At 32.0% G+C, this 72,089-nt stretch overlaps 1 protein-coding gene and 5 long non-coding RNA genes across 7 annotated transcripts in view; 1 reads left to right on the forward strand and 5 right to left on the reverse strand.

Annotated features, from left to right (window-relative positions):
• Positions 1-4,484: 4,484 nt before the first annotated feature.
• Positions 4,485-8,379, reverse strand: LOC143056081 (uncharacterized). The gene is made up of 4 exons (XR_012972238.1): positions 8,247-8,379; positions 7,490-7,538; positions 6,167-6,264; positions 4,485-4,819 (listed from the first exon to the last, which is right to left on the reverse strand). It is a non-coding gene; the product is annotated as an uncharacterized LOC143056081 (long non-coding RNA).
• An 89-nt stretch (positions 8,380-8,468) lies between these two features.
• Positions 8,469-11,481, reverse strand: LOC143055878 (uncharacterized). The gene is made up of 3 exons (XR_012972157.1): positions 11,359-11,481; positions 10,781-10,894; positions 8,469-9,202 (listed from the first exon to the last, which is right to left on the reverse strand). It is a non-coding gene; the product is annotated as an uncharacterized LOC143055878 (long non-coding RNA).
• A 532-nt stretch (positions 11,482-12,013) lies between these two features.
• Positions 12,014-15,803, reverse strand: LOC143057036 (uncharacterized). Its single transcript, XR_012972608.1, has 4 exons — positions 15,709-15,803; positions 15,402-15,481; positions 13,125-13,223; positions 12,014-12,139 (listed from the first exon to the last, which is right to left on the reverse strand). It is a non-coding gene; the product is annotated as an uncharacterized LOC143057036 (long non-coding RNA).
• Positions 15,804-17,349: 1,546 nt separating this feature from the next.
• LOC143057079 (uncharacterized) lies at positions 17,350-29,069 on the reverse strand. Its single transcript, XM_076230311.1, has 11 exons — positions 28,975-29,069; positions 28,507-28,605; positions 27,923-28,045; positions 27,183-27,296; positions 26,363-26,488; positions 24,364-24,498; positions 23,686-23,731; positions 22,360-22,406; positions 20,099-20,132; positions 19,473-19,570; positions 17,350-18,812 (listed from the first exon to the last, which is right to left on the reverse strand). The coding sequence occupies exons 2-11, from the start codon at positions 28,601-28,603 to the stop codon at positions 18,733-18,735; spliced, it is 900 nt and encodes a 299-aa protein (XP_076086426.1). The 5' UTR covers positions 28,604-28,605; positions 28,975-29,069; the 3' UTR covers positions 17,350-18,732.
• Positions 29,070-29,447: 378 nt separating this feature from the next.
• On the reverse strand, positions 29,448-34,132 carry LOC143057315 (uncharacterized). 2 transcript variants are annotated; one of them, XR_012972703.1, is made up of 5 exons: positions 34,027-34,132; positions 32,967-33,077; positions 31,950-32,029; positions 29,910-30,008; positions 29,448-29,540 (listed from the first exon to the last, which is right to left on the reverse strand). It is a non-coding gene; the product is annotated as an uncharacterized LOC143057315 (long non-coding RNA). The 2 variants fall into 2 exon arrangements; XR_012972702.1 differs by lacking the exons at positions 29,448-29,540; positions 29,910-30,008 and adding exons at positions 30,378-30,476; positions 30,954-31,052.
• A 33,451-nt stretch (positions 34,133-67,583) lies between these two features.
• Positions 67,584-72,089, forward strand: part of LOC143056984 (uncharacterized) — an 11,249-nt gene continuing 6,743 nt past the window's right edge. Inside the window, exon 1 of the long non-coding RNA XR_012972588.1 lies at positions 67,584-67,739. This is a non-coding gene — a long non-coding RNA (uncharacterized LOC143056984). The remainder of the gene's footprint in view (positions 67,740-72,089) is intronic.

The following is a 72,089-nucleotide window of genomic DNA, read 5'->3' on the forward strand; positions in this document are numbered from 1 at the left end:
TACAACTCTATATCCAAGTCACAATGAATAAAAAGTTTTTAAAAAAGCTCATTTCAAAATGGAAGCGATGAACAGATAAAAAGAATTTACAAACACCTGGAATTGCCATTGCGAACACTCTGGTCCACCAATTGCCACTGAGTGGCAGCCATATTTTTTTTTACATCGAATTAACTCAATTTTCTTCACAACACATCATTTGCAAATTTTCAAAAAAATTAAAGAATATTCAAAATGTTTATGTTTGTACTGGTTCTATGGTAACGATCGCCATTTTGAAAATTCAATAGAAAAATGCAAGTTTTCACATGCCAAGTAATATTTCCTCGAAGTTTCCTTAATTTTAGAAACTTTCCGATTATTTCTGTTTTCATGACAACAGCAGCCATCTTGGAAATGCCAACCCCCGATAGCACATCTACATATGAGGGATAACATTTTGTTAAAGTTCCATCATCATTGGTCCATTCAATTCTGAGAAATAGTCTGGACAAAAAAGTGTGAATAATAAGAAAGATTATAAATAAAAAAAGAACCGAACAACAACAATATGTCATCCAAATTCCGTCAACAACAATAGAACACACAAAAAAAAAATGTTGACTAAGAATGATCGTGAGTCATGATTAATTCAGTAGATCTACGATCAATCATAGTCTTAAGTGGTTTTTTTTTTTTTTTTTTTTTTTATGAAAAATCGACTACAGCATCATGAGCATCCTAACCTATGTTTGTATTGCATGATTTTTTTAAAGGTTCAAAATATTAAATTTTCAAATAAAGACATTCATAAAATAATCTTACCTTTTGATTCAGAACAATCGTTTTCATCAGATGTAGTGTGTAACTTGACAACGTCCACTTCAATAATAAAATGGTCTTATCGACCTCATCGTCAAAGTTTGTTGCATTATTCATTAACTGTATTCATTACAAAACCCTTCACAATAAGGACAAATATATATATGTCGTGTACATTTTATTATTTTGTACAGGTTATTACCTGTGCAAAAACTGTGTAAGAGTAATTACTTGTATGATGCCATCATACAAGTTATTACTTGTACAAATATAATTGTACGAGTAATTACCTGTACAATTTTTGTTGAGAAAAAGATAATAACTTGTACAACTCACTATCTTTTAGTTTTATTTGTTTCTTTTTAAGTAAATTATAAATAACTTCAGCAAACATGACACTTTGAGCATATTAGGTTGAACAACTAGGTGCCACTAAAATACGGACTGCTGTTGCAAAGTAACAAAGTCATTGAAAAGAATAAATAAAATGAAACTCTTCTTCCAATTATTTTGATTTATTATTTTTTTCAATGGAAATATTCAATTGTTCCCTGACAGTTGAGTTTTGATTATAATTATTTATTTACTTGTTTCTTTTTTTTTTTTTATTGTGGAATTACACAATTCTTAATCATTCAGACCAGTGTCAGTTGTTCTACTGTGTTCATGTAATCATGATACTCTTTTAAGTCGGCGTTCCATATTTTTACGGACACGTTGAGGTGCAAGTGGTCTACTATACATAAATGAAAGTTCTAGCCAAAGAAGAAAGTCCCTTCAATTAACACCATGCAGGATATGCGGAGCTCCAAAAAGTAAAAACAAAGACAGTGAGTTGGTAAGCCACTTCTGCCTTTTACGGGCGGTCCACTGAATTTGGTACAGTGATCATGATAATAAATGAATGATAATCAACACGGTCTACCGGACAGTAACATTCTTTACATACATATTTAGCTAATCTACAATCAATCTGAAATTTGTCAAAAGTCTAATCAAATTTCTGTGAATTGTGGCTTGAAATTCAAACTCAAAGTGCTTTGAATTTGTTTTACAATTCTTTTGAAATAATTCATTTGAATCCCATTTTCCTGAGTTCAGTCAAAGAATGACATTTTTACTGTATATTTATCTAATTTACAATAAATCATTAGTGAGTTGATATAAGTTGACAAAAATGATCTTCATACGTAATCAAGCCAAATGAGGGGGTCATGAACTTATTTCCAAATAAAAGCAGTCTGAATGATAAAAATCAATCGAAAGTTCATCTTTCCCGTTATGTCACAGTTTGACCTGGCAACGTCATTACCTCCACTGCAACTGTTTTTAATATGAAAAAAGAAGAAGTGGTATGATTGCCAATGAGACAACTCTCCACAAGTGAACAAAATAACACAGACATTAACAACTATAGGTCACCGTACGGCCTTCAATAATGAGCATACCGCATAGTCAGTTGTAAAAGACACCGAAATGACAATGTAAAACAGCTCAATCGAGAAAATTAATGGCCTTATTTATGTACAAAAATGAATGCCCTTAAGATTGTATTTGAGATATTGTATCTGCTTCTTTCCCTGCACTGTTGCATGATTAGATTCCTGAACGTTGAATATGTTTCTACCAGATCTCCATTCATCGGTTGACCCTTGCGTCTTCGACATTTTCACGGTCAACTTGATTGATTTTCATGCTTGAGTAGCGTATTCTCATTAGGTTGAGTAGACAGATACAAGGTGGAACGATAATTATCACAATCTCAGTAGTAAGTTGCATGTTGCACACCAGTATTTGAAATTTCTGATCAAATATGCCAAGCGAATTTTCCACGATTATGCGTGCAATTGACAGTCTGAAGTTGAAGATGCTTTCTTCTACTCTAATGTTAAGGAAGGGAAATCAGGTCAGTAATCAGTTGAAGGACAACCAGAGAGTATTGCATATCTCTGTCATCTCCAGAAAGTCGCTCAGGATCAGGAAAGACTTTTGGCTTTTTCTGTAGTTCTTATTTCAGCTCCCACTTGATGTATATTTATGCGTCTAAATCTGCTGCATCTGACATAAAATCATGCCAAAATAAATGTAAAGTCCGCATCTACTTTGCCCATAGGGGGAGAAGACACCCTCGTTGTATTGATAGGTAAATTCGGTATGTAGTCGGCACTTGCAAGCAATGTACTTTCCGATCAATGCACCGTTTGCGTGTGAGAAGTTCTATCGGCGAATCAATTCGTTAGGATTTCCTTCCACTCCGCTGAGTGAATTGTGCATGCGATTATTGCAGATTACTCAACAATGATGGTTTGGCAGTCTTCATGGACAAAGATTGACATGATGTTATTGGAATTTCACGACACTGGTGCTACATGTGGAATAGGATCTGCTTACCCTTCCATAACACCTGAAAATACCCCAAGTTTTTGACTATGAGTTTGACTGTCTTTCTGGTATCTTTCGCCCCGCTTCTACAACTGTCACCATATTCGGGATGTCGGAAAACAATCATATCACTGTCTGCTGAACCGTATTGCCTAATTCCACGAATGTTATGGGACATACCTAACTGTTGAGGGTGCTCGATAACCTCAACGGACCATTACCGATCCGTAAGAATCTGTTATTTACCTATATGACTGATTTCGGACAATGATAGGACATTCCACATCATTGTAGATAGTAACCAGATTTTTTGCCCTTTTTGTTTCTTAGCACTGTATGAATTAAAAGGACAGTCATAATTGACACTGCAATACCTACTTGTACGTGTACTCGTCTGTTTAAAGACATACTTAAAAACTTTTCATGTATTATCAAGCATTATGTATTCTGTCCTTATGTCAAAAATATACAAATTACAAAAAAAATATTCTCGCTAAAAAGTCATAATTTGACACATCACTTTTATAATTCATTGCCAGAGAAAACTTTCTTGTTCTACTATATTTACTGGGAACATACCTATACATGATATTGTATCGTTGTTGAGAGTGTAAAAATCTTAAAAATGGGGCGATATAGATCGAAAACAAACTGACAACGCCATGGCTAAAAATGCAAACGACAAACAGACAAATAATAGTACACCAGACACTACATAGAAAACTAAAGACTAAGCAAACGATCTCCGTCACAAAGCTGGGGTGCTCATTGGTGTTCCAGAAGGGGACGCAGATCCAGCCCCACACGTGGCACCCGTCGTGTTGCTTATTTTATTATAAACTCGGTATAAAGTCTAATTCAGCAGGTCACATTCATGAGAAGGAAATTTAAGGTTAACAAAGGCATTAGCTGTGCAAATGTTATGACTTCTTGGCACACTATAAGATGAACATAGACCTTAAGAACACACACATATTTGAAGCTTAACATAAGTATAAAGCTTCACACGCATTATTTCACCAATACACCAATAAATATAAACACACACTTACAATAAATAACATCAAACCGTATGTAATTTAATACAAACAATATATATGAAAAAACCGCATTTGTTACAATAAGATTGATACTGTTAAATGTTATTATATACTTGTGATTTAACAATTATTTGGAATTAAGGAAGAAACCTTAACAATGAGAGAAAAACAAATATCTAAGAATATCAGTTTAATGTACTCAAAATGAAATATTTACAGTGACTTCTGATTAAACCTAGATGCATAAGTATACTGCAAGAACAAGTTTGGAACCTACAAATACTAAACGTAAATATATATAAGAAGATGTGTATTCATATTACAATCAATCAGGTCAATGTGTCAAATACATAATCATCTTCATGTAATTATTTTCTCTAGGTCTTTTAGAAATATTTAAAAAAAAAAGAAGTTAAAAATAGTTTGAAAAATGAAATAAGCGCATTTCCACTCTTTAAATAAATTTTGAATTTTTATCGATATTCCATTATAATTTAAGCAATAGCTTTGAAATATTTATTTTCTGAAAATGACTAAATTCTCATAGACAGCTGTTCCCCTATCAGGTTCCTGTTGTCCATTGTGTTCAGTTGTTCCTAAAAATGCAATGAAAGAGATTAAATGAATTATAATCAGGAATTATACACAATATAGATGGCATTGCAAAAGGCTAAGTAAATTATTATTATTGAGATGAATTTGAATTATGGACAAACAAATTTAACTTTATATTACTGACTGATTTTTTTTTTTAAAAAGTTAACATTTGTGTAGGAAGCACATAAAGTCAACAAAAATAAATTTAAATGCATTAAACTCTGTATTCTATTACACAGATTTCCTTAAATATTATAGCTATAGGTTATCATACATTACTTTTCTTTTTCATAATATTTCAAAGAGTCATATGTTCAGCAATGTTTTGGTGTATTTATCAAAGTGAAACCTTGTAGGTAGTAACACGTTAAAATCGACGTTTTACGGTCTTCAACACAATGACGCTACGATTGAATCAATATTTGTCGATATTTTTTTCACTTAATCAAACACTTGAATTGATAACGTTAACCGTGATAAGGAAGTTGGTGCCCTTTCATTATATCGGATCATTAAAACGTAAATTTTTGTACCAACAAAATACAAGTTTCCAAGAAAAATTTATCGAGTAAAAATTGGAAATTTGGGGATTAAAACACAACTTTCACCGATTGTAAGTGCTCTCTACAAATGAAAACCTATTGTGAAAGACATGAATCAATAATATTTCAGTAAAAAAGAGATTAAGCCATTTATATTTTGGTAGGGTCCGTGTTGTTGTTGTATCCCTATTTGTGACACTTTGTTCACGCATCTTTGTCAACATAGTGGAATTTGAAGTTACTGTATTTCAAGTGAAAGGTTTAGCGCTATAAAACCAGTTTCAATGCATCATTTTCTACATTTGAAAATGCTTGTACCAAGTCAGGAATATGACGGTTGTTGTCAATTCGTTTGATGCGTTTTATCAGTTGATTGTGGCATTTAATTAGTGAGTTTTCGTTTTGAATTTTCCCCGGAGTTCAGTATTTTTGTGTTTTATGTGATATCAAAGGTATCAGGCTAAAAAATATTAAGGATTTTTTTGTCATGATTTGAATTTTCTAAATGTCGTCTTTGCAACAACTTGGTACAATTTAAATGATCGTCAGTAGCACAAAGACATAAATATTTTAATATAATATCAAATATGGCTAGTTTGTTATACCACTTGTTTCTGAAAATGACTCTACCAAGTCAGATATATGATATTTGTTTTCAATTCGTTTCGTTGGTTGATATTGTCTATCGTTTGATTATATCAGGGTTTATAGACTTTTTGAATTTATTTTGGAGTTAAGGTTCTAAGCAAATACTTTTTGAAATACGTTTTTCTGTAATGGTATATAATATATATGCATGTATACCTTTGATCTCGATTATGTCATATTGAGAGGTTTGTCCTTCCGTTTCTCCATCTACTTTTACAACTTCTTTTACAGTAACTGATTCGTACTCGTTCAAACTGTAATAGACGTATTGTATATCACAGGTGAGTTTGATTATTATATTTTTTTCACTTGTTGTGATACGAATCCCTTAGTTTTCGAGTATGCTTACATCTTTGACATTGAAATAACTGGTTTTTAGCGTTTTTGTTTTTACAATTGTATTGTGATTTGGTCTCTTCTGAAATGGTGTGAAATTGACAATCATACCACATCTTCTTTTAATATTGTACATCTTATGAAGAGTTGTTTTCTATGCAAACATCCATGAATTCAAAACCTTTAGATTTGATCGTTCCACATGTGATGGTTAGTTATTTAAAGCTCTCTCAACGAACCGAATTCATTTTTCACTACTATTACTTGCACTGATATTGTACTTTATTGTTGTCATAATTTTGATTTATTGCTAGCTGCTTTATACATACATAGGATGTCAAATTTGAAAACCTAGTGTGCTGTCCATAAAAACACCAACGAAAATTGTGTCTAGAATATTCGGTGAAATAACGAATTCATTTTCGGGCAACAAGAGCAAATCCGTAAATTTACTCTTTGTTTCTTTACAAACTTATCATCCTTGTTATTTTTACCCTTATATGACATTGAATCAAAACGGGAAAATCTGCATGTGAATACCCAGTCATTATAAATCGATAATAATATTAATTTCTTTTTAGTTTTTATCGCTTCGGTGATAGCGTCTTTTTAATGAACGGTCATACCATATGAAAAGTTTAGAAGTATTAATACTAAACTGTAACAGAGTGTTAATTACCCCGAGTATATACCATATGGTCATGACAATACGCGTATGGTCCAAATACTCATATGGTCTAAAACATATATAAAGTCTTACAAACGAATGTTACTCTTCTCTCCAAATAGTATTAGATAATTTTAAGATGTAAGCTGACTGTCTTCTTGCTGATGGAGGTAGCTATACAACCATGCATACTCCATCCTTTTTAGTTCGGAAAACTCCTGTACCAAGTAAGAAATATAGCAGTAGTTTTTCACTTATTCGTTCCGTTCATTCAAAGGATATGGTTTTGTCAGTTTTAATGGACTTCCCCTGTTAAATTTCTGCCGTAAATTTATTTTTTTTTGCATACTTTTTTACATCATGGAGAACGGAAGAGACCTGATATACTTTGTAGAAATGATCGGACGATATACTCCAACTTAAGAATACATAATCAATAGAATTATTTTAATTTTTGCATATTCTAATTTTCTTACCTATTCTCTTTATGTGTTGACTGGTATCTGTCAGACGTTGATTTAGATTCTGAAGATAAGTATTTTGTAAATCAAAGCAAAAACACATCAAAGACACTCAGCTTGTATTTTTTGACATATAGCTCTTCAACGGTTTCGGTTCTTATACATCTTCGGATTTCAAATGTTTGGCTTTGAGCGTTCCTGATGAAAGTAAACCCGGACAAGCGCTTCGGACGCAAGAAATTAATAACGTGTTGTTTTCAATATATCATAAAGACCACTGATCGTCTACACATGACTTATCAGTAATGTTCGAACCAAAAAAGTTTAAAGTAAAACATAGACTGAAATTAAATAGTACTGAGGACCAAACATTCTGCAGATCTTTGACACATACAGCTAAGACTACCTTTACAAAGATAGATATAGAAAGATGTGGTATGAATGCCAAAGAGAAAACTCTCGATCCAAGTCATAATTTGTAAATGTAAACCATTATAGGTCAACTCAGGGTCCTTAACACGGACTCTTGGTTCATACCGAACAGAAAGCTATAAAGAGCCCCCCCCCAAAACATTACCAGCGTAAAACCATGCGTATTTAATACAATTGTTTCTTTCTCTTACGAACTTTAATAATAAAGTATTACATTTATACCAGGTAATTGAGTGTGTACTTTCATCAATACAATTGCGTAAGTGTATTATACAGCTTCAATTATTTGTTTGCATAAAAAGATAAAAATCTCTAATATCCATATGTATATTGCATGTACCATTTTGTATAGCTGGCTTTCTACGTCTTGTTTTCAGAACTACAAAAATAACTGCCACTAATATGAATGCAAGAGATACACCTGTCCCGAGACCTACTCCTATACTGCTGTATGTTTTGTCACTCACGTGAGCAGCAATAAACAAAAATACATAAAATGTGTAAATATAAAATATCTTCGTTTTACGTATGATTAATTTATAAATAATCACAGAAAACGTAATTATGAAGGTAAACAATGTTTTACACGATACTTGGAATACTTTTATCTACTTATGAAATAAGGACAATATTCTTTTCGATGATCATTGAACGTGTTTCATAATTCAGAAGCTAATTGCAATTGGCTTCAATTAGAAACAATGACTGAATTACGAACAAAAGTGCTACCTTAAGGTTGATGAGGAATTGTGAAATACAAAATCAGATATGAATGAAAATATATTCCTTTGCTTACTTTTTTTTTCATTTATGAAAATAATTCTCTTTCAATATTTTCAAATCGCCGCGTAGAACATTCGATGATAATTAATAAAAATGAACCTGCATATTTGGGTTTACCATTGTTCAAATATGTATCGTATTTTTCACAATCACCGTCTGTAGTGTTTGTTTAGGGTTGGTTAGTCTTTTGTCCTGCTAGTATCATCTGTTACCTTTAAGAGTGTTACTATTGTCTTCCTTGAGGAATACTTTTAAATTGAAACGCTTAGGAAATCACTGGTTGCTATCAGCATAAAACTATGAGAATCAAGTATTTAAATATACATTTATCGTCGCATTGAACATATGCATATGTAGGGAATATCAGCATGCAGTTGATACATGTACCTATGCAAGTCACACCATCTTCGGATAAAGCCATACTGTCACCATTACATTTACAATAAAACGATCCATTTGTATTTATACACTCGTCGTCACAAGTACAATTGTGAAGTAAACACTCATTTACATCTAAAAGTAAACATATGAGTTAATTTCTAAGAAAAAGTTTTATCTAAAGAATACTTTAATAAAATTAAAAATGGAAATGGGGAATGTATCAAAGAGACAACAACCCGACCATAGAAAAAACAACAGCAAAAGGTCACCAACAGGTCTTCAATGTAACGAGAAATTTCCGCACCCGGCGGCGTCCTTCAGCTGGCCCCTAAACAAATATATACTAGTTCAGTGATAATGAACGCCATACTAATTTCCTAATTGTACACAAGAAACTAAAATTAAAATATTACAAGACTATCAAAGACCAGAGGCTCCTGACTTGGGGTGCAAAAATGCGGCGGGGTTAAACATGTTTATGAGATCTCAACCCTGCCCTTATACCTTAATGTCTTCTACTTAGTATTTGGCAGACAGCTCTTACAGTGGTAAACATACAGAATATCTTGTATTTTTTTGTATTTTAAAAAAAACAATTATTCATGTAACTTTAAATTCAGTAACTGCTAGTACTCTCAAATCGTATTTTGTTAATTCGACCTGTTGATACTGTTTATAATGCTTTTTTGTTATTTTATATTAATATGGATCTTGTCTATATACCAGCTTTGATTATTTGGAATAATATCTAATATTTACTTCTTCTTACTACATTTGTATAAATTTCAAGATTTACCTGTATTATTAAAACTGTTTTTTTTCAAAAGTGATTATTTTCGAAGGGTTAAATATTTCGCAGTGGTGTCTTGCCATGGCTTTGTGTTATATTTGTTATTCTCGTGGGATTTTTTCTGATGCTCGGTCCGTTTCAGTGTGTGTTACATTTTAGTGTTATGTCATTGTTCTCCTCTTATATTCAATGCGTTTCCCTTGGTTTAAGTTTGCTACCCCGATTTTGTTTTTTGTCCATGGATTTATGAGTTTTTAACAGCGGTATACTACTGTTGCCTTTATTTTGGACTTGTTTGGCTTTTGGCTTTGAGTGTTTGTCCCTAATATTTTATTAACAATGCATTTGCATTCAGATATCGCAGATCAGATTTATTCGTTCATAGTATATCAATTTACGTTTTTGATTTAGTTAACACCTGTCAATTGATATTTTATCGTGTGTTTTTCTATGTTGTGATGTTATGCTATTGTTTCAGAAAAAGGGAGAAGGTTTGGTACCATTAAAACGTTTAATCCCGCTGCAAATGTTTGCACCTGTCCTAAGTCAGGAATCTGATGTACAGTAGTTGTCGTTTGTCTATGTTATTTATACGTGTTTCTCGTTTCTCGTTTTTTATATAGATTAGACCGTTGGTTTTCCCGTTTGAATGGTTTTACACTAGTAATTGTTGGGCCCTTTATAGTTTGTTGTTCGGTGGGAGCCAAGGCTCCGTGTTGCATTTCAAATATATAACAAATGCAATATGGAACATAGAATATAATAAAATGAAGAATACTACGGAATGTAAGATTGAAAATGTTCTTTATGTTTTGATATTCTTCATCACATCTAAGAGCTTAACAGCACATGCAAATTTCAATTATTGAATTAATAAGAAATAATAGTGGAAATATATCTAACTTATATATTGTGTTTACCTGACTGACACCCATCACCTGAAAATCCCTGGTTACATTGACATGAATGCGACCCCTCAACATTAACACAGCTACCATTATTTAAACACGTTATGTCTAAACATTCGTTAATATCTACAATAATACAGGAATTCAAATGAATAGACTAAGCAAAAAGTTTGAAAAAAGAAATTTCTGACTTGATTTATAATATGTATTTTAATAAAGAAAGTATAAGGATTTAGATTAACCATTTTAAATAAAATATATTTTATGATGAGGTTACAAAATAAAAGCTTACCAATTCTGAAACACTTTTAAAGTAGCCGTAGGAGGACAGCAGACTTTATGACTTTATAATTAAATCGATTTGGAGCTTTTCTATCCTATGGTTATACGATGCCTCGCTGATATTCCAACTGGCAATTAACGTAACTGGAACAATTGTATGATCCATCCATATTTTTACACATGTTTTAGTGTTTCAAACATCGTATTTTATGGATCAGCAAAGCAAAAGGAACAAACACGGTGTAATTAGTTCAATAATGTCTTAAATGATTTAGAATTTAGACTGACATGCAAAAACATTCACCTACCAGTACATGTAAAACCATTCCTTTCTAGTTGATATCCTTGATGACAGTTACAGTCGTAAGATCCCATTGTGTTATTGCATAACTGGGTACAATTGTTAGATTCATGACATTCATCGATATCTGAAACAATGTATTGATATATAGCTTAAGAAATAAAGAAAATATTGTGTACTGATTTTTTACACTTATCATTGTTTTGTACATCCATTGTACAAAATATTTCACATTAAAAAAATCAGTATTTATTTTAATAAAAAAAGATTATTATTTTCAATTAAACAAAAATCAATAGAATAGATCCGGGTCCTCCAGAACGGATTGAAATGCGAGGACAAAATATGTTTTTTTCTTGCTGTATATAATTTGTTTTAAAAATTTTGTTTCTGTATGATTGTTCGGCTGGAAATCATATGTGTGTTCCAGACATTTTCAAATGTGGGGACATTTTAATGTCTTTGCAGTTAATTTTAGCTGCATCCGAACAACGCAGGAATTGATATGTACAAAAATTGCATTGATTGAAAAAAGTTATCAAAGGTACCAGGATTGTAATTTAATACGCCAGACGCGCGTTTCGTCTACATAAGACTCATCAGTGACGATCAGATAAAAAGTAATGATCATTCCTTGGTTGACAGTAAGCAAAATGTAAGCTTACCTGTACATGTTGTTTGATCGTTGTTTAGAGTGTATCCTGTTCTACAAGAGCAGGTAAATGATCCATTTGTATTTGTACACAATTGCTGACAGTTGTGGGTTCCTAGATGACATTCATTTATATCTAATAGATGAAAGGATAAATTTGAATATATAATTAAGCATTTCTTATGTAGATTCGCATTGCGGGTGACGCATACAAAGCACGAGGAGCCAAGTCTGTTAACGCATCAATTGATCTCGTTCTTTTTAAGTTAGCGCTATTCCCTCAGTAGTTACCTTTATTTGTATCTTCTTTATCAAACTACGATATTGGAAATTCGGTTAAACGCTTTTCTTTTAATTACATGAATATCATTATACATTGCAAAAAAACGTCTTTCATAACAACTAAAATTTTACTCAATTGTAGAGAAAACAAATCCTTTTCTCCTTATATCTTAGATCTTTGTAAAAGCAAACTAAACATTAATGAATTTGATGTGTGCTGATTTGAAATTGTTTTGATTAGTTCTTATTGGCTTTGCGGTCAGTAATATTGCGAGTACTCTCCGATTTGTACGTAATGTCTTTTGGTTGTTAAGATGTATAAATACTAGGTTACGTCCTCTCTGTGTTGTTGTTAGATGTATTTCTATGTGTACCAATTTAATACGTTAAGCCTTTATCAGCAGATTTTCATAGTTTGTTCTTATGTTGTACTGTTTCACAACTATCCAAGGTTAGGGTAGGGTTTGGCACCCTCTAACTTATATATGTAAGCTAGCTAGAGTCTCTATGTATTATATAATTACCTGTTCAAAGCCAAGAGCCTGTAATTTAGTGATTGTTGTTTGTTGCTATCTTATATTTTTTTTGTACAAAAATGATGCCGTTTTTTTGAATTTCATTTAATTTGTCATTTCGGGCACTTATAGCTGACTATGTGGTATGGGCTTTGCTCATTGTAGAATGGCGTAAGGTGAAATAAAATCTTTAGTTGAAGTGTATTTGGTCTCTTGTTGAGAATTGTATTTTTTTTAGCCGTGAATTTTGCGGAATCTTTTGGACTGATGAATTCATTTAATTTGATTCAACTACATTTTTTAATATTCACTATATAAATTTACCTGAACATTGAAGACCATCAAATCCGGTAGTACACAGACATGTGTCTGGTAGGAAACATGTTCCACCATTTGGACAAGACGTAGAACCATAACATATAGCTGTACAAAATATAGTTTTGTCTAGATAAATAAACAAATTATAATAGGATTTAACAGATTCGATTCAATGTCAGATGATAAATTCTCGCTAAAGATATATTTAATCAAAGCATATGTGAGCATACTAAATAAATACAATATTTTGAAGCGCAGAAAAGGTGGGAATTATACATTCATTTTTTACAAAAGTTAAACTTCAATCATTTTCTAGGTTTTTTAAATACTTGCAACACACATTGTTAAGTAAAGGATATAAAATTAAGATCACTATTCGATCGTTATTTTCCATGAGGACTGTTGACAAGTGGAATGATGGCAAATTACCAAAAAACTTACGCACACATTGCAAGTGCGAGCGAAAAACGATATGAAGAAAATTGTGAAAGTAAGATATTCTAAAATGGCTATAAAAAGAAAATATTGATACCCTAAATCATTTAACAAAGTTTATTTAGCAGATGGAAACGAAAGAAACATTTAAAAAGATAAACATCACTCTATCATATGCCGATTAAATAATTTATTATTCCCACGCTTCTTGATTATGTTTGGTTATTTATGAAAACTATTAAAGTACTATGAGTTTTCACTGAATGTACATGAAGTTTGGCTATTTCATAACCTTGTTGAAGCAGAATTAAGTTGAGCAAAGTAAGTTAGTAAACTTACCATTACAAAACTACGACTTTTATCCCAGCCAGAGATAACTTTAGGTGTACATTTTTTTGGAATTTTGGGTATACACTGCTCTTCGCATTCGTACTTGTTTGGCTTTTTAACTATTTTTATATGAGAGTCACTGGTGAGTCTTATGTAGTCGAAACCCGCGTGTTGCGTATTAAATTAAAAGCCTTGTATCTTTAACGACTTATTGTTAGCAGTACAAATCTTGACATGAAGTATATTAATCTGACAACAAATTATAAATATATGTAAAAGAAGTAAGGATTGTTTAATTTTTTAAGTAAAAAAAAAAAAATAATTTTATCCGGTTATTATCATAGGTGATTTGGGATTATCTAATTTTCGTGGGTACCAATTTTTTGTAGATTAAGAAAAACTTGCATTTTCGTAGATTTTGAGTATGTGGTTTAACAAAAGTCTGCAAATTGTCATACAGAAAATGTAAATTCGTTGTTTCAAGGTTCTGTTTAGTTATGAAACGTTATTAAAAACCTACAAAGAGTTATTCATTTTTGGAGAGGACAAACACAACTCGGTTTATATGACATTACTGAATGAAACATTTGGTTTCAGTCAATATAATACTGTTAATAGCTTTTCTGTTATTCTGATATTTGTTGGTTTGTAATTTCTCAGAAAGACTCAGAAGATCTTTTTGTCTGAACACTTTGTGCTTAAATAGTAACGAATTAACAGCAGCTGAATATATGTTTAAAATTGAGTGTGAATTGAGAAATATTTGATCAAAATTACCGTTTTATTTCAAAATCGACTTTCCTAGTTGGTTAATGTTTCTATTTTGTACTCTGGCATACACTCAATGGGTTTTTTTTAAAATAGAATAAAAGAGTACAGATGCTGCAGGGACACGTGTTTAAGCACTCAACATTTTAATCAACACACAAAGTTTAGTCCTCTTCCTATTACTCTCGCTAATTAATTTAGGCGTTAAGAACATTTGGCGACCCACAACTTAAATGTCTATTACATGTACGATATGACAAGTGAGTGTTACATGTATAGACGAACATTCATTGAATCTAACCCAGTTAATTGATTACTTAAGCGCACAAAGAAATGGTCACGACATGGTCAAGCTCGTATGAAAATGACTCTTTATCATTCTTATATCGTTGTGTCAATACCAGTTTGTTTAGATTTGTGTATTTCCATTCACATTGTTGACTGGTATTGAAGATACATGTGTCATCTGAAAAGCAATATTTATTAAACGAAGGTCATTGATTTTTTTGTATCACTTGCAATTCCCATTCCAACCCATTCCTAAATATGGGGATATATTTTGCCCCCAACCAATGTTTAGAGATGATTTTAAGTAACTACATTGTTTTGCTACAAACAAAAAATGTCGTTGCTGTATTTGTAAGTAATTTGTCAGGTCAGTACACGTATTTTACCTTGCATACGATGTACAAATTTGAGATACAAAAATTGGAAATACATAACTTTGTATGCCTAGCATGTTGTTATTACCTTGTGAGCAAGATGACCCTGTGTATCCAGAACAGCAATGCGAAGTGTAACACTTTCTGTAATATGTTGTCGCTATGGAACTGATTTGAAAAAAAAATAAACTTGGGACAACATTTAGGGGAAATGATATTAGTTGAATTTGATGTTTATAGTTTCATTAAATCCGTTTATATTTATCCAACAAAAACAATCATGTACATTTACTATGTGTATTCTTTAAATCAGTAAAGAAAAATAAAATCATAGTGCGAAACATTATACATGTATATCGAAGTTGTGTTATAAAGATCATGAGACCTACACATACCTGTATTTTGTACACTGCAAACATCCGCATTGAGCTTTGTAACTTTGTGAAACATAACCTGTATAACTACAGACATTTGATGAATAGCAAATCCCTGCCTCTATAATACTGAAAAAGTTTTCTGAGAATATACTTCTTGATTGAATTGGGGGAAAAAGCAAAATAATATATAAAGTTTCTTTGTTCTTTTGGTTAAGATAAGTTTTGTTAGAACGAGTTTATAGATACTTCCGGTAGATTAATTGTCACACGAACCCTGGTTTCCAGTTAGATAAATAAATAAGTAAATATAATTTGTTTTGAAATTGTATGCTGATTTAAAAATTTGGTATTTTGTTATAATAAAAGTTGTACTCTTAAATCTTTGTTTTTCAAAGCCAATACGAGCATCTGAGAGATACGAACCAGAATGGGTACTCAACTACACGGTCCAGGACTAGTCCCAACCGAACCCCACCGTGTACTGGGACCCGCTCCTATTACAGTTATATTGAGTTGTAACATTTAATAGAAAAAAAAAACAAACCCATCAGGCTTTTTTCAATGTAACCTGAGGTATCATTGTTCATATTAGGTACCGGACTGAAAAATATGTTATATCAGAGACGAACAAGACATATAGGACTTTAACAGAAGTGCGATATCATGCATCATTTAGATATGTCCTCTGATCTTAAATGATTAAAAGATAGAATACTAAAACTGACGTAAAACATACTACGGTGACCCGTTTTGTATTATATTTAAAAAAAAATGCATGAACAAACCTACATTCTAGCAAAGTATAAGAACATTATATCTGTTGAAATATATACCTATGGTGAACCTTAACTTTAACCTTAATATACGAAATTTAAAAAAAAGTGGTAAAATTATCATTTAGGGAAAATGAGGTATAAAAGGAGTCCCTTTAACCTAGTGTCCAAATGAACGGTAGATATATAGATGTCAATGAAAACGTTTCTGCTCATTCAGGTGTTCTTTATCTATATCGAATTTCACGATTATTGACATCTCTAGCATTCTATTTTTGAATATGTTATATTTAAAGTGTGTGTGACCACGTTGATTGGCCATTAAACACAATCATTTAACTAATTGAATTTTCCAAGGACAATTGTGGCACACGCTTGTTCCATAAGTTTAGCAGAGAACATTTTCTTGTAAAGTTTAAGGGCGAAAGACATATAAGGACGAGAACAGACGACATATTTGAAATCAATCTCAAACTTGCCTTTGGACAGGAATGATAGAAAGTGGTACTAGTACTACATTTTGATATTTTTCATAAAAACATGACAATGGGGCGCAAATGTATCAAAAGATCCATATAACTTATTCTTTAAAAAGATGATTTTTTTAAAAGAATACAATTCAAGAAAAAAATTGAAATAAAACTTTTACCTGAAATGCAGAACTACGAGTAGCCGAAGTGAGTACATGATGACTTCACCTCATCTAAAATATTTTAAACCGAGTGCAAGGAACGTATTGTGCAGATGAAATGGGAAGTCTTCCTGGTTTATGATATTTGAGAGTTATAGATGAGTTAAATATATATACTAAAAATATGGATAAAAAAAAACAACAAGAATATTAAATACCTATTTACTGTACAAAATTATACAAACAAAAGTGTAAAGCATATACGTTTTTACAAAAAAGTCAATTAATTCATATTGCATTGCAGTTCCTTGAGCGTAAATGATAATTATAAATTTCTCATTGATCAAGATGAAAGACGATGGAATAGTAAATATATGTTTAACTATAAAATATCTTTCAAAATGAATGATTAAAGAATACAACAGTGTATACAAACGAATAACAATGTTCTTAATTCGATCTACATACAGGTTTTATGCAATTTACATTGAAATTTGGACCCATTTATATCTCCACTCCGTTGGTCGAATAACAGTTGTGTTAAATATATCCTCATTATTATCAATAATTTAGAAAAATATGATAATTTATTGAACACAAAAGCACATTAGCTTTCAATGCATCACGTTAATTCAATGACAGTTATAACCATGTGCCTTGCCTCATGAAGGCTTAAGACAAACATATTTTTGTTGTAGCTTGTCACTAACTCATTTATATCGCTTGAAATGCCAAATATTGTATATACTATTCCTAAAAGCCATTCAAATGACTACTTGATGCATCAAAACTTCATAACAACTTTGTGTCCAGTAAATAAATCTGCTTTTATAACAAGCTAATAATATGAAAGAACACGTCAATAAATATACATACACACTAACAGTATCTAACCTTAAACCGCGTTTAATTATTGTTTGCATTTGATTGAATGCATACACTAATTATAGAAAAGCAAATATGGTAAAGGTAAAATTTGTAATGTTATTGTATGATTGTGATATACAATTAATGCAAGGTTGTGATATACAAATAACTTTGATCTACGGGGGAAACATTTTTAACATTGGTAAAAAAAAGCCGTCGAACATAAACAGTTTGATAGACTCAAAGTACAATATATATAATAAAAACCGAGGGAATCTAGATACAAATGTACATACTGATGCTACATACATAACCTCAATAAGGTATTCCTGTGTCAAACATATAACCATCCATACATGATCCTCTTCTCTTCATTTTACCTAAGTTTATGTAAAAGTATTGAAAAAAAAAAAAAAATGAATAAAATGTAAAAAATGAAAAATGTGCATTACGGCTATTCAAATTGATTTTGTTATAATTATATCAATAACTTTTGTAGTCGAGTGGTTATCTTTGTTTTTTGGACACAAATAAAAAAGAATTCTCAGGTTTAGGATTCGTTATTTTATTACGATATGGAAAAGTTGTAACAAAACACCCTGTAATTAAATGTAAAATTATAAACAACGGTTCAAAAATAATAGTACGAGTACAATGAGAACTCAATGAATTTCCAATTAAAATAAGTTATACAAGTTTTTTAATATTTTCTCTTATTTTTAGCACCGTCATAACATAAAAATGTCGATTGATTTGAAAGTTCTGACATATTTATTTTCTAAATATGACTAAATTCTCATATTCAGCCGTTTCTCTGTCGGGTCTATGTTGTTCACTGTCATCAATAATTCCTAAGAAATATAATAAAAAAGATGAAATGAATTACAATCTGGAGTCGCATGTAGCATTGAAAAATAATAATAAATTTGAATTATAACTAGTGTTTCATTCATATGTTTAAATGAAATCTTTGAAAAATCGTTGGTAAACAAAGTGTAACAGGGGGACCTTAACATCCAATAATCAACGTAACTCATACACTGCATGAATAACACATCTTCCATTCAAAACTCACATTCAGTTAAAAAAAATGACAAAGCTACAAAATGACAAAGCGAGATATATCTAGATTATCGAAGTGTCTTCCCAGTGATATTGTTTAATTTGAGCTCAAAATTGAAATTCTATCCTCTTGGGCGAGTGAGCAGATTGAAAGAATACTTTTTTTGTCATAAAAGGAAGTTCATAAAAGTCACCTTTGCAGCAAATTTGTAAATGTTCTTTTGTAGCATAAAGACATAAAACTATATCAAACTGGGCTCATAAGAAAAACCACTGGATTCTGAATGCTTTTACCAGGTCAGGAGTATGACAGTTGTATTCCACTCATTTCATTGGTTAAGCGTTTGATTTTATCAAGCCTTATTTACTTTTGAATTCGATTTTTCTGATAAAATCTTTCGAACTACGTTTGTCTATAGGGATGTATTACGGTATATGGGTGTCTGTACCTTCGATCTGGATGTTGTCATATGGAGAGATCTGTCTTTCTGTTTCATCGTTTACTCTTACAGCTTGTGTTACAACAACTGCTTCGTACTCGTTCATACTGTAATAGACATACTAAATATAAGAGAAAAATTTGACCTAAGTTGAATTTTACTATTTGGTTTTGAGCACTTTTGGTGATATGGATTCCTGTGTTCACGAGTATGTATTATTGACTTGGACATATTTGGGTTATGTGCTTCCAGATGAAGGTAAATCCAGAAAGGCACTTCCGACGCCTTAATTTTAATTTCATAGTTTTGTTAATAGATTGACCAGTTATGAACGTCGGTAAAATTCTTTATCTTTATTTATCAATCTGGAATAAACTCCGAACAGGGAACAAAATTCAATTGCGCAGTAGATATATCAAGTCTATCAAATTAATTTATACCAATTTCATCAACATTTGTGTTATTGTTTTTTTTTTGTCCAAGTAATTTAAAATTCCTCAATTGCATGTGAATTGAACACTTTTATTTGCTTATCTAAATGTTTATATTTTTATTGTTTTCATCATTTGCTATGTGCTTTTATGAAAGTGGTATATAAAGAAAACAACACATTCTATATATTTAACTTTGTTTACCTTCGATTGTTTTCGGTTTCTGCAGGTATTGGTGCTGTAAATGATTAAAAAGGGGAAAATATAAAACGTTTTACTACATTTATATGCCTTATAACGAGAGACAATTGGATATCGCTTGATATCAATTCGAGATATTGAATTTTAGCATGACAATAAATGAGAATTCGACGAGTTTATCATTACTTTTTGAATTAAAAAGCTAGAATGTTCGTCCAGAATTACACGATATCCAATTATATTTCATTTATGATGAAAACTCTCATCATATCAAATTAAAAACTCCGCAAATGGTGGAATTTGGTCTTTTGCAGATACCAGTATGACGTCGTATGTTCTTTTCGATCTTTGAATTTTAACATCAGACAATTTCAAGCTTTTTGTACGTTTCAAATTGTAATAATCTTCGACAAATAAATAATTTCCAGGTGGCAAGATTCCATTCACAGAATACCAGTCCAGACCCACGAAAGTCTACCTCAAATAAATCTACTATCTTTTAAATTGAATATTGTACCAAGATGAACATCACGTAATGATTCGTTAATTTGCAGTATATTTAAAACGTATTCGTTTAACACTTAACCTCTCTTAAATCTAAAGTGATTATGAATTAAATAGGGTGAAAAAAAGGCTGCGTAAATGGTCCAAATTTCATTTTATTTTTTTGGAAGGAAGTTTATAAAATGACCCTTCTTATGACGAAACTAAAGCCTCGGTCACACCTTACCGGATAGCACGAACGGACGCCTAACGGATGAAAATAAAAGTTGTCCGTTGACAAAATTGTTATCCGTTGGGGGTCCGGTGATGTACTGACCGAATAAAACGGACGTATAACGGATGCCTAACGGACACACACCGGATATGCAACGTACGAGAAACGGACGAGTACCGGACAGAACGGGTGTCATACGTACATCCAACGGACGAGTACCACATAAAACGGGCACCTAACGGAAGCGTACCGGATAAAACGGATGAACAATATATACGGAATAATTAAAGGCCACAATAATAATACATGTACATCGCATAAATAATCAAAAATTTTATGTGCAACTGGTTTTGGTTTATTCTTCAAAATACCGCAAAAGGTCAGTTGCTGACCCGAAAAAGAGCTGTTAGATTGTGAATAATCGCCCTTAGTCTAAGGTCGATTATGGATAATAAGAATACATGAACCTTAAGAAATCTGACATACCAATAATTGGAATTTCTGATGCGAAATTTTCAATTGGCATTTATCCATTTCAGATCCGTTCATCATCAGTTTAATCCGTAATACGTCCGGTAGACGTCATTTTCGCATTCGTTCAACATCCGTTTTATCCGTTAAACGTCCGGTAAAAGTTCGTTGGTGAATTTATCTTCCAGACCTACAACGGATGTATAACGGACACGTAACGGATACAAAACGGAAACGAAACGGACGAGTACCGTACAAAACAGACGCCTAACGGATGTGCAACGGACATTTTATCCGTTGGACGTCCGCTCAAAGTTTTAAACATTCTAAAAATTTTCCACCGGACTGAATGGACGTCGACGGATAAAACGTACGCTTAACGGACATGTAACGGATATGGACGGACGTCTAACGGACATGAACGGATTGAAAAAAAGTTAGCCGTTAGCCGTCCGTTCGACCTGTCCGGTAAGATGTGACCGAGGCTTTTGGTTTCAACGCACTCAGGCAAAGTTTGCTTTTTATTTTAGTTTTTGTCATATGAGCTAGCTCTTCAACGGTTTCGGTATTTATACATCTTCAGATTTCAAATGTTTGGTTTTGAGCGTTCCTGATGAAGGTAAATCTAGAAAAGCGATTCGGACGCTTAAAATTATAAAACGTGTTGTTTTCAATTTCTTAATACTCAAAACAGTATTGCTCTCTTCAATACACACCATTACCCCCTCATAATCTTACAAAAAAAACCATGAAGGGGTTACTAGAAAATATGATTTAAATCTGCCAGTCTAGTATAAGCAACAACAGCAAAAAAAAAAATATTGTAACAATTCTAATTGCTTTTTTTGTAATGATAAAACTACCATAACTACTGGTAATGATAAAAATTTTCAAACATGAAACATGTTCCTCAAATTCTGAATTCAATTGAATTTTGCCTTTATCTAGATTGGTTAAAATCCAGTTGTTTTAACAGCAAATGACTAGCAAAATGAATATTCCTGTTTTAAATATAACGAAGCTTACTGCAGTCGAAATTCCATCTGAACAAAATCAATAAAATGAATATGCATACCGTTGTCATAATTACCAGAAAGTCCTGTATAAATGGTCCTCACGCCACTATATAAATAAAGAAAAAAAGACCACAAAATAAAAACATTGCATATTTTTGTAAAATTACAATAATCAATGTATTTACGATGAATTGGATTTGATAGCTATTCACTAATTTTACATTATATTTTTGCACAAATCCATCGAATTTTGAATAAATGTTTAAAACGAAACATTAGTCTATTACTACTACTTATAACCCAGCGAAAGCCGACGTAACAGCTTGATAAATGTTTCATAGAAATACTTTGTGTTTGCATTATATTTATCCCGCTGATGTAAGTAACACAAAAAACTAAATCGCAGTCAGTACATTGTTTCTCTTTTCATGTGTAATGTGTTTATGTAGATCTTTGTTTAATCAAGCCCAATCACCTTCACGTCTACGTTACCTAGCATTGATTTTCAAACTGTTGGGTTTGAGCGTTCCAGTTGAAGATAATTTTAAAAACCTTCATACGCAACATATTCGATTGTTATTTTTTATCCACTACTTGCACCAATTATCATGTATTATGGTGTTTTCACTTGTGAACTACTAATATATTGTGTTTCATCAGAAACCTCTTCATAGTCATTGGTTAAATAATTTTTCTTTTTGTAGGTTTGTTTCATTTTTTATGACCTTATCTTCACTGAATATCATTCTGAAAAGGTAACGGAACACCCAAATGTTGTTTTTAGTTTGATCAAGGGACAGGTTGTGCAAATTAGTTATCTTGTAAAGATTGTTCATGTACAAATATATTTTGGGGGAACAGAAAGAAAACGAAATTCAAACATTAAAACAAAAATATCTGAAAAATCAAGGATATGGAACGAACTCGTTTTTTCTACAAAAACGACAAGCTTTATATTAATATCCTTGTAATTTTGCGTTATCTTAGTTATGCCTACTTTTATGGTTCAATTTAAGAGATGTACTTTGAATCCAACGAAAAAGATTCTGTATACTAGTAAGTAAAAGCAGTCGTAATATTCTGTGTTGTGTTTAGTGTACTTTTTTTTTTAGCAATGACGTTGTCAATGTTGTTATTTGATTTATGAATTTGAATGTCCCTCTGGTATCTTCAGCCCTTGTTTTGAGATAAAACACAGTAAAAGTCTTCCAAGTAAATTGCACTTCCCTCAAAATAAATTTACAATTCATAGGAAGATGTAGACCGACTGTGTTTTTTTGTTTATTTAACAATCATGGATTGTGGACGAGACTCGATCTAGATCTAACAGTACCATGATGCCAAATGATCGAAATCTCAATCCATATATTTTAATTATCTCTTACCTATTCCATATCTGTGACTGATAACCGTTAGAAGTGTGGTTAGTTTCTGAAGATACATTTTCAATGAAATAATATTGAGTGATTTACGCATTTTAAAATAATTATAAATTTTGCAGGATTAATGTCATTCCTATTTGATAAAACTTTATTTATCTTTAAATACCTTAATTATTTCGAACTTGCCTTTCGAGAGAACTTATAGTTTACCCTTTACTTTTGGATAACTAGTAGTTCGTGTTGCTCGTGTGATATTTGTGTAAGTTATGTTTCGTATATGATGTTTCTCCTCCGAGGTTTTTTGTCATGATTATTTATGTTTTTATTATACTTCTTTTATGACTGTTAAATGTCGTTTTTTGGTATCTTCTCTCCATCGATACGATAGATATATCTTGATAATACATTATACAAAATTGCTAGGATATTTTTTTTTTTTTTTAATAAAATTAAAATAATAGTTTTAATGCACATTAATACATTAAACGCGGACACGACTTTATTTAAAATAACGAGTTTAACGCCTGATGAATAATTTGAAACATATCTTTAGTGAAATTGACGGCAGAAATCAAGCGTCAATAGTTTACGATTGACTAGTGTTTTTTGTAAACAATATGAAATCGGTTATATCAAAATTGACATCGTTTATATCAAAATTGACATCGTTTGTACGTGTACCTTCTAATGTAGATGGCCTTTTGTGTCTCATTTTAAGGACAGTTAAAAATACAACAACCACTACTGATACCGCAAGAGATAATCCTGTTCCGATACCAACAGCCACACTATTGTATGATTTTTCCTTGAAGTTAACTATAATAAATGTAATAGAAATATATAACAGTGCAGGCTGTGCTTCGCGATATCGATATACCGAAGAATATAGCGATTTTGAATCCCGACAAGAGAAGAACAAACATTTGATCCTGCAACTTTGCAGATATAACATTGTTGTGCTGATATTAAGAGTAGTCATGGCAGTTTGTAGTGTTTTTAAGAACATCCGTTTTTTGCTTTTCAAATGCATTTTGTGAAAGATTGTAAAATTACCCCAACGGCGACAATAATAGCTTTTTTGAGATACAGATTTCTGACTTTAACGAAACCTTGCTAAGACTATAGAAAATTTATTCAAACAGTTTTTTTGGTCCAAAAAATATAGGTTCGCGGTGCTTTTCCTAACGTTATTTGTACTTATCTCCCATATCTATCAATTTTGCACTTACAAACACATGTCTCGTCCTACATGTAGCGTTGAAAAGACATCTAATTGCCGTTAGGGCTACGGAAAATAATTTGATTGGCCTCAGAATGCATGAAGTCTCTAATTATGAAAAATAACGGGCTTAAAAATCAACCAATCACGATTAGCTAGACTCTTAATTCTGTATGCTATGTTATGCCCATAAAATGGCTGCGCCATACACTCAAATGGTTTATTGTTACAATATACCTATAATATACTTTTTCACTTGTTTGGTGTCTTTTAAAAAGGTTGTTTCTGCTGCATTTAGAAACTCTACCAAGAAGTTTGTTTTGCATATACACGTATAAAAAATGATGTTTCAATTCAACGTAATCATAGGACTGGGTTGAACGTTGTTTTTAATTCATACTTGTTTATATTAGTATCAGCCCAATAAGTTTAGCTCTGTAAATTTGCGGAAGCAAGTTTATCTTCTTTCCTGGCTTGGATTCGATCTCCTGCTACTCAAATTTCGAAGCATCAAATCGCCTTGCACTATACCCTGCGTGCTAGACCACTCGACAACCTAGGCTTGACACAAATTAAGTTTCGATGGCCGGGGGTTACATTTCCTCGTCAGTTTTTTTTGTCTTGCATCGTTGCATAGTACATGATATCTAAGGCATGAATATGGAATATTACAGATCAGCTGAATTATCTACCATAGAAGATGTTATAAGTAACAAATACTGAATTTCGGGGAAAATTCAAAAAGGAAAGTCCCTTATTAAATGGCAAACACATTAAACTATTATATAACAATGTCATATGCCTGACTTGGTACACAATGGTGGATTAAACTTGGTTTTGAAGGTTAAAAAAATGTTATGTAGGATGCAGTCACAGTCGTTTCGTCCCCGAAGGTATCACCACCCCAGTAGTTAACACTTCGGTGATGACATGAATATCAATAATATTTGTTTATTACATTTCCTGTTTACAAAACTTTGAATTTGTCAAAAAACTATCCCAGGCAAAGATTACCTTAGTAGTATTTAGTACAACTTTTTGGAATTTTTGGATCCTCAATGCTCTTCAACTTTGTATTTGATGGCTTTATAAATATTTTAATTTGAGTGTCACTGATGAGTCTTATGTAGACGAAGCGCGCGTCTGGCGTACAAAATTATAATCCTGGTACCTGTGATAACTATATACATTAAAACTAAAATGTGTTTTTAACATTTAACCACCAACTTGATTTCAATTGATCGACCGCAGAGCAATCTATTTCACTGGCGTTAAAATGAATTGATATGAATTGAAATGAATTAAATTTAGTTTTTAATTTTTGTCAATCTTTATCAAATGACATCAATCTCATTTAAATAGCGTTAACACGTTTTTGTCCGTTCAAGCTAAATTCGGGTTTCTAGTGATTACATACATTGTAGCGTGCTTCTTTGTTACTTTTTAGCATGAAGTTCCTACCTTTGCAAGACACGCCATCCTCAGATAAAGAGCTGCTGTCACCATTACATTTACAATAAAATGACCCGTTTGTATTAAAACACTGATCGTCACATGTATCATTTGAAAGTAAACACTCATTTATATCTAGAAGTAAACATATGTATTAATTTACGTTTTTTGATTGAGTTAAGCCTGCCGATTGATATTTTTTCGTGTGTTTTTCTATGTTGTGATGTTATGCTATTGTGTCAGAAAAAGGGAGAAGGTTTGGTACCTTTAAAACTTTTATCCCGCTGCAAATGTTTGCACATGTCCTAAGTCAGGAATCTGATGTACAGTAGTTGTCGTTTGTTTATGTAATTTATACGTGTTTCTCGTTTCTCATTTTTTTATATAGATTAGACCGTTGGTTTCCCGTTTGAAAGGTTTTACACTAGTAATTTTGGTGTTGAAGGCCGTTCATTAACCAATAATGGTTTACTTTTTAAATTGTTATTTATTCCTATATCTATATGTGTTTATTTTAAAGACACCATATCATAAAAAAGACTACTTTACCTCTTTTTATTTTTGTAATTAGTTGACAGTTTTTTCATTGGTAATCAAATCACATCTTCTTTTTGTTTATATATCTAAATTGATTTGCAATAATTTAGATGGATATTAAAGCTAACTAACCAATGCAATGTATAACATAAAACATTACAAAATGTGTAATCCGTTTAAAAATACGATTTCAATTTGATTTTATGTTTCGACATTTATATTGCATCATCTGAAAGCCTTTATCATTAGAAACACTCCACGGACATATATCTGACAAAGATAATTTGTTTACCTGCTTGACACACATCACCTGAAAATCCCTGGTTGCATTGACATGCATATGACCCAGCATAATTAAGACAGCTACCATTATTTAAACACGTTGTGTCTAAACACTCGTTAATATCTACAATGATATTTATTTTTTTGACAGACATTGGATAAGCAAAAATAACACAAAATAACAAAAGTACAAACCGGACTGATTTTCAATATGTATTCATTAACGAAGAAGGTATAATAAGGTCTTGAACAACTTCTACGAATCAAATTTGGGTAAGCATCAAAACGGCGATTTTGAGGTAGGTGTCGTTTTACTTTCTATAATATTGTATTTATCAAACATTTTGATCCAAGGAATTCCCAATGGGGCTCTCTCCTTATTTTAATTACTGTAATTCGATTTACCACCCTGTGCACGCAAACCTTATCTTACGGTTCTTTTCTTTGATGTAGAAGGTCCGTTTGCATCATCTTATGAATAATAAACTTAATTTCGAAAATTGATCTGTTGTGACGATTTTATTTAAAACAATATCGTTTAAAAGAGTTGTTTGAATGAATATAAAGATTTGTAGCTTTTAAAAAAAACAACAATATTCATCATTTCAAAATCTGTTCAGTCTTACCCTATATTTGATGTAATGCGTCATGTAGTATTATTATTTTAATGAAATATTATATGAATTTTGGAATACGTGGAGTGTTCTTACTTTATAAAAACCCTCGTAACCTTCTGCATCATTTACATACCTAGGCATGTTTTTCTATCACTTCCCAAATAGTATCCATTCTTACAATAGCATTGATACGATCCTATTGAGTTTCTACAGATTTGGGAGCATCCGCCCTTGCTAACTAAACATTCATTTATATCTGAAATGTTAGATCCACGTCAGTCAAGTTGTTCCCAAAAAATAACAAAAATTATTACAATAATTATAATACTCTTTAGTATAAAAGAAAACCACAACAAACAATACTAATTTTGCTCCAATGAGGTCACCTTGATTACTTTAATTTCATTTTAGCAGCAAAGTAAGTATTATCATAATATGTGTCAATATTTGAAATTATATTGTCAATTTTGATTACAGAGTCTGAAATATAGTTTTTTCGCCGATTGAGTATTTGCTCTTTCTTATGAAAGAGCAAACATGTGAAGACATATTTCTTCTGACAGAAAATAAATCAATACATTTTCCTAGGGTTGCTTATAAAAGAAATACAGTATTCTGTGGCAATCATTCCACATACCGGAATGTCACCATTACATGAGGAATGGAAAAGAAAATACATGAAACATATTAACAAACAAGTAATAGAATGTTAACAACCTTGGCAGTGTGATCCACCAAATCCTGGTCTACAACTACATCTGTTGGGTAATGAACATGTTCCTCCATTGGGACAGGAAGTGGAACCATAACACATAGCTGAAAATTATAAAATATTACTAGGATTTTGTACCCGACGAAAAACAATTAATATCTACTGTACGGAGAAAACTTTGAAAGGCTACAAAAATGAAAAATAAAAGAAAACCACAACAAGCAATACTAATTTTGCTCCAATGAGGTCACCTTGATTACTTTAATTTCATTTTAGCAGCAAAGTAAGTATTATCATAATATGTGTCAATATTTGAAATTATATTGTCAATTTTGATTTTGAAGGGTTGCTTAAAAATGAAATACAGTATTCTGTGGCAATTATTCCACATACCGGAATGTCACCATTAAATGAGGAATGGAAAAAAAAATACATGAAACATATTAACAAACAAGTAATAGAATGTTAACAACCTTGGCAGTGTGATCCACCAAATCCTGGTCTACAACTACATCTGTTGGGTAATGAACATGTTCCTCCATTGGGACAGGAAGTGGAACCATAACATATAGCTGAAAATTATAAAATATTACTAGGATTTTGTACCCGACGAAAAACAATTAATATCTACTGTACGGAGAAAACTTTGAAAGGCTACAAAAATGAAAAATAAAAGAAAACCACAACAAGCAATACTCATTTTGCTCCAATGAGGTCACCTTAATTACTTTAATTTCATTTTAGCAGCAAAGTAAGTATTATCATAATATGTGTCAATATTTGAAATTATATTGATAATTTTGATTTTGAAGGGTTGCTTAAAAATGAAATACAGTATTCTGTGGCAATCATTCCACATACCGGAATGTCACCTTTAATGAGGAATGGAAAAGAAAATACATGAAACATATTAACAAACAAGTAATAGAATGTTAACAACCTTGGCAGTGTGATCCACCAAATCCTGGTCTACAACTACATCTGTTGGGTAATGAACATGTTCCTCCATTGGGACAGGAAGTGGAACCATAACACATAGCTGAAAATTATAAAATATTACTAGGATTTTGTACCCGACGAAAAACAATTAATATCTACTGTACGGAGAAAACTTTGAAAGGCTACAAAAATGAAAAATAAAAGAAAACCACAACAAGCAATACTAATTTTGCTCCAATGAGGTCACCTTGATTACTTTAATTTCATTTTAGCAGCAAAGTAAGTATTATCATAATTTGTGTCAATATTTGAAATTATATTGTCAATTTTGATTTTGAGGGGTTGCTTAAAAATGAAATACAGTATTCTGTGGCAATCATTCCACATACCGGAATGTCACCATTAAATGAGGAATGGAAAAAAAAATACATGAAACATATTAACAAACAAGTAATAGAATGTTAACAACCTTGGCAGTGTGATCCACCAAATCCTGGTCTACAACTACATCTGTTGGGTAATGAACATGTTCCTCCATTGGGACAGGAAGTGGAACCATAACATATAGCTGAAAATTATAAAATATTACTAGGATTTTGTACCCGACGAAAAACAATTAATATCTACTGAACGGAGAAAACTTTGAAAGGCTACAAAAATGAAAAATAAAAGAAAACCACAACAAGCAATACTAATTTTGCTCCAATGAGGTCACCTTAATTACTTTAATTTCATTTTAGCAGCAAAGTAAGTATTATCATAATTTGTGTCAATATTTGAAATTATATTGATAATTTTGATTTTGAAGGGTTGCTTATAAATGAAATACAGTATTCTGTGGCAATCATTCCACATACCGGAATGTCACCATTAAATGAGGAATGGAAAAAAAAATACATGAAACATATTAACAAACAAGTAATAGAATGTTAACAACCTTGGCAGTGTGATCCACCAAATCCTGGTCTACAACTACATCTGTTGGGTAATGAACATGTTCCTCCATTGGGACAGGAAGTGGAACCATAACACATAGCTGAAAATTATAAAATATTACTAGGATTTTGTAGCCGACGAAAAACAATTAATATCTACTGTACGGAGAAAACTTTGAAAGGCTACAAAAATGAAAAATAAAAGAAAACCACAACAAGCAATACTAATTTTGCTCCAATGAGGTCACCTTGATTACTTTAATTTCATTTTAGCAGCAAAGTAAGTATTATCATAATATGTGTCAATATTTGAAATTATATTGTCAATTTTGATTACAGAGTTTGAAATATAGTTTTTTCGCCGATTGAGTATTTGCTCTTTCTTAGGAAAGAGCAAACATGTGAAGACATATTTCTTCTGACAGAAAATAAATCAATACATTTTCCTAGGGTTGCTAAAAAATGAAATACAGTATTCTGTGGCAATCATTCCACATACCGGAATGTCACCATTAAATGAGGAATGGAAAAAAAATACATGAAACATATTAACAAACAAGTAATAGAATTTTAACAACCTTGGCAGTGTGATCCACCAAATCCTGGTCTACAACTACATCTGTTGGGTAATGAACATGTTCCTCCATTGGGACAGGAAGTGGAACCATAACACATAGCTGAAAATTATAAAATACTACTAGGATTTTGTAGCCTACGAAAAACAATTAATATCTACTGTACGGAGAAAACTTTGAAAGGCTACAAAAATGTTTGTTTGATAATCGCATTTCACTTATGACTTCAGTCATAGACACAAAAAGAATATGTATATGTTTTTGCGTCAATCATATTAAATTCATATATGTGCTTAATGCAAATTTTAATCATTGTCATTGGTTGTTTGATTACATGAAAGTATAAGTTGACTTTAAAGTCCAGTGACAAATATTGTTGGCATACCAATTAATTATATATAATGAGTTATGAATATTCCCAACTTTGTTCGAAATATCAAAGTTACTGTCTACATTAAGATATGCCGTTCTACATGTTCTACTAAAAGACTGTATTGTTTAACCTTAGCGTATTCCTAGAGTTTATGTGATTGCAGCAATTATTTATTTAAAATTCTCTAATTTGAATATTGACCGGGTTTGTAATAACACGAGCAACATGACGAGTGCCATATAAGGAGTAAGATCTGCTTACCCTTCCTTCAAGAGCACCTGAGAAAACCCCCAGTTTTAATTGGGTTCGTGTTGCTTATTCCTAAGTTTTTTATGTTGTGTCTTGTGTACTATTATTTGTTGTTCTGTCTTTTTCTTTTTAGCCATGGCGTTGTCAGTTTATTTTCTATCTTTGAGTTTGAATGTTCCTCTGGTATCTTTGAGTTTCGCTCATTTTTTAATTATGTAATCCCCGACATATGTTTGGCTACCAAGCTACTCAAATAAAACCAAGATGTTTGGATTTTGTTTGATTAAAATACAATTCTTTTAATTGAAAAATCCTTTCGTTATTTGAATTAATTGCATAAGAGTTTAAAGCAAAGTTTCTTTAATCTACATTGATACCTTGATTACAAGACTGTCCAGTATATCCATGACAACAGATTCTCCGGGAACATGTTGTGTATCTAATGACCGATACCTCTCTAAATGGATATAAAAAAAATGGCACGGTGCAGTACTGGTGTAAAAAGTAAATTAACAAAATTACTGAACTCTGAGATAAATTCAAAATTCCGTAATCTAATAACAAATCAATGTTTTATTAACTTTGTATTCATTCTATAAGTTGACATTTTTTATTTCTAAGATAACAAATTCTTGACTCTCTACAATTTTGTACGTTAGACGCAGTTTTCATCATTTCGAAGTATTTATCAGTTGCAATTGTTCACATAATTCTACGAGTGTGTTGTGTATTCAGGTGACGAATGGTATTCCAAAGATATGTATGAAATGTTATTGCATTAAAATATTAATTAGATGAAATACTCTTTAATGATCGTCTTTACTAATATATTCGGCAAATTATTTTTCATAGATAAATGAAAATAATAACGAATTTATCTTGCCGACTATCTTAACGTGTAAAATTTAGACTTGTGATCTATCAAAATGATCATGCCAGTCTTTAATACTGTTAGCCTTAAGGAACTACTTCAATTGATCCTACATGGACAATTGCCGACGATAACAACTTGTTAGGTTTAAATGTGTTTGATGAATTTATTTCAATCATAATCATCAACTTCTTCGTCTGTTGAAACCTTTAAGATTGTTTTCTCAGTTCCGTTTTGTTTTTATAAAGGGACGTAACACCCTACTAATCGTGTATGAAAAAAAGCCCCGCCCCCCTACCACCTACTATGGAATATAAAGGTATGTAACTCCACTACTAACCGTGTATGAAATAAGCCCCGCCTCCCTGCTAACTTAATACCAAATATACACGGTCTTCGCTTCACGCGGACGCTTTTAACCAATCACATTCCTAGAAATGTAAGTGAGGTAAGATAATGTGTGTTATCTTTTATATCTGTTATATACATGTATGTTTGTATAACGGTTAAGCTCATTTCAAACCTGTAACGTGTACATCTCTTAAAGGGCCAACACCGCTTGTAGTATTGCTCCTGTGTATACCCTTGATAACTGCACGAAAATGTTTGCATACAATATCCGGTCTCTACAATTCTATAAAATAATACATACTAATAAGATCAAAATCTCTGATTAAACTCCGTACTAATCAATTGTTAGATGTATCACACAAAACTTAAATTCGTTTTGCATCTACAAATTTAGCAGCCAGTATGTTATTATGTAGATTTGATTTGTTTGTTATCTTACCTGCGTATTTTAAGTTTTAAGTGTCTTTACAATTATTAAAACATTGACAAGTAAGACTGATTCAATTGAATCTTAAAAATATATAAGTGTCTTATTTCAATAGTTTACAAGTCAGTATCGATTACTTTTATTTCGTATCATTGTCAAGTAAACAAGTATTTGAACTTGTTTAATTTACATAAAAGATATTTTACAATTGCATCATTAGAATGTAATGTCTAAACTCTATGTTTCAAGTAAATCTCAATAGTATCAACGATAAGTATGTGCATTTATTTTGTATCAATGACAAATAAAAGTATTGTGTGTGTTTCATTGACAAGTAAGTGTCTCTGCTTTTTAGCGTTCCTCGTTTAGAGTGTTTATATAGTTTCATTGATAATTGTGTCTTACTCGTTTTTCATTGACAGGTAAAAAGTAAAATCACAAAAATACTGAACCCCGAGGAAAAAAAAGGAAAGTCTCTTACCAGATGGTAAATTAATAAGCTCAAACACTTTAAACGAAAGCAAAAAAAAAAAAAAGCTTTTGATATAGCAATAGTTTAAACTCATCAGATTTCAGGAAATTAACCGAATGATTGACAGTTTCAGACAATATCATATTATGTCGTCATTAGCTGATTGTCTATAATTTGAGCATAATGCATAACTTTGCTTATTGTCGATACCATATAGAAATATACGGAACAAGTAGAATATATGATAATTTATTGTAAAAATTCTTACAGGGACCTATCACCCAAAACTTAAAACAGCAGTATTATCAAATTGGAATAGAAAAATAGATTTACCTTACATGGAAAACAATACTCGTTAATAGAATTAGCGCAGAAAACATCATATTGGTAAATTGTGATCGTCTATACACTAGACAAAACAACATTCGGTAACAAATACATAGTTAATGAAAGTTAAATGACAGAAATAAACTTTCAGATAACCTTTGGCCTAACTTGAAATAATATTCATTTTTTGGATAACAAATTTATTATATATCAAGCAATATATTTTATCTTAAAAAAGTCTTTGAAATGATTGTTTTATTACTCATCGATACAATATTTAAAGTGTGGTAAGATTTTTAAGTCGTTTCTATAGGAACCTAACGACAACTTTGATAACCTAAGCACTTCTTTACCTTAGACACTATTGATTTTTGTGTATACAAAGTTATATATCAAACAGTATATTTTAAAACCCTTTGAACTGATTAATGTATTACCGCTTTAGATCTTTAGGAATGATTGTAAATCAAAAGTTTTCAAGTGTGATAATATACTTTTTGTAATTTGTATTTCTCAATGATCAAGGTAGGTATAGTGTCTGGCTAGGATCGTGGTTTGTCGAGTGAATCGGTCCTTTTTTCGAGTGAAGATCGGCTTTTTCGAATGATAAAACATGAGATAAGGTCAATTAACTGCTATTTCGTAATTATGAAAGATTTTTACATGACCATGCATCTTATTCTGAATGTAATATATGCTTTGAGCAACTAAGAAGCACATTTTCCGTGGATTTAAAAATTTATTCAATGTTTAATATTGTTTGGGTTTTTCGAGAGCAACTGTGAAATCCTTCGAGTGAAGGACAATATAATATTTTCCAAATAAATTACCAAAACATATTACTACGTAGATCAAAATTTACCTTTTTCAATTTAAAACAATTTTCCAGTGTGAAATTGAAAATGATTGTATCCTTTTTAAAACGGTCTTGAGTATATAATGCAGGGGAATCATAATCTGTTCAACTTCATGTCATACTACTTTCGTTTTTACAGTTAATGATATTTGTTGTGGTGAACCCCGGAGTTTTAAAACTCGAGGATCTAAATAGCATGTGTCGCTCACCTTAGTCTATGTGCATATAAAACATGGACATATAACATTGTATACGAGAATTTAGCTCAGGATGAAATCTTTAAAAAAACATCATCGTGTATTACATGAAAACCAAATATTTTGTCTATTAAGTTTCTCTCTATCTTCTTTAGTATTTGATCAAAAAACACAAGAGGATAATTTCAGGGCAATAACCCCAAGAGTGACAATCTACTAACTATATCGTCAAAACTTTACTTTTTAATTGATCTTGCCTTGCTGATCATTTTTGTGATTTAAAGTGTTAACTTATCTATCATGATTTAAATCATATTAAGTATAACGATAAAACACACACCCACTTTCATTTTTATCTATAATGATGTTAACTTCTAACTATCCTATTGCCTTCTAATACATTTAAGTTAGGCATTGCACAAGGCATGTCTTCTTTGACTATTCATAAAGTTAAAATACTAGATCCTTGGGATGTATTTTAGTTGATTTTAGTTTCTGATGCATGGTGTTTTATTATATATTGTTTTTGGCTTTTAACAAGCTGTCAGTAACTGCAAGTACTCTCAAATCGTACTTTCTTATTAATTTGACCTGTTGATACTATTTGTAAGACTTTTTGTTATTAAATGTTTACTTATTCCGGGTTACATCTGGTCTTTATACCAGCTTTGATAAGTGTTTTGCATTACAATAATTTTTCTCTTCTTCGCACTATAAACATCAATTTTTTTTATTTTGTAAAATTTTTCATTTAAACTGTATACCTAAAGACAAAATCATTTTTATGACGGCTTTGTGTTCAAGCTTATTGTTGTTTTTTTCTGAAATTGTTTAACATTTTACAGCGATATAATACTGTTACTTTATTTATTCTACCCTTACCTTATTGATGTTGTATTTACATTGTAAATTGATCAAATGTATTCGTTCAATATATGTTCACTTGTGTTTGTATGCCTTCTGATCAATATTTTATAGTGTGTCTTTCAATGTTGTGAATGAGGCGAGAGAAGAATGATATTAAGAGTAATTATGAATATATGTGTTGTCAACCGTACATAACATGCACTAGTGTTTCAAGTAAGGATCTGTCGTACAATTTTCACTTGTTTAGACGTACTTCTTACACAATGACTCGGACAACTACCAAGATCTGATTTTAAAATGTGTTTTATATGTTTCTTACGTAACACAAGATACTATCAGAAAATGATGAAATATCCAAAAGAAATATTTAATTTGTTTTACTGATATTGTATTCAATAATCACGCTATATGATTGTTATTACAACTAATATCAAGTCCTCTCTTTACATATGCAAATCACATATACGATAAAAGCAACAAATTATTAATAAAGCATTAGTTAAGGATTATGTACCCTTGTGCTGATTCAATGCTAAACATGTGGAAATTTTTATAGAAAATCCACAGCCTTTATCCTTGTACTCTCATATTTGGCAATTGGATGACCGATATGTATAGGATTACTGCATGCATTTCTAGCATTTATTTCCTTAAAACAAGTGTATCAATGTAGTTATTGTTTAAAACAAATAAAAATATGGATCATATAAAGTACACCTTTTAGGGTGCACTCGACTTTAGTCACTCAGCAAGAGGTATTTGGGAATTTACAGGTTGATTAGAACTTTTTGTAAAAAATAATCAGTAGCTAATCATAGAAAAGCAAGTGAGTAATCTATGTTTCAAATTTTATAACAAAAATCTCTGTTTTAAAGGCTGTGGATTTTCATTAAAAATCTTGGTTTATTTGCCACAAAATACTCTTTTTCTATTAACCGCAATAAAACAGTAAAAAATAATGCTTTGCATCAACTTTCCCCTTGGCATATGTACAAAATTGCATATCTCCATTATTCATTATATCTGTGTTTTGATTCAATTGAAGTTTGAAAAGTTTGTACACAAATGGCTACAGAAGGGGTTATAAACCTTAAAGATAACAAAAAAACATTTGCATAGTGGCATACTAGAAGAAAAATAAGGAAAAACCAAACCACCAAGACAAGGCAATGTGCAATAGACGAAAAAAGCTTATGAATATGAGAGTATTTTCTTATCTTGTTTTCTTATTAAAAATGAGTGTTAGCAATATCATTGACGAAAAACTTACTGTATCGTTTATAAAGTAAACAAATATAACGGCGACCATTATCATGATCAACAGAACGGGTGCAACGTGCTGAACAAGATCTATTTACCCCGATGAATCGCACAAAATACTTTATTTGTTTTGTTTCGCTTTTCGTGAATTTGTTAGTTTTTCTTAAACTTGTGAGTGTCTATCTCTCTTTGGTCTCTTCCGCTTCCCTTTTAATATTGAATTCGAAGAGAAAATGACGTTGCTACTATTATATCATATGAACAAGGCTTTATACTATTTCAGTTTTTTCAATATTTTACAGTATGGACTGTTAAAGGCTTATATCTTACTTAAAATATTGTTTAATACGCCGAAAAAGGTAAAACAAAAGAAAAATCAAGCAAAGAATAATTTTTTCAAGTATGAAAACTGTTTTGTCAATAAACTTCATAAAAATATATCCTACATGTTTGCTCATTTTTACAGTAGCTCATCTTATGAAAAATAGATAAAAAGAAAGTACAGCTAAAGGAAAACAACATGTATTGCTACATGAAGAGTAAGACACAGGATATGCGTATCATGAGTTTTGCATGCTACTCTTAGTTTCCGTCAATACCTTTACATGCGTTTTGTGTTTCAAAATAAATAAAGTGATGAAAGTATATTCTTAATGAAATAATGAGGAAAGTCGTTATTAGTGATTGTGTTGCTTCAATCTTTGGATTAAAATCAAATGAGTATTCAGATTTTATTCAGATATATTATTGCAGTGTGGATACAAAGAGGATATAGTCAATGCAGCTAGTAATGACAAGTTTTATATATATTATATTTCAAAATGTAGTCCTCTCCTATTAGTTTCTAATTTCTTCTCGGGTTTTATTTTTACAGGGTTAATTAGAAAAAAAAGAATAGCATATGAAGACAGGTTCTTGTTGAACCATATCGAGTGCACCGCCGTCGATTTTATTTCAAATAAATAATTAATATGAACAAACGAAGAGATCACAAAATGCAATCAATTATATTCTTTTGTTAGAATTTTCAAGAGACAGTTATTGTTTGCCCAAACGGTGACACACGTATAACCCCCTTTTATCTGTTTTTTTCTTTCTTTCGGCAAGGTCGTATCGCTCTTTTTTCGTTTATTTGTGTATTAAGTCCCTTGTGTTTTTTAAATGTTACCAAAACGTAATTTAATCTTGATTTTCTTTTGAAAAAAAACTTTTATAAAACTATCACTGTGAACAAAGTGCGAATCGGACACATGATTGGTTTGTTTGACAGATGAAACGTAGTAATGTCTTCCTTTATTCTGCTTCCCATATATATCGTCGTTCATAAGCGAAGTGTTGCATCATATTCATATATTTAAGCAATGACTTTAAAAAAAACCAAAAAAACAAAAACCCTTGTAAATCAACGCCGAAACCAGAAAAATCTAAAAAGTATTTTAGTGCCCTAGTTCACAAAGGAAGTTCTAGATTCGCACTTTGTACACATGATAAGGTTGAGATTGTTCATGGCCCTTATATTGCGGCATGATCTATTAAATTCGAGAAGCATTACTATATTGCCTTTTTTCATTTTAACTGTAGATGAAAATGATGTTAGGAAGAATAAGACCAACACCAGAGGTCAATTTAGATTACTGAAAGACAAACGAGGATAATTCTTTTGAAAAAGAAATTCATAAAGGCAACAAAAACATGAGAAAAATGGCTGTGCTATAAGTATTGATAGTGTTAAAAATCAATTTGAAAGTGATATTTTTCCTCAAGAAACCGTTTTGATGAGTGACAAAATTATTGTATTCAATTTGGAAGCTGACTTTTATAAAAAAAAATTTTTTTTTAACTTTTTAACTTTCATTTGTACTTTGGTTGTATATTTCTTTACATGATGAAAACAATTAGGGTAATTAAGGTGGTATGGGTGTCTTCCTCCATCTTGGATTGTAGAAAACAGAGAATCAAAGGTCCAGATTTTCCATCAAGTTAGCAAAATTTGATGCAGGAATGCAGATGTTTAATGTACATTTTTATTCAAAAGTACCAATTTATAAGAATATAACTTCTAAATATTGATATTTTTGCAAATGTTAATTATTTTTGGTTGTTTTTTTTTTTTAAATTGTCATTTTAAGGGGAGGTAACTCTAAAAAAGTGCATTTTCTGAAGGATTCTGTATGGAATTTTCCTATTTTGTATTTTAGCCGGAAAAAAGTACGGTGACCCTATATTTTCTTTTGATATTCTCAAAGCAGTGTCTGAAAGCTATCTTTTCCTGAAGTATTTCATAATTCTATCATTTTGTTTAGTTTCTTATCACAAAATGGTGTTTTTTCCTGTATAATCCATACAAAATGTGTCATTTTGTCCCGTCCTGTAGCTTGAGAAAATGCGCGGTGACCTATCATTTTTATTATATTTTTCAACATGTATCAATAGATACAACGTTTTGGCAAAGTATGAACAAATTCTATCATTTTTATTTTAGACTTCCATACCACCTTAAGGATTTACTTAGGTGAAATTGAATAAATCAAGAATTTAAAATTGATACTGTAAGCAGGTAGAGGATTGGTTAAGGATAAAAATAAGCTAAAAATATTGATGGGTCATGGAGCTCCTTTTCGAGATATTTGATATTTAAAATATGGCGGGAAATGGCTGACTAGAACTTTTACCTTATATTTGCATTGGTATTATTTATGTCTCAAATCAAAGAAAGAAAATTAAGAATCTTCTAAAATTTTGGTAAATGACCTTTTATGTGCTATTAAGGTGGCTCGGGCCTATTCGAAGTTTCTATCAGAAGTGCCGTATTTTTTGTTATTTTATTCTATACAGAAAGTGTATCAAATTGATCAAAAAAAAATAGGGGGTCACGGACCATTCAAGATCAAAATTTTACTTTTAAACAGGTATGTAAAAGGGACCATTTTTCAACGACATGATAGGGAAAATAGAGGTGTTGACATATTTTTATCGAATATCAAAAAAACGTTCTATGACACTTGGTCCAAAACTGTAATAGAAAAAGCTGAACTATAGCTTCATAGAATGAGCAAATAAAAAACAAAGGTCACCGATAAGGAAAAACATTTATTTTGCCTTAAAACCAAATTTGTCGGGAAAATGGTGAAAATGGGTGAAATTTTATTTTGACCCTTTAACAAATACGGATAATAACGAAAATATTCTATTAGTCACATAACTACAATGATTTAACATCTCTAATCACTCAAAATATTTAAAAAAATTATATCGAATTTACGACAAATACTTTTGTAATTCATGCGTGAAACTATGCGCAGTCGAATAGTCCCGAGCCACCTTAAGTCTTATGTAAAAAAATAAATGGGTGTCATGGGGCAAACTATTTATCTTGTATTGTATGGAAAAACACCAAGGAGTCCGAACATTTGACACAAATTCCAAAACCTCAACTAAGTACATCCTTATAGTTTTTTTTATTTCAGTGATTTAACTATCATTTAGCTGTAAGAAACAGTTTTGCTACCTTTAGCTGTCCAATATTTTTAAGCAAGAAGAGGGTTATTCTTATTAATATTGGACAAGTAAAGGTAACATAATGGTTTCTTGCAGGTAAATGACAATCCAATCACTGAAATAAAGACCAGGTAAACTATAGAATGACGTCACAACAATGTTTTAATTAATGATTAAAAATAAGTAATTCTACATAAATATAATTAGGCCCTGGCTTTAATGAAAATTAAAAATCTTGCTTTAATAGTGCAGAAAATGATTAATCTGTCCTCTTATTTTACAAAAAAAAAAATAACCGATCAAAAACAAATCATCCTGCCCCCTTCCTCCCCCTCCCCCAGAATATCGAATGGTCGTTCCCTAAAAGTGACTATCTTCGACTTATATAAGTCTAAATGTAAATAATGTTTAGCAAAACATTGACATTCATGTTTAATATATCGTTTTTCAAATATGTGAAAACTCACAAACATAAAGTCTGAACATTTGGTATATCAGACGCCTGTTTTCACTGACGTACTTCCCACCAATAGCACTTGAACATTAGAAATAAGATGACCAACTCAAAAACGTAGTTATAGTATGTAACATTTAAAATTACGAAAATGGTGTCAAATACGGCAATGTATACTTAGGGTAGTTGTACATTGTATGAAGAATAAATTTACAGATTTATATCTGAGATTCAAATGTTTGTGAAAATCTGGTGTTTTTCTTATGAAACTCAAGGTGTTCAATCAGTAATATTTTCGTATCTCTTTTTTTTTATGTGCATGTTTTATTCATAAAGGAAATATAATGTGTTTAAATAAAAAGTATTTGATATTAACACACGTTCAAAGGGTTGACGTGATTCTATTAAATTGATTAGACGTCCTGTGTACGCTGTGGTTATGTTTTGCATTTAAATAAATAAAGCTCTGATGACACCGCTTATTGCTGAGGCGACAGTTGTATCATGATAAAAGGAGAGTCAAATCAAAGTGACAAGGAAATTCTGAATGAATCGGATGAACTCAAAAAAGAGCGAGTCTGTATGCGTACACAAGGTTCTGCGCTTCCTGTTATGTGTGCAACATCCACCATGCTTCTCATTTGGTCAAAAAGTCATACATAAAATACAAGTATCTTGTCTTAGGGAGGGATAAATCATACTTTGTAAAGAATCACTCTGATTCAAACAAAAAATATTCTCTGAAACTGATATTATCAAGATGCTTGATTTCTTGATTGACAACATATTTGTTACGTTCGGAGGACGTGTTTTTCAACAGCCTGTCGGCATTCCAATGGGAACAAACTGTGCCCCTCTACTCGCCGACTTGTTTCTTTATTATTATGAGGCTGACTTCATGCAGGAACTTCTTAGAAAGAAAGATAAGAAGTTAGCAATATCCTTTAACTCTACTTTCCGCTATATAGATGATGTTCTTTCACTAAACAATTCAAAATTTGGTGACTATGTGGAACGCATCTCTCCAATCGAACTAGAGATAAAGGATACTACAGATACAGTTAAGTCGGCTTCATATCTTGACTTACATCTAGAAATTGACAATGAGGGTCGGTTGAAAACAAAACTTTACGACAAAAGAGATGATTTCAGCTTTCCAATTGTAAACTTTCCATTTCTAAGTAGCAACATTCCAGCAGCACCTGCATACGGGGTATATATCTCCCAATTGATACGATATTCCCGTGCTTGCATTTCCTATCATGATTTTCTTGATAGAGGTTTGCTGCTCACAAGGAAGCTATTAAACCAAGAGTTCCAAATGGTGAAGTTGAAATCATCCCTTCGTAAATTTTACGGACGCCATCACGAGTTGGTTGACCGTTATGGAATAACCGTTTCACAAATGATATCGGATATGTTCCTTACGTCGTAACTACAATCCCCTTCCCTTTCATGAATATGACCTACCGAATTAAACTATTTACCGGATTTGTAATCACATAAGCAACACGACGGGTGCCACATGTGGAGCAGGATCTGCTCACCCTTCCGGAGCACCTGAGATCACCCCTAGTTTTTGGTGGGGTTCGTGTTGTTTATTCTTTAGTTTTCTATGTTGTGTCGTGTGTACTATTGTTTTTCTGTTTGTCTTTTTCATTTTTAGCCATGGCGTTGTCAGTTTGTTTTAGATTTATGAGTTTGACTGTCCCTTTGGTGTCTTTCGTCCCTCTTTTATGATATACATGATATTCGAAAACATACAATTTTTAAATGATTAGTTTATTATAAACAATACATGTATAGTCAAGTCCTTATGTACCATTTAATCAGGATTATTCCCCCTCCTCTGCAGAAATGAATCTTTTATATTTCAGACTGCATATACATGTATTGCATACATACATAAAATTGAAGTTTGGTTGTCATTAGCCTCTTTTATAAGTATTGGCAAACAAATTTCGCCGAACAGAGCGATGATTTTTTTGAAGGGTTTTGGAGCCACTGAAGGCCCAAGAAGCTATAGAACAACTGATACAAAATTACGCTTTCTGCATGTTCCGAAGACCCTTTCATAATCTGAAAATGCAAGTTTTGTTTTAATAATTTGACAATATGTTGGTCTCAAAGCAAATGTATCAATTCAGTGTAAGACTAACGTTTCTAGTGACACCATCAAAAGACCAATGTGCATGATAAAGCAAAAATGGAATTCACATAGTTAAATCTGTGACTGCTGGTCTTTTTTTAAACTCATGATCAAGTTCATAACAAAATTGCTAGATTACAAAAGGAATGTAAAACTAACAGAATACAGAAGGACAATCAATGAACAAAAGACAAATACATAAAAACATTGATCCCAAAAAATCAGGGCTACGTCTGAGGTAAAACAGAACTTGCATCTTGCAAGGCACTCGCCTTGAACACAATTTTATATTGCGTTTGGTTTTGAAATTGCCTACATAACAAAAGTGAGGTAAGGTTTCCTGAGACAATATACCTGAAGTTAAATCAGAAACCAATTTTCAGACATTTCAAGTATATTTTAATACTATTTATACTATTATATTAAATAAATTGGGAAGTATTTCCCCGATTTGTTTGGGGAATAAAGATGAATTTATGAAGAACCTGGTGCCATCTCATACTTCCGATTAGACATGCTGAGTTATTTATTTTCAATACATTGCAAGTCAGGTAATTTATTTTAAAACTTCCACAGAACAAACCATTTATTTTTGTGTTTATCAAGGCTGAGTTATTTATTTTCAAAGTCCTCCTGCCCCCATCCCCAGAATATCAAATGGTCGTCCCCTTAGTTCAATATATCACTTTAACATGCGAAGAAGACTAGCACTTGCAATACGTTGTCAAAGAGAGGCAAAATAAAGATAGTATCTTCGGTTGCATGTAGCAATACACTTTACTTTAGTTTGAAAGTATTATTAATGATCAAATTTGTTGGAATGCAAGGAACTAACTTAACATCAAAACGTAAAACCCTTCCGGACTCGCAATTACAAACCAACAGGATATTTTCTTTTTTGTCAAAATAAATTCCAACCGGTTTCTTTATTTCATCTGATTCCTTAAAAATTTCCTGATGTTTACCATCACCTGATACTGTCAACACTGTTTTAGTTTCTTCGTCAGTCACAAACACATGCCCACTATCATCAGTTGTTACCCGACGAAGACTTTCATACTTCTTATTTTCAAACTTCAAGATTAATCTCCCATCCAAAGAGCTGCAGTATACTGCATTGCTGTTAACACAGTACAACCTATCTCTGTTTGCTGTAATATTAATGCAGTTTGTACTGCTCGAAATTGAAGATAAAGGACATGGTAAACTACTCAACACTTTACCTTGTATGTTCATCACATGGAGTAGTTTACCAACAACAACGTACAGGTTATTGTAATTATATAATATCCCGTAGCATCTTTTTTAGTTATAATTTTATTTACGACTAATAATTTGGATATATCTATTATCAGTATGACCTTATCAAATTTACACGATACTGCTTTAGTATTTTTGTCTACCTCTGTCATATATCGTGGAGTATAAGACAGAGACATTAATTGGACATTGTTACCGTCTGTATCGCAAAATATCATTTGTTTATCTAAGGAGTTTGTACACAGCAATCTTTTATCTATTTTTATACAGTCTGTGATGCAGTTGTATTTATTCCCTGGCAACTTGGTATTTAACTGTTTGCGTGAAATTACAGAAACAGGGAGGTTGTATTGTACAGGAGTTTGAGCATTGGTAACAGCTTCTTCAACGGTTAAAAATGTTTCTGAAATAAATAAACGAGTTTAAAGAACAGTAGCTTATATTACCAAAATGACCAACATTATTGCGAAACATGCAGAAGATTCAAACACGGAGTAGATACTTTCAATGATTTTAAATGCTTTCATAATTGAATCCCTCAAAAGAATGTAAAACAATGTTGTATTCATGCTATTACCAACTGAGTGAGCTAATTTTAAATTGTTGTAACAGTCGGATCGTTATATAAAACGGTTTTCCTGATCGGATTAAAATATGCATCCTCTCGGTAATGCTCGACACAAAATGAAAATCTAATATCAATTAAAACGTTTAAAATATGATTAATCATATTAAACTAAAATGTCAATTGAACTGGTATTAATTCTAAGTCTCATACAAGCTTAGTCTTCTCTTTGATGATATGCTATGATACGGGTTATGTTTTACTTGTATATTTTATGATGGTATGATACCGAACTCTTAACGGGAGGTATTGGACTAAAATGTTCATACGATGCAGACACAACCCTTCAATCAAATTAAGGTCTGGAGCTGGCATGATAGCAACTGCTACTAATATAATTGCAGTTGAAGGCAAATCCTTCAGAAGTTCTTTGTACTTTATTCTAACAACGAACATTTTTTGATAGGGAATATAAGTAAGGGGGAAAGAAACCAATATTTTGTTCTTTACAGGTATTTCCGCTGTTATAAATTTATATCGGAGCACTCCCTCTTTGGATACATAGGTTTCATGCTGAAACAAATATTCTCACAGATAATTACACAGTGTGGTGGGGTGCTTTTATGTTTAAAATCGTTATATACAGGTTAGACTGTGATTTTAAAAACAAATGTTGATATCTTTTTATAATATTTACAAAAAAAAACGGTGTGGGAAATGGACATGATTACATTTCCGGATGCGGGAAGCGGGAATATAAAAAAAATAAAAGAATTCTGTTTTGAAAAAAATAGGTGCGGGCGGGTCCGTCGAACAAGGAAGCAAATTGGTGTGAACTAATGGTTCCACTTAAACTGACCTAATCACAAATTAATACATGATAACTTGAAAAAAATTTCAAAGTCAATAAACCATGACTTAGGGGGCTGAGCAAAATTATCTCCATAAAAATGAGATATGTCAATGCTTATGCAACTGCATACCAAATATGATTGATCTACCACTTGTGGTTCCACATAAACTGACCTAATCAAAACCTAATACATGTAAAATAAGTAAAAATTTTGAAGTCAATAGACCATGACTGAAGGGGTAGGACCAAATAATCTCCATGGAAATGAGATGTGACAATGCTTATACAACCTCATACAAAATATGATTGACCTACATGTATCACATGAGGTTAACCTTAAACTAGACCTAATCATAAACTAATACATTGTTGACACAATCGCCGCCGACGCCGGAAAAAGCATACCTATGTCTCGCTTTTTTACTCCGCCAAGGCGAGACAAAAATAGAATGGAGCGTTCTCAGATCCGAGTAAGCATAGCTTGGACACACAATATCTGTAATTTAATTATATTTGTGTCTGAATGAACATAAAAACACTGTATTTTTTTTTGTTTACTGAGGCCTGGAGGTCTCTGACAGATAGAGAGTTGTGTTTTAAATTTTTCTAAGTGAAAATTTACGGTGGTGACTTTTAATATTTTGCGTTTATCTTTAAACTACAATAGATTAATAATTATAGTGCAATGTGTCTGAATATATTCTATGGTAAATTTTAAGGTCCCATTTGGGGCAATTTTGGCTCTTATGAGTTTTGTTGTTTTATTGCCTATTATCTTGATACTTACAAATGTATTTATGGAGAAACCTTTTCTTAGCAAAATAGTTTTCTCGTTTGAATTGTTTTACATTGTCATTTCGGTGCTTTTTATACTGACTATGCGGTATGGGCTTTGCTCATTGTTGAAGGCCTTACGGTTACCTATAGTTGTTAGTTCCTGTGTCATTTTGGTCTCTTGTGGAGAGTTGTGTCATTGGCAATCATATCACATCTTCTTTTTTTTTTATATTATAAGAACAAATTTAAAAATAATAAATTATAATAATTGTCATTTTCATCATTGGTGGCGGGGACGGGATAGGAAAGATGGGAATTCCTCTATTTTTTTCAAAGTCATTACTGTGAAATAGGAAAAAAAAAAAAAACAATCATTCCAAAGACATAAACTCCCCCCCCCCCTCCTAAAAAAACCCCACCAGAGAACAATTACACACACCTTTCTCAATACATTTGTTCGTAATAACAACAAAAAAACGTTTGATATGTATCACACCTTTATTCAATATAACTAGTGTCAGATGAAACATACTCTGCTAGAAGATATTATTTGTTGAAAAAATAAGGATTCAGATTTTAACAGACCAGGCTAGCGGAGCTAAGCGTAAAGTGACGTCCTTTGAGTCAAAACTGTTAAATTTTACTGGGAAGGGGGGGGGGGGGAGGGGAGAGAGTACGATGAGGGTCGAACCCTAAAAAGTAAGGGCAAGAATGGACATAACCATTCAAGCTTTATACAGGTCTGAATTTGAATTAATTTATCATTCAATATCTGACAATATAGGTTTGTGACACATAATAAATGTGGTCTAATATGTAAGTTGAAATTGGGCAATTACCTATTATATTGTCCAATATCCGAAATCTAAATATATTGCTAGATTCAGCATATCAAAGAACCCTAAGAATAAAGTGCCGTTTTGGCCCCTTATTTCTAAAAAGTTTTTGTCTGGTAACAAAGTATTTACGGACAACGAACACATCGCAAAAACATTATACTGCGTCAAATCTATAAATATAAACAATTAAATACCACCATTTTATTTATAAAAAAATCAAAATTAAAGGCTCCCTTAATTACTTCCTATCCCCTCTTTATAGGGGTTGCAAATGACCGGTCCATTATATTAGATCATTACCCTATCAATGTCCGGATTTTGTCCATGTTTGTGTCTTTCTTCAGAAAAGTGATATATAAAGACAAACTTCCACAGCTAAAATGATCAGCAAAGCAAACTTTACTAAACAATGAACATACTGGACATTCATGTATTTACTTTTTTTTCAAAAGCCGCTAACACTAGATATAAAGATATTGTCAAATATAAGCCTAGTACAATAAGCATGATTCTTTTATGCCATGCTCTATGCATGGCATAAAAGAATCATTTCTTTACTTTTAACAACTTTAACTGTATGCCCATTATTGCAGACCTCGTATGTTCATTATTGTAGACCCATTGATTAAAACTAAACTTTGCAATTTACAATTTGACAATTTTCCAATAATATCTGTAGTGTTTTTTTTTCATCTTAAATCAAGGAACAAACATGTTAAGGTTTTTTTTCTTTTTACATCTCAACCATTTTACAAATGATAGCTACAGATTTGATCCGGGTTTATATTAATTCTGCAGAAGCAGATCGAAATCAGTTATGACGTCGACAGTAATAATTCTAATCGTATTCATGTTCATTGACCATAATGACGATGAAAGCACATCATATAATGACGTTTCGACATCATATAATGAAGTTAACCGAACCACATGATATAAGATTACAAGCACATAATATAATGACACAACCACATCATATAAAGATGTTTGCACATAATATAAGGGAAAATGCACATCATATAAGGATGTTTGCACATCATATAAGTATATTTGCACATCATATAAGTACATTTGCACATAATATAAGTATATGTGCACATCATATAAGGATATTTGCACATCATATAAGAATGTTTGCACATCATATAAGTATATATGAACATCATATAAGTATAGTTGCACATCATGTAAAGATGTTTGGACATCATATATAGATACTTGCACATAATATAAGCATATTTGCACGTCATATAAAGGTGTTTGCACATCATATAATGACAAGTGCATATCATGTAAAGGTAAATGCACATCATATAATGAAAATGGTCATAAGTTTTGGCGTCCCATACTTATAGATGTTTGATTTAATCTTTTTTTATGTACAAGAAACAGGGTTGACACTCCATATTTTTCTTTTACGAATCATTCAAACTTTAGACCTTTATCATATGAATTTTTAATACGTTTGTTATATTCAACCCTCTATGAGATATACTTAATACACTTCAAGCCTGTAATAGAAGGTAGGGTATCGCTAGGTTCTATAACATACATGTACGACATTAACTTCAATATCCAGCATCTTAGATTCTGTAATTAAATCCTTAACAAAAGTGATGGAACGTTTCTGTCAGAACTTCCTGAATATGTCTTAGCTTTGTAGCAAATGTCCAGGTTCATTTCCTCGAATATGACACAAAAAAAACGAACGGAATTTGTCACAGGATTTCTATGTATTGTCATTAACAACACGGAGGAAAGTATGTGTGGCAGGATCTCTTACTCAATATTTCACTAGCTAGGATTGCTTACATAAATAGTTATCAAAGGTACCAGGATTATAATTTAGTACGCCAGACGCGCGTTTCGTCTACATAAGACTCATCAGTGACGCTCATATCAAAATATTTATAAAGACAAACAATTACAAAGTTGGAGTATTGAGGATTCAAAATTCCAAAAAGTTGTGCCAAATACGGCTAAGGAAATCTATGCCTGGAATAAAAAAATCCTTAGTTTTTCGAAAAATTTAAACTTTTGTTAACAGGAAATTTATAAAAAGAAAATGACCACATTATTGATATTCATGTCAACACCGATGTGTTGACTACTGGGCTACATAAACAGTTTTAATTTTATTACACTTACAAAAATGTCGGAGAACCTGATATTACATGTATCAGGTGCTCAGGAAGTGTAAGCAGATCCTATCCCCTATCTGGCACCCATCGTGTTGCTCAAGTTATTACAAATCCGGTAAATAGTCTTATTCGGTAGTTCACGTTCGTAAAAGGGGAGGGTATTGTAGTAACGACATAAGGAACATATCAGATATCATATTTGTTAAAAGGTTATTCCATGACGGTCAACCAACTCGTGCTGGCGTCCGTAAAATCAACGAAGAGATGATTTCAACTTCACCATTTGGAACTCTTGTTTTGATAGCTTCCTTATATATCAAGGAAATCATGATAGTAAAAACAAGCCCGGGAATATCGTATCAATTGGGAGATATCTGCTCCGTATGCTGCTGGAATTTTGCTACATAGAAATAGAAAGTTTACAATTGGGAAGCTGAAAATCATCTTTTTTATCGTCGTAAAGTTTTGTTTCCAACCGACCCTCATTGTCAATTTCTAGATGTAAGTCAAGATATGAGGCACACTTAACTGTATCTGTAGTATCATTTAGCTCTAGTTCGATGGATAGATATGTTCAACATAGTCACCAAATTTTGTATTATTTAGTGAAAGAACATCATCTTTATAGCGGAACGTAAAGTTAAAAGAGGTTGCTCATTTCTTATCTTTCTTCCTAAGAAGTCCCTGTATGAAGTCAGCCTCATTATAATAAAGAAACAGGTCGACAAGAAGAAGGGCACAATTGGTTCATATTGACAGTCGCCTCAAATTTCGTTAAATTGACAACGATACGTGAACAAAACCAACATACATAATAGGTTCAAATGTCAAAACTATGTGGGTACAACAGTGAACATTGTGTTATTAAATGAATCACTATAAAAAATAAACCCGAGTTTTTAATTGAAAGCCTTGAATACTTGATGAAATTTGCATATTTGCGTTTCGAGATTTGCAAAACTACTTACCTAATTATTAACAGATTCAGATTTGAGGTATGAATACACTTTGCCATTAAAGATAATTAAAATTGTTTTTTTAGCTCTCATCAATTCGCTACATAAAGTATCAAAGTATCATTTATTAAACAGTTAAGAACACTTCACAAGACCCTTAATATTTTCCAGCCTTTATTGTTGTCCTTGAAAAGCATACAGGTAACTAATGTGTATATGTTATAAGTATGGCACTAAAATTGTAACAAACGACTTTGCGATCAAGCAAATCTAATAACAGTACATTTTTAAAGAATCATCCATGTTCATGACTATGTAAACGTAACATCGAAAGTATAAGCCATTCCGCATTTGCAATTACAAACCAACAGGGAATTGTCCTTTTTGTCAAAATAAATTCCAATCGGTTTGTTTAGTCCATCTGATTTCCTGAGAATTTCTCTATGTTTACCATCGTCTGATACTGCTATCACAGTGTCAGTTTTTTCGTCCGTCACATACACATTTCCTTTCTGATCTGTCGTAATCCCACGAAAAGTTTTATACTTTTCATATTTAAACATCCATTTTACACTTCCTTTCATAGAGAAGCAGAATATTGTTGTACTGTTTGTGCATATCAGATACTTTCTGCTTGCGATTATATGTTTTATTTTATGCGAACTCGAAGGTAAAGTACGTTTGACTTTACCTGCAAGATTCATCACAGTGGGTGTTTTACCAATAATAACGTACAGATGATTGTTATTATAAGATATTCCGTAGCAGTGACCACTGGTGTTAACTGTGTGTACAATAGAATATGTAGATATATCTATTAGTAATATGACATTATCTGTTGTACAGGAGACTCCCACTGTGGTACTGCCAATCTTTGTTATATACTCTGGAACATGATACAATGGCATGTATCGGACACTTCTACAATCTGCATCAACTACTACAAGTCGGTTATTTGTGGAGTTTGTAAATACTAATTTTTTGTCAATAGTTGTACAATTCGTAATGTATTGGTACGAATCCCTTGACGATTTGATAATATATTGTTTACGCAAAGTGCAAGAAACAGGAAGATTGTATGTTACAGGTGTTTGGGCCCTTGTGTTTTCTGTGGCTAAATTTATTTCTGAAAAAAAACAACAGTCGAGGTTTTATAAATAAATTGCATGTAATTTGACTTTTGTGGTTTCAAAAGTTACAAAAGGAAACATTTTATTGAAAAAGATATACAATAAAAAGAAGGATTAAAAAGTTGGCCTACTTTGGCTATTTCATTGTTAAAGGTTTTACGGTGACCCATAGTTGTTAATTTTTGTGTCATTTGGTCGCTTGTTGAGAGTTTTATCATTGGCAATTATCCACATCTTCTTTTTTATATTTGGTGAACCTTTTTCTCTAAAAAATATAATAAGATTTGAATATGAATATTTTGTGTTCATAGCACTTTCGCTGTCTTAGAATATAGGTCCTTAGCCGGGATCATTATTTACCATTTCTGGAACCTGATCATGAATAGCATATCATATAGATACATAAACATCATTACGTTATAATTGAATATACCTTCTTGTGCTCTTTGATTGTTATGTCTCCTTTTAAGGAATATTACAAAAAGTACTGCTACTGTTACGAATATAATAGGTATTATTGTCCCGAGAACTACTGCAACACTTGATTTGTCATTACCAAGATCTGCAACATATCATTCAAATTTAAAAAAAATATCTATGATTCTACTACCCTTGCAATAATCAGCTCCATCCATAAACATTGAACGCCACGAAATTTAACAATAGTGTTGAAAATGGTTTTTAACACGAATCAATCAATTAATTAAAGGCAAAAATTTAATAATGTGAAACGTAGATAAAAATAAAACACATAAAGCAGATCAAATAGAAATCGATAAATTATTTCTTTTGACATTTAATATTAATCAATTAAATCAAAATCCATCATTTTATGTACTTTGCTTAACCAATTTTTAATTCACTTTATATCATGTTTGACAATTATACTGTTATTATTAGGTCTTTCCACTTTTCCGTGGAAAGACCTATTGGTTTTCTTCTGATTATTATTTTTTTTTCTTCCGCCTAATTTTTCCCTTCGCTGTTTTTTTTGTTTCGCAAGATGTCGCTTAGATATTTGATATATGATATCGAACAGTTTATACTCTTTTGAAACTGACCCTGCTTAACCGAACACTTTCTCATATAAAAGTTATCTCCCCGAACACTGTTTTTCTTGTTATCGCTTAATCTTCGCAACTGTATAAGAAACCAACAATTTTTTTACCAAATTGCTCGTTATATCCTCTGAATGATTTGATTAATTTTGACCGAAGCTATTTGGAGACTCCATATGAGAGTTATTTCCTCTTTTATATTTGATATAAGTGATATAACTGGAAACCTATAAGTGATAGAGGTCTAGGGTCTTTTGATTTGAGGGCCTTGGTCCAAAAAAATGAAAATGAGGTCAAGGTCAAAGGTCAAGGTCATGATTAATATTTTGATTTTGGCTTGTTATCTCTTATTTTCAGAAACCATATAAGACATCGACAAAATATTCCCATAAAATTGTTAGTTACGACATGTCGTAACACATAAATCTTATTCGAAAGGGTAAGTAGACATTTGACGTGAGTTTTCCCCCTTTTTAAATCTAATATCATACGTATGGCAATATAACTCATTAACAATATAAAGCAGAGGACTAGAGTCTTTTGATTTGAGGTCCTTGGTTTATGACCTTGAAATTGAACTCAAGGTCATATGCTTATTTAACGTTCTAGATTTTGACCTTTGCGTTTACCTCATATGCACACATGATAAAGCCATGGGACTTTTTGCATTAGGTTGTAAGCAATGTGACCTTTAAAAAGACAACCGGAAGAGACATTTTGTAAACCGGAAGTAGCTATTTTTTGTACTAAATCAATGTAAAAGTATATATAACCATATATTTTTAGAATCAGTGCCAAGTAAACTATCAAACAATACCGGAAGTAAACTTTTTAAACCGGAAGTAAAAGAGTATCTCCCTTTTTTATATAGAAACCATATATTTTTGGAATCCGCGTATAATAATCTGTCATTTGACGCTGAAACTGACATTTGAAATCAAATTTTAATATTTTCATTTTTAAATAGATTCTTACTGGTGGAAAGACCTTTAATTGTTCTCTGAACAATTGGTTTTTAATTCTACTTATTTTTGGTGCCGTGATTGACAAATAAAATATTTGTTTGTTCGTTTGATAAAAATTTCAAGATTTGAACCAAATCTGAAACTGTTTAAAAATCAAAAATTGTCGTTTCTCAAATTTTACAGCAACGAAAATAGATTTGAACACTCGAATAATAATAATGCATGTACTTGAATTGGAAGCAAATATTTGAACAATACCACTGTTATGATATGTAAGTTTTACCCTCCGTCCGGCAAATGTGTGTTCTTGTTCAAATGAGAAAGAAGTCATGATGAATAATATTTTAAATTACCGTGATATTTTCTCCCAGAAATGATAATACACCGGGATTCATATCATGTTAAATACATTGTTGCATGCAAGAAGGCCCTACCATTTTTAGTTTATTTTTAATTTTATTTCAAAATGTTTAAATGTTGAACTTGTGACGTTATGGAAAAAAAATAAACATTATAATAATCAACAGAAAACATTATAATAATAATAATGATTTATAAAGTATGTATTTGAAAACAACGAATACATGTTTTTTTTGTCAGGGTTTTAGAATACATATTTCAACTGTGAGAATAGTGGTGAACAGCAAAGCCAATTACTTAGAAAGCTCAAATCCGTCCTGACCTTTCATTTGATACCCTACACACTTGTATATACTAAACTCTATGATATTGGTAAACCACATTAAGTGTAAAAGTCATATTGGATTTGATTTTCGTAGATCTATATCCAAAAATGTTCATAATATCCACAACTAATACAACAAAGATGTGTGGTTTTACCATCAATTTATCAATCATGAAATTTGATAGGACATCTCTGCAGGACAAGACGAGATAACTTAACAACAATCGCGGCCGGTAATATATCTGAAGTTAGATTGAGAAAAAAAAACACACTAACAAAAATAAAAATAAAAAAATACTGAACTCCAAGGAAAATTCAAAATGAAAAGTCCCAATATCAAATGGCGAAATATAGACTTAGCTTCTATTAAAGACAGAAATGTTGAATTTTAATAAAATGATGCCGAAAGTATATTTATTCAGGCGACAGGAATTTACCATTTTTTCAGGAGATGTGCTGGTGGAATTTGTTTCTCTATTGATTTGTAGATAAGATGTAAACAGTCTTAATCTTTCGTTTCAAATATTCTACAAAATGTTACTTCTATATTACGTCACCAGGCATGGTCGCTTTTTTCATGACGTTATCATTGAAAATGCCGGGGAAAGACAAGTTGACTATAAAATATTATGTTGACCTCCAATAACTGATATACAAAGAACCACCTATTGATTTGAAAAATCAACACATCAAGAAAAGGAAATATCGAGTAAGAATTAAAGTAAAAACAATAATCAGTTTAAAACAGTCTTTTTTGGCATAGAAATACATACTACGTCTATGCAAATATAAATACAGGACATTGGGTATAGGTACGTATATGAAATGTTCACAGTTGCGATTCTATATTTTTGTGCATTCTTTGAACATTGGTTTGTATCTTTTAGTTTATTTTTACATTTCATATATATATTTAATATAATACACAATTTTGGATGTAAATGTTGAAAGTATTATTCACTGTCGAACCAGTTGGAGATTCAGCTAGCTCTAACATTCTTTTTATCCTATTGTTGTCTTCTGAAAGTGTCTGTGCCAAGTCAGGATATTACAATTGTTTTCCAATTGTTATGTTGGTTGACATTAAATTTTCATCTCATTTTGTTTTACCTAAGCATGTCATTCCTTCTGCTGAAGAGCTGTTATTATTATTGCATTTGCAATAAAATGAACCATTTGTATTTATACACTGATCGTCACAGATATAATTGCTACGTAAACATTCATTAATATCTGAAAATATAAATTAAACAGAGATAAATTTGACAGTAGTTTACCAATGTTCAGATATGAAACAAAATGATTACTCTTTTCTTTTTATTTATTCGTATGTATAGAAATTATCATTGAATATTTCTTAATTAATATCCTTTAGAAGTTATGATTGAAAGTGAACTGTATATATTTGTTCAATGACAACAAAGAACATCAAAGAACTCTGTAAATCACCTCAATAACAAGGCAAACACTTTACGTAGCAGATAAGCTTTATAAATCATCATGTAATCTATTTACTGGATTTATTTTATTGTCGCGATCTCACGTTCAATAGTAACACCATGTATTGGTGTGCTCTACTTCAAATTGTTGAAAAGTTTAACTCTTAGAATTGTAGAAAACCTTGTATTAGTCGACTTTTATTGTGAAATATTTTTGATGTTTCAAACTAGTCTAGTATATTAGTAAACATCGATCGATGATTTGTTTTCCGCCAACCCATACAGAGTTACATGTTAAAGTAAATATTCTGATCACAAATAAAGACAACAGTAGTATACCGCTGTTCGAAATTCATAAATCGATTAAGGGAAAAACGAATCCGGGTTACAACTTAAACCAAGGGAAACGCATCAAACATAAAAGGAGACTTACGACACAACGTTGAAATGTAATCAGTCATTCCCAAAAAATGGGTACAATTACAAAATTACAGTGTCGCCGGTAAATAACCACAAAATGCAAGCTTAATATATGTCACAGATAATCTTTTTCGTGTTTTAAGTGATTAATATGTATACTAAAATAAAATCATATTCTTTTGTGATGTAAATCGTAAATATATTTGTGTGATTTTCTATTCAAAATACGGAAATCACACGAATTCCGAATGTCGCCAAGAAAAACTCCAAATATCGGTGTGAATTAAAATACTTAATTTCATCTGAATCATGATTAGATTTACACTTTTTATTTCACACTATATTGATTTTTAACCACAAAAATATTTTAGAATCAAAAGTTATAATATACACTTTGATTTACCCATTTAACCAATGTCGCCGATAAACGTATAACCTACCGTAACGTATCTTTAGGTACAGTCAAACCATATTTATATGATTGGAAAACATGCCCAAAGTGACTTTAAGCAAAGTTGATACATCAAATTTTAAAATCCTGCCTTTAACTTTTATTGCAATGAAACGAAAAATCAAAAAAAAAAATCTTTTTCTCGTTTTTTCGATTGTCGCATATAAGGATCTAACCTACATAACGCGTATTCTGGAACGTACTAACCAAGGACAACTCAAAATGATCATTATTTCATTGAAAGCACCCATAAAGCTTCTCAATAATCAGTTTTGAGAAAGCAACTCAACAATATTGTTACATATTTCCATGTATAATGAAAATAAAACTAACCTCCGTTTAAATAACCTCCGTGACACAGTTATTTACAGTTACGTTGTCAGACTTTTTTTTATCAGTATCAGCGGTTGCTGACACTGCCAAAAGTCATTTTTGTAGCAGACAGCATTTATTATAAAGGAAACAGACAAACAAAATACAGATATTGAGAAAAAAATTATTGTTTTGAGAAAGGTAGGTTAACTTATTTTTTCCCTATTATGTGAGCAACATTATAACGTTTAATAAACGTTATATCAGCCATTTTCTTAGATATAAAATAGTCTACAACACAACTTGTGTAAATACGACGACAACCATAACTTTAACAGATGTGTATAGCAAACATTTTCAAGATTATTTAGGACTCATCAATGTAACGGAGGTTATGCAAATAAAAAAAAATCCAAACATGCATGTAAACACGATCATTACAATTGAAATTCTTGTACATTGTTATAGATACCAAATCAGTCCATCAATTATCACTAATAAATATCAAAAGGTGATGTCAATCATAGACGACATCGTTGATTTACGTTACGGAAGATAGAAATTTAAGGGAAAAAAAAGTTTTTTTCTCTAACAGGACTTTACTCTTCTTCGTTAAGGATTTACTAAGAAAAATGTTTGATTCTGTTGTCTTGTTTGGCATTTAATTCCAATATTTACATTCATTTATATGTTTGGTGTTGGTAAGAACTGGAATTGTCCGTTATGGAGGTTTTAATTGCCGTTACGGAGGATAGAAATTTTCGAAATGAAACTAATTGACTTCAAAACTTCATAGTCGAGTATAATATAATGGCAGTGAACAATTATATTTTTTTTCTAATATGGTAAATACTTTTTACTTTTTGGTAACTTGTAATATAAAATTAAGGTTAACATTATTCGGTTTAGGTAAAAATATTTCTGAGTGAAATTTCATGAATCGTTTCGGAGATTTTGACAAGAACAAGTCCATTTGACTAAACGAAACATATAACTTGATAGTTTTTTAGTTTGTAATGTCAATAAATTGTTTAGAAAAGCTAGCATTAAAGAGTTGAGTGTAACTATGTATCAGCATTTAGGTACTGGTTTGATATTAACCTCCGTAACAATGATGGGGGTGTGGATTTACAAGCATAAACAAATACATACCAGTGATTCAAAACATATATAATAGAGTTTTTCCTGGAAAGCTGTATTATGAAACTAGAATATTATACAACAGAACATTTCATTAGTTTAAATTCATTACTAAATAAGTTGTGAAAACTACTAATTTGAATATTTTTTAAACGCTATATTAATTCAGACCTTAAAATTGGTATTTGCTTTCAATATTTACAGAATAAAACGTATAAATCATTTTGTTATGGTGGTAAATGTAACCCATTTCATATGAGCCTTGGTTTACATCTTGTGTTTTTCTCTAATGCAATTTTTAAGGTGACTTTATACAACACTAACCTCCGATACGTTCATACTTACCTTGTCTTACAAAAAATGCTAAAACTTGAAAACAACTAAAATGGTGTAAGTAAAACTTAAAAAAGTGACAGACTAGATATAGACACAGAAGAAAACAGCACGCTCTCTCTGCTCAGCTGAAATTTATTTTTTAACAGTGTCTACATTCGAATTGTACCCATTATTTGGGAATGACTGATTACACACAAAAACTAGCTATTATATAACAATGGCCATTTTCATTTTCTTAAAACTACACTACGAGTTATTTCGAGATGAGCATGTTGAAATATTGTATACTAGTAGTAGTAAAAAATGTCCACCAAAGTTTTTCATTTTTAGCCATGTCGTTGTCAGTTTATTTTTGACTTATGAGTTTTACTGTCCTTCTGGTATCTTTCGTCCCTCTTCAATGATGATGATGTTAAGTATATGCAATCATACAACCTTCGACAGCGGAAAAAGTACCGTTTCTATAAGTTTTGCGCTATTTTCACATTTCCTCACTAGTGATAAATCTGTTCTCGGCGAATTATTGGTCGTAAGGATTACGCAACGTCAAGGCTATATCAGCAGAAATGTAAAGACAACGATGGCTTCATAATAATTTGTTTAGATATTCAAATGCGCTATAGAGCATATTATCCTGTCTGAAAAAGGATTGATTATCTATTATTTTTTCTCAGTGATTATACGAGATCCTATGCATTTATAACGTACTTCTGGAATGATTAAACATTATATTAAAGGACATCTTTAGAAAAAAAAATACATATGTTTATAAACATATTTAACAAAAACAATAAATTAAAGATCTGTCATTAAAATAGATTCTCCGAGTGACGATATACATTCAATATTCACATTTTTGACCACAGTATTGCTGCTCTACAGTAAGGAAGGCAAAATATACCGCGGAACGAGAAATTCAAACTTATAAGCCGAAAACATACTGACAATGTCATGGGGAAAAAACGAAAAACGGCCAACAGACAAACAATAGTAAATAAATGAGGAAATATGTCCATGGGACACAGATGATGCCCCCGCTCGCATGTAATGTTATAAAGTGACATAACTAAGAAAACCTGTAAAAGTGACTGTACTCAAATTTGTGCTTGATCTAAGTTTTATGGTTATGAGCATTGTGTATACGTTTCATTACATTTGGTTGAGGCAAACTAAACTCAGAGAACGGAAACGAAAATTGTAACAATTTTTCAATTTTTTATTGGGCATAACTCTAGAACGGTAAAAGTGACGCCAAATTTTTTTAAAAGTAGATCTGTGTTTTGTTGATATCAGCATTGTGTAAAAGTTTCCTACATTTGGTTGAGGCAAACTAAAGTTAGAAACAGAAACCATTTTTTGGACAGACAGACGGACAGACGGACAAGTGTATAACGTAATGCCCCTCCGCTACGACGTGTGCATAAAAACCCCACAACAGTAAACTTTCCCCGATAGTTCAAGGAGGTAATCCATATAAAATATATAAAATTATGTTTCAATGGCACGAGAACACAACACAAAAATGAACACATACTACGATTCAAATAGTACTGGTCATTTTCAAACTTAAATGGTGTGTTTAATATGACACGAAAGAGATGTGGGATAAATGTAAATTATAAGCAAAAGCCAAACAAAAAGAAAATTTCAAAGTTTGATGCATAGTATCCCTACTTGTTTTCCTATCGTTGGTTTTGTTCAATTAGTTTAGTGAGGACGGTGCATACATGTGAATATTTATAAACAAATGTATATACATTCCAACTTATTTATCTTTTGTTTTTTTTTACTAGACTTCGCCGCGGTTGACAATATTTTCACGGGGTACCAATCTGCTCTATCCCCCACTCAGATATGTGTTATTTAAAAATCGTTCAACACGGACTTTGAACACACATTATATGACGTTCTGATTAATGGATCCAGTCTAGATTTTGTGAGCTGTAATGATCAAGCTACATGTAACATTGTACTGAATAGCTGCGTGTGATGTTGAAGAACCGTATTAGAGGGAGATTTAACGTATTAATTAGATGTTGCAGTGATTGGAAATCGCCAACGGCATTATGTACCTCGTAATTCATGCAAACAATATTCCTGTTCGTAGAATATTTAGCAAAGTTTTATTTTCAGCGAAAATTGAGAAAAAATACTTATAGCAGCATTTGCTCATTTATATATTAAAACGATATCAACTTAAATCGAAAGAACTGTAGTTCTGAAATCTTGCGCATCTTAAAATGAATTGATTGATGCCACAGAAATTTCTAAATCTTCAGTATAATATATGTACTTAATTTGCTAATTTTTTTTTTTTGAAGTGGCGGTAAGGAGTAAATCACTAATTTTCATGCAGTGGACCTCTATTTTCCTTGCTTCTTGTTCATGCTGGAAGCTATGTTCCATTCAATTCAAATTCACTGAAAAGCAACATGTAACATTTATTTTAATTTTTCGCTCATTTTGAAAGACAGTTTTCTTCCCGTTTGTCCGTGCATGCATGTATAAGGCACCATCTCCATTTTTTATTCTCGTTCACGTTTACTGTCCCTCTATCTTTTGTAATTTCCGACATTATATTTCACAAATGTCATGTCAAACAGGCAGCAATTGAACTCTAAGGAATATCAAATCACTTCTATAGATTATCAGTATTAACCTCTTTCTTGTCGAGGATTAAAAACGTCCTATAGCCGTTTTCACTGTGACAGTAACTGTTGTTTTGGGAAATTTTGTTTCTTTGAATGCAAAATACTGTATATAAGTCTGTGACTATATTTGGTATGACATTTTAATATATAAAATGACAATATATTATAGTCTAAGCGTTAATTAGTTATTATGGGAGTGTATGTGTGTAATGCATGAACGTGTTTATAATATTCTTATCAATACTACATTTCGTTTTCACGTCCCATATCAACATTCCCGATTTTCAAGTTAAGTCTCTGATCTGTGCCGATCACCAGCGTATAGTAAGTTAATAAATGGACATGCAGTTACTCCAAGGTATAAACCAAATACTTCCGAGACCCATTATTTGTACTTTAAACAGTTTTGTAGAAACATTATGGTGAATAGAAGTTCTTGCAAGCATTATTGTTTGTCAGCTAGTAAATCCAACTCAATCATTCTCCGACCAATCACGACAAGCCTAGTTACTTTCATTTTGATGAAAGAGAAGGACTGTTTAACTGTTACAAGATATTTCATTTTACATACTTAAATTTTTGTTACATTTTGATGAGATGCATTCAATACTATTCCACCAAATTGACCATCTTGAAAATATTTTTTCTGGTGTATGGGAGATAACTCCCATAGCAACAAACGTCAATTTTCCCGTTTTCCGCTAGAGGCGTTCATTTTCGTTACTCTTACCTTTAAAAATTTTAATGATCTTAAAAGTATGGCAAGCCTCGCGCTTAAAAAATATTAAAATTTTACTGTATCGAGTGGAGAAATATCGGAACACACTTATTGCAGGTGTGGAATCTATGTAATCAGCTATTAGAGGTCCAATAAGTAAACCAAATGGCATGCATTCCTAACAATAAGATGTACGAAGAAAAGAACTTCAATTTTTTTTCTGAACCATACGTGAGCATTTTGATATTGAATTAGTAAATGTCACCTACAGTAAGGCTTGAGTCCTAATATTTTGAACGTCCAAAACTTATCAAAACATGATAAGCTTATATAAACTACAAAAATGAAAGAATACAATATATTTTGTTATGTCTACTCGTATCGTTGCTAGCCAACGATTATGATCCAGTCCTATTCTCTCCGCCCTTGGTAGATAAAGATTTTTGGAGACACAATGTTATGATTTTATTGATGACAGTTGTTTCTGGCAGCATCAAAAAGGCACCTTTAAGATGATCACGCTTAAATGTAGAAATTTTTTAATACACAACTACCACGTGGTGATAGTACAACAAGTTTTTCACCGTTGATTGCCAAACTCAGTAAAAACCCGTCTAAATTGCATTTGATTGATATATTCAACAATACTTACCGCTATCTTGATGAATTTCTTAGATAAATAATCTAGAAATTTCTAAATATACTACTGAAATTCACCCAAAGGAAATTACTCCTAATTAATCAAATTGAAACGGTAATAACTTTCCTTTACTACTAGGGCAAAAATGCCACACATGTGTCACGCATGTGCCTAAAAACGCATGTGTCACAGGTGTGTTACATGCGTAATACACATGTTTCTTGCCACGCATGGGAATCATGTGTTGTACACATGCGTTCACATGCGTAACACACGCATGTGAATCACATGTGTCAGAAATACACCTGTGTCACGCATGTGTTGGATAACGCATGTGACACATGCGATATTTGCATGTGTAACACATGTATAGTAAAACGCATGTGTAACACATGTGTAAATTACACAGGCAAATTTTGTTAAATCAATTTTTGTAAGGCAGCAACCATTTGATTTTCTGAGGGGGGCTATGGGTTTTTTTTCTGGACAATTTTTTTTTTTCGCCTGTGGCGAAAAACAATCTATTTTTTTCGCGACAAGTCAAAAACAATTTTTTTCTTTCAATTTTAGCATTACATATAGTGGCAGCTGAGGGTGAAACAAACAATTTTTTTTTCTCAGAATCAAAAACAAATTATTTTTTTCTCCAAAAACTGGAAACAAACTTTTTTTTCCAAAAAAACCATAGCCCCCCCCCCCCCCCCCCAGAAAATCAAATGGTTGCTGCCTAACATACAAGTATGAGATACAAATTCACCTGAATTTTATGTATTCCAATATTTATTCCATTTTCTATTTGAAGAATTTAATCATTAAAGCTGTTCACCTTTGTCTTAAGATTTTCCATAAAAAGGGCACATATCATCATCAAAAGAATTTATTACTAATCTTTTTATTTGGCATAAATTATCTCCCTTGATAGTGGATTAGATGCAACTACAAAAAGTTTTATATTTATCTATTGTAGAGTCATAAGGGTGGAATTTGTAAATATATATGTGTGTATGCATCTTTGATTTCAAATTTCAGATACCTAGATTTATTTGAAGGACTAATATAGTAATATAGCTTTATCAGTATTAAATATCTCAATGATTTTAGGATTTAACATTTTTTTCTAGAGGTTAGTGATGTATAAACCAGGGTGATTAACTCCCTAACTGAATAAAGTCCATTGGTAAAGTTTGTGAGTTTGAAAAATGTCTTTAATCCTTATAATTCTTAAACCAAATCTGAGAATATTATAACAGTTACACACACATATATATATATATATATATATGTGTTATAGTAGTCTCAGAACAAACAGGTGCTTCATACAGTAAGTTATGGCACTTGATTATAGATTTGCATATCTTATTTAGGATTTTCTTATTTGTAACCCTTGTGTTATAAAAATGACTGAATGTATATATACATTAACATTGTACATGCATGACATGTGAGGCTATCAAAATTAAAAATTACCTGGTTTGGTTGTTCAGCATGTTCAGTCAAACAAACGTGACCAATTAACATTGCCAATACATGATTGTTGATCATTCTGATTATCTGTCCAAGTACAAAACTATGCTAACAAGAAAATACACATGAGCATATAGAAAGTACTTGAAAATATTTCAGAGTGTAACTGTTTGAGGTCTGAGGTTATCTTTCCTGTTCAATGCGGCTCATGATGTTTAGGGGAAAGAAACACTACTATCGTGTTTAAATCACGACAAACACTTAGTCTACATACTTCGTTCCGTACGGTACTGGATACCAATTCAAGTAGTAGTTAATTACAGCCATAAATCCAATAAATTGAGAAAAGTCAAAAGAATGAGGATAAAAACAACAGTAACCCGTTGGACTTGCGATGACATAAAACTAAAATTGTGCCAGTGACGGATCCAGCAATTTTCATAAGCAGTGGCTGATCTAGAAATTTTCATAATTGGGGGCCCATTGGCTGCCTAAGAGGGGTGTCGCTCCTGTAATGCTTCAGTGATTCCTTATATAATCAATCATTTTTTTTTCTCAAAAAAAGGGGGGAAATACATGAGTGAATTCAGGTACTGTGAATAATAAACAGTTAGGAACTTCAACCTTTGGCAACTTATGTTTTAGAATATTTCACGGCAAATTTAGTAAGTAAAATTTTGATTTGATTGGTCATTGCTCCTGTAATGCTTCAGTGATTCCTTATATAATCAATCAATTTTTTTCTCAAAAAAAGGGGGGAAATACATGAGTGAATTCAGGTACTGTGAATTATAAACAGTTAGGAACTTCAACATTTGGCAACTTATGTTTTAGAATATTTCACGGCAAATTTAGTAAGTAAAATTTTGATTTGATTGGTCATTTTGACAAACATGTGAAGATAAGAACTGGTGAGCTTTTTGTTGAATATAATGAGAAGATAGTGTTAAAAATAATTGCATAGTTCATGATTTGAGAATTATAAAACAAAATATATATATTGTTTAACCTTGGACAAACAGAGTCAAGTCCAACATTTAGCCCCCCCCCCTTTTTTTTGGATCCGCGTATGATGTAATTTTAAATGACGGAGGCGAATGAGGCAGTAGGAATTTAAAACTTCTAGCTGTCTATGCGGTATGGGCTTTGCTCATTGTTGAAAGCCGTATGGTGACCTATAGTTGTTAATTTCTGTGTCATTTTGGTCTCTTGTGGATAGTTGTTTCATTGGCAATCATACCACATCTTCTTTTTTTATATTTATAGGACATTTCCTAATAATATTACAAGGAAAATCCAAATTGTCACAGATTCTTAACTGAACTTCTGTCAGATTTATAGTAAAATTTCTAATTCACTGACAACTGTTGGACACGGTCACAGGCAGGGGCGGATCCAGAATTTTAGAAAGGGGGGTGGAGCAAAGTTTTTTAAAGATTTCTTTGAAGAAAAATGGGACTTTTTAGGGCTAAAAAAATAAAATAAGTGTAAAATGCATATTTTTAATGGTTCCCTATTTGGGCATGTATATTTTATAGTTGGTGTAAAGTGTAAGGGTTGGACATTTTAAATTTGTATGCTGTATTCTCCCTATTAATTGTCTTTCATAAAATGATAGTATGGAACCAAAGCTATGTACTGATATATAATTACATGTGGGAATGTCAGTAAAAAATAGACATGGAAAACTCTCGTTTGTTGTATGTTAAGTTAGAATAACCTCACAGATTTCTTGTTGTAAACCAGATATACGCCTGGCTATTCGATGAAATTTACAATACGACCGACACGATTTAAGAAAGACAAACAAGCAATTTTTATCCAAATGTTTCAACCAACAAAATTAAGGGAAGTGAGGGGTTCCAAATTAACCAAAGGCTACGAATAAGTCTAAAATGACAACGAGTTTATGAATGACGATCGACAACTGGAGACATAAAGGCCACAACCACTGAGCAGCTGCTTGCAGTATGGTCTTGAAAAAAGGTATTAAATATATCAGTTCGGCGAAACAAGTTGACATTCCAGTCACACATGCAAAACCCCGCCCCCAAAAAATATGCCCGGTTTTTTATTCATCATGTTTATTTAATTCTAAATAATTCTGTTCGAAATTTTCGTTTCTTAAAGCAAAAAAGTGGACAAGATTATTGTTTTCAATCCAGAAACGGCCATAATTTTTGTTTTTAAAAGGCAAAAACCAGTCAGATTTTTTCTTTCAAATATCTCAGACTGCCTTCTCAAACAAATGGTTCGTATCTAGAGCTTATGTTGACTGAGGATCATCATTCAGCTATGTTATTTCTAGTTAGAATACGCTGAGGCGTTTTGGGTAACACATGTTTTCGTAGGTAAATAATATTGCTTTTTTTTTATGAAAGTGTAATAGATTATAACCGTTTCTGTCTCGTGGAATTGTGAAATAGAAGTCAATACATTCTTGCTCAATCCTGTGTCGCTTTGAAAATGTCCTGATTGTCATCCTCAGTCTATCCAGGTGTTACTGTAATTTGAATTTTAAAATGACTGAGTGACGTTTTTACGGCGAACTGGTCAACTCCACTATAGCGAATCACGCGACTTTAACATAATCAGTAAATACCAGCAAAAGACATCATTTAAGGTAAAGAATTGTCGCATGAAAAAAAATACACGGCAAATGGCAAAGTTCTCGAAGTCTTGTCTTGAAGTCTTGTCTGATTAATCAGTTTACAAAAAAAATGTCCAAGCAAAGGGGGCGTATGCCCCTCTACACCCCCCTTTGCCCCCACCCTCTGGAACCGCCACTGACAGTGATACTCAAATTGCAGACTCTTATTATATTAGTAATAACAAAAATCTGTGTTTTCTGTGACCTCATTTTGTAAAATATATGTACATGATATTTTATTTATTACACTCTAACTGTCTAACAGTTGCATTTAATTATTCTCTGATTTAGCCTGAGTAATTCTCGTTTGTCAATTTTCCAAACTTCACCATCATGGAACAAAATGTGAATGAGTTATAAATAATAGATAATTGATTGAATATCCTTTATTTAGTTTTTCTTTATTCTCATGATTCTTCCAGAGACATATATATGCTCTGAGAATAATGATCCTTTATTCTATATTTTTGCTTTTTAACTAACTTTGTTTTTGTCCTTATTTAATTCCCCATTCTCGATTCCAGACTAAGTTAACTCTCACATAAATGATATGATATTATACGTAAATGTACGAAAGCTTGGATCCTCGAATACGGAAAACCGGAAATCTTTTCACCGTGGTCGTTTTTGTATAATATGACGCGAAAGGACGCTCGTCTGCTGATGTTTGAAATGGTCAGACAGTTGATACAAAGAACTTTGGTTTTTCAAACAGATGGTTCAAAAAGCTATTGTAAACAGATATACTGAAATGGGTTACATTACCGATTAACTGGCAAACTCCCCGGCAGTTCCAGTTCCGATCCGCATACGGGCCCGAATACTACTCTACACTAATCACTGCCTTCGGCTTTTTTCGTTACGCGCTCTTCAAGTGGTTTGACCCGTGATGACCTTTTGTTGCTACTTAAGCAAATATGGCCGACCATTGATGAATGAGGATATCTGTTATCAACTTTACCATAATACATGAATAAAAACGATAGCTGTAAGTAAAATACACTCAATTCAAATAATTTTACTAAATAGAAACTTTGCAAAATTCTGTATCGTTAGGTCGAAGAAATCGATTGTGGTCAATTATGGCTTGAAAACTATCGACTTTGCATAAAATGTTGTGCGAGTCTGAGTGGTTAAATTTACCCGAGAAGCTGCTCCATATGGATTAAATTAGAGATAAATTTTCTCAAAACTCGATTCAGATATAGGGCAACGTCGGCAGTTTTCGACCACTTAACGGTAAATTCGATTGTGACGTCAGAGAAAAAACAATGGTCATCTTCACGTTACAAGTGAACATCTTTACATATTGGACATTATTGTCGTCGAAGAAACAATACTTAATTTTTGATAATTGCATTAGTAATGACTATTTTGACGTTGTTAAATATTCGGGTATTGTCGACCATGTTTGGGTATTTTCGACCACGGTCGGACATTTTCGACCACTTTCTAATTTCCTTCTGTCATATCACTGATAACATTATATTATGGTTCGACCCCAGAATCAATTGTTCATGAAGTGTTTAATTGATAATTATTTTGCCATCGTAAGTGGAGATAAACGGCAATTTAACTTCTCAAAGTGATACTGTTCCGGTATTCACAAGAACGTTACAAGTTTTGATCAGCAACTGATATTATTCAGGCATGCAGGCTTTAAAAAAAATCAATGTTGTGTTTCTGAAAATTTCGAATTACCAGTTTTAAGCGGATTTCACAAGAAAAAATGAACCTCTACAACTGCTTGCACGGGGCTTGTGAATACTTGTGCGAATTTAAATTAATTGTCGTGACCTGTATTGATAAGATCACATTGTCAGATGAATAAAGTAAGTGTTTCTTTGTGTGAATAATTATAGTGGTGCACGTGATATTGTTCATTCAGTGTGCCCTTTTACGGTCCATATAATTGATTGATAAAGAACACGCGCTTGAATATGCATTGAACGTTAATATATTATAGGACTAACAGTTACATTATGATATCCCCCTCAAACAAATAAAAATAAAATAGTTTCTCCCTAAAGTTACGGCAAGTAATTATTTATGACAAAAATGTATTTATCAGAAAAACGATTATAAGAAATTGCCAAAGCCACGCTGAATTTATCATTTTTCAAAATGTTCTGTATTCTAAGATAAAATACGGGGGGGGGAGTCAGATACCAAAGGGACAATTAAACTAAAAAAATACGACGACAGTCCACACATACCCAACACAGAAAACTAAGAGTGAGCAACACAAACCCCACAAAAAACTAAAGACTGGGCATCACTAACCCTACAAAACTAAAGATTGTGCAACACGAAACCCACAAAAAACTAGACTGCGCAACACGAACCCCACAAAAACATAAGACTGCAACACGAATCCCACAAAAAACTAAAGATTGATCAACACGAGCCCCACAAAAAACTAGACTGCAACAAGAACCACACAAAAAACTAAAGACTGTGCAACACACACCCGTACCAAAGACTAATGACTCCCCAAAAAAATGTGTTCCAACTATCGAAAATAACAACAGATAATGCATCACAGTATACATGTAGCAATATTATTTCTTTTAAATAATTGCACTGTAGTAATAAATATATAGAATTTGTAACAAGTCATACGTTCATTTTGAAAATTTTGTCACATAATATATCTGACGGTTTTTAGAGGCAATCATCACACTCATATGGAAAGCTAACGATGTCGTCAATATGCACACAAGAAAAGTCAACACCAGAGCATTTTGCATGATAAAAGGAGGAGCAAATCTCGCAACATATATAAACATCGTCTGTTTCAAGTAAACATTTGGAACAAAGCCTGGAAGTAGTCGATTTCTCCGATTTCTTCTGTTTTTTGGATAATTTACGTTTCTTATTTTCTTCCATTCTTTTCTTTTTCTCGTTTTTTCTCTCTTTCTTTTTAGCATTTTCCTCTTCCTTTAGTTTGCGTTTTAATTCTCTATCAATCTTACGCTTTTCTTTCATTTCCTGTTCATCTTCTTTCTGCTGTTTTCTATTCTCTAAAATTTTTATCATTTCCGATCCCGATACGGCTTTTGGTAGTACAGTGCGAGTTTTCTTTTTCTTGAGAGTCTTTTGTTCACTTGGAGTAACAAGTAAGAGTTCAAAAGATGATGAAGGTGCTTTTTCACACGATTGTTTGTTTTCGTCTTTGTGTGGTGTTACATTGACATTGCATGGATTAACTTGTATGATGGTTTCTGGATAAAGACAAGGAGGATGATCATGCAATTCTTCAACTATTGTATGTGATGTTTCACATGAGACAGAGTCAAAAATTTCAGATGGCATTAAAGCAATTTCTGTATCCGCCTCATCAGCAATTTGTACGGGTTCTTGATCTAGATTGTAGGTCCCAGAACTATTGGTAACTGGACGACTATCAACCTGGGCATCTTTACAATTCATATCGTCGTCATTACCGAGATCCTGGTCTGGTTTTGCCCTGGCAAATACTTCAGATGGCTCGACTTTAGATTTATCTACACTTTCAACTGAAAATGGATAAAGCCCCGTATGACGGAAACCTTTAATTGCTACATCAACTGTTGTTCCTTTTGCCCACGCCGACTTAAATACAGAAGCAAAGGTACCTTTTGTGACAAATTCACCCGGATTTTTGAACTGGTAATCTCTCACTGAATCTCTCCAGTGCTTCTTCAAAGGCCCAAACAGAGTAACATCACAAGGCTGTAATATATGACTTGCATGTTCGAGCAAACAGTACAATATAACATTCTCAGACTTACAAAGCTGAGCTGTTTCCAGACTAATATGGCTAGTATGTCCATCCACCAGCAAAATAACCGGTAGCTTTACTTTTCGGTCCTTTATGGCAGTAATAAAATGATCACGCACCCAGGTGTAAAATAGTTCGGAATCCATCCAACCAGTCTTTGTCCGACCAAGTACTGCTTCAGTGAAACCTTCTAGTGGATTAAACCGGAAACGCTCCCCTGGAAATACAAGCATAGGTGGTAAGTAGTGTGCTGTTGCACTCATACATGCAAGAACTGTTATCTGTGATTTGTCAGCTGAACATGTTGAATACACATTCTTACTGCCTTTAGCAGCCAAAATTTTACCAGATTTTGGATCTTGCGGAAAACCACTTTCATCTGCGTTATATATGCGGGAAGCATCTTTCAATATATTTATTCCCTCTTCATAATTTTCCGTAAGGTACTTTGCAAAATCTTCAAACCACCATTTTATTTTTTGCCAAGATATAACTGCGCGTTCCTTACCAAGTTTCTGCGGAGTGCGAGTAGAAATCTCAGGATGGCGTTTCATGAAAGCATATAACCAATCCTTACCCGGCAAATTATCTTTAAATGGGGTTTTCCTACCGTCATGATCCAAAATTGTCTTCACCGTATACAGAAGTTGCTGTCTTGTTTGGCCATAGCCGATTTTTGCCATATCTATGACCCAGTGGACTAGCATTTCTTCCTCACTATCAAATAATACCGGACTAGGTCCTGATCTTGCTTGAAGACTAGATCTGCCATTAAGTTTGTCTATAATAGTCGTTTTTGGAACATTGTATTGTCGTGATGCGGATCGAATTGACATTGACTTATTTTCAACCATTTGTACTGCATTTTTGATATCCTCTAGAGCATAATTTCTGTACTTGTTTCGTTTCCCCATTGTATTTAGTTTAAACAATATTTATTAATAAACAATTTCAAGACAAATATTACAATGTTACATAAAGTACAAATATGGGATTCGGAAACAAGTTTGGAAAAACTTTTATAAATCCGTCTCCCTAAAAAAACAAAAAACATCTATTTAGCATACAATATTACGTGCCAACAGTATATTCATTTTATGGTAGCATATGATACATTGAATAAATAAACACACACACACAAAAAATAAAAAAATACAACAAATAAAATAAAGGAAAAAAATAAAAAGTGAGAAAAAAAAAGAAAAAAAATAAAAAAAACAAGAAACAGTCAACTCTTATTTACTTTTCTAGACAGTCACTGGAACCAACACACACGTCCGACCACAACCAACTACACCGGGTCATCCACTCGATTTAACATCATATTTAAAAAAAAAAGTCTAAATATATAATATATATATACACATACTAGATTAACTTTCAAAACGTTTTGTTTTATTAATGTATTCAGAAACTTTATGAAATATTTGCATATTGTCCTCGTCAGCTTTTAGACTATCCCCATATAAAATAATCTTAAGATTAGAACAAGAGATCGTCCCGATAGTATCCCTTCGAATTTCATTATATTTTGGACATTTGAAGAAATAATGAGAGGTAGTTTCTACTCGACCA

Source organism: Mytilus galloprovincialis, chromosome 13 (assembly GCF_965363235.1).
Source record: "Mytilus galloprovincialis chromosome 13, xbMytGall1.hap1.1, whole genome shotgun sequence".
In the NCBI taxonomy this organism is placed as follows: Eukaryota; Metazoa; Mollusca; class Bivalvia; order Mytilida; family Mytilidae; genus Mytilus; species Mytilus galloprovincialis.

Coding starts and splice junctions, on each gene's coding strand:
- LOC143057079 (XM_076230311.1), bottom strand. CDS start 28,603: ATGTGTTATGGTTCCACTTCCTGTCCCAATGGAGGAACATGTTCATTA. Junction 28,046..28,506: donor TGGTGGATCACACTGCCAAG/GTTGTTAACATT, acceptor CTAACATTTCAG/ATATAAATGAATGTTTAGTT. Junction 19,571..20,098: donor GAAACCGAAAACAATCGAAG/GTAAACAAAGTT, acceptor TGTCTATTACAG/TATGAACGAGTACGAAGCAG.